Source organism: Oncorhynchus mykiss, chromosome 15 (assembly GCF_057628025.1).
Source record: "Oncorhynchus mykiss isolate SJ-2025 chromosome 15, ASM5762802v1, whole genome shotgun sequence".
Taxonomy (NCBI): Eukaryota; Metazoa; Chordata; class Actinopteri; order Salmoniformes; family Salmonidae; genus Oncorhynchus; species Oncorhynchus mykiss.
In genome coordinates, this window is record NC_143036.1 from 62,667,365 (window position 1) to 62,739,453 (window position 72,089).

Here is a 72,089-nt window from a genome sequence, read left to right on the forward strand (position 1 = left end):
CAATGTTGGGTTGTAGTGGAGTCTCTGTCTTAAATACTTTTCCAAACAGTCTGTGCCTGTATTTAGTTTATGCTAGTGGGGGCCGAGAATCCACTCTCACATAGGTATGTGGTTGCAAAGTCTTAACAGCGTGATTTGCCAAGGCAATAAACTCTGAGCACTGCCCTATCCAGAAATCTGGCAGTGGCTTCTGATTAAATTACATTTTCATAGAACCACTTGTTGAAATTTCAGTGAGGCTCTCTTTTCCAGATATTGGTAAGTGGACTGGAAGCAGGGCATGAGAGTGATAACGAATCAAGTTGTTTGTGTCGTCCGTTTCGGGAAAGTACCTGCGTAATTGCGCACCCAACTCACTCAGGTGCTTTGCCATATCACATTTGCACACAAAAAAAATCATACAATGATGGAAAGACCTGTGTGTTGTCCTTAATGCAGACAGAAAAGAGCTTATTAATCATATCCTCAATTTTGTTCTGCACATTAAATATAGTTGCGGAGAGTCCCTTAATTGACCCCCCATAAACGTAACGGACATATATATATATACCAGCTGTGCCAGGCCCGTCACGTCTGTCGACTCATCCAGCTGTAACGCATTTAATTCCTGGCTTGTATGCAAAGCAGTAAATGTTTCAAAACATCTCCTGCCGTGTCACTGATGCGTCGGGAAACAATGTTGTTTGATGAAGGCATTGTCCCAGCCATATCCGCAGCAACAGGAAGAATTAAGTCCTCCACAATAGTATGGAGTTTGCCTGTCCTAGTCACTCGGTAGCTCACCATATAAGACGCTTCTAGCCCCTTATTAATGGTATCGGTTGCTTTTACACATGTCTTACTACTCGAAAGTCGCCTTTATTCTCGCTCCATACACTAATTCGGCTTATTTTTCAAATTGGCATGTTTTGTTTCTAAATGTTTGCGCAAGAGTGAAGGTTTCCTGTGAGAAAGTAACGGTTAATGTGATTGGATGTTAATTATTCTGCCACCAGTATTTGACATTGTGTTATTTCACTGAACACTAGATGGTTTCATTGTATTTTTGGCAGTGAAACGAGGCTACTCAGGCAAGAAAAAAAGAAAAAAACCTCACCCAAATGTATAGCCCGTTGGAAAATAATGTACCATTTGAAAATGTTTAGAAATGATTTAAGAAGTGAATCATATTTGGCATACCCCCTACAGCATTGTGCTACCCCAGCTTGGGAATGCCTGGGCTAGTATATACAGTTATATGTAGCCCATCATTTTTTACCATATTAGTTTTTATTGACAATTCCTTACAAAAAAAAGATGCATAGAAACAGTACACAGTACATTAGTGTTCACTGGTATGGTTATGGCTTGCAGAACGACATCATTGCTTTGTGGTGATGTTTACATTCTAGAAGGTTGGGCTTCCATGTAATGTTCCTAAAATTCATGGATATTATGACAAATTCAACAACATGGGAGGACAAACCAAAGTGATAATAGTGAAATAATTTGGGACACAAACAAAACATGCAGATAGGAGCATCAAATGAGAGGACAACATGGAGAGGAAATTATAATTCTGGATTAAGCCAGCCTGCAATGTTTTGACTTCAGTTGAGCACAGCCAACTGTGGTCTGACGACAGATCTAAGTGTCCCACTGCACCTTGACCAATCTTTCAGGTTATATAATGGCTAATAATTACTTCCAAAAATAAGTCGGGACAAGGGCATACCATGTAAGGGACTCATTTGTGGATATTCAAACAAATATATAAAAACCAGTTCTGCAATACAATAAAAGTATAAAGTATAAAATAAATGCTCCTATGTTGAAATCTCAATTAATGCACTACATTTCGACAACTTAAATAAATACACATGTATAACTTCACTTGGGAATGCAGAGAGAGATCGTAAATTGCTGAAATGACAACAACTTAAGTCTAAGGGCATAAGTGGTCTCACAGGTTGTAGAAGCGAGCCAGTCACAGCTCTTCATTAGGTTGGCATGGCGACGCCAGCAGGGGCCAATGTGTATAAAACCTGGATTGCTGATGCTATGTAAATGGCCATATTGGTACTCCTCAGAAGGAGCACTCCTCCATAGGAATGAATTGAATTCAAGGACAAAATTACATGTATTTAGGTATTTATTCTATTAGGTGTCTAACAGAATATACTTGTCAAAAACAAATGTAGACATTGCATTTCTATAACTTCCAACATCTTTTTACAATGGAGGAGTAACAAAACAGCACCCCGTCAGTCATCTAAAGTTAATACATATAATTGGCGGGGACTCTCCCTCACATGTTGGAGTCGTCATCGGTGACACTGGCCTCGGGGGAGCGAGAGGAGACCTCGCTGAAGAACTCATCTTCCTTCAGCATGCTCTGAAACATGCAGGAGAAAACACACTAAAGTCACACAGGAAAACGAGGAGATCAATAACAGTGCCAGAAGAGTGCCATGGCTGTTTTGCTAGAGCACAGCCTGCTGAGAGGTTCGTCAAGTGATTTGATGTGTGATCATGTGGGGAAAAAATTGTGGGGGGGGGGTATTTTACTTATTTTTTCGATCTTGTCTCATCGCTGCAACTCCCCAATGGGCGGCGAAGTTTGAGTCACGTGTCCTCCGAAACATGATCCACCAAACCTCACTTCTTAACACCCACCCGCTTAACCTGGAAGCCAGCCACACCAATGTGTCAGAGGAAACACTGTTGAACTGACCACCGGGGTCAGCCTGCAGGCACCCAGCCAGCCACAAAGAGTTGCTAGAGCGCAATGAGCCAAGTAAAGCCCCCCTCCCTGGCCAAACTCTCCCCTAACCCGGACGACGCTGTGCCAAACTCTCCCCTAACCCGGACGACGCTGGGCCAAATTGTGCACCGCCCCATGGGACTGGCCAGTTGTGATACAACCCGGGATCAAACCCGGGTCTGTAGCGACACCTCTAGCACTGTAATGCAGTACTTTAGACTGCTGCGCCAATTGGGTGGCCTCATGTTAGCATTTTAATGACTTCTTACCGTCAGGTTGTCGATTTCCTCAGAAAATGCTCCTATCTGCCTCACAGCCCCTTCCGAGTCCTCCATCTAAGAGTACAGACAGTGTTCAAGAGCACTTCACATGGAAAATGAAAAGTAAACAAGCGATCCTCTTGTGGTACCACATTCCACCCTCATCTGTTCATTAGAGTGCTCTAACCTCACCTAAAGCATGATCATTAATGCTTATTAAATAGTGGAAGGGGCGCCAAAAAGTCACACTAAAACGCCCATAATAGTACCTATATCCATATAGGTAACACATTCCCTGAAGTAGAAGGGGTTAATGACAGTCCCTTACCTGCTCCAACTGGTCCAGGTCGTCCTCGTAGCTCCTCAGGCCCCCCTGGAAGCTGCTGTTCTTGGGCATCTCCACATCCATGGGGCACACGTACTCCTCGCTGTCCTCCTGGCGCTTCTTACGCAGGGTCCCGAAGCCCCCGAACGACAGCTTTCTGGGCTGGAGGAGGAGAGAGGATGATGGGAGAGTGGGTCAAATGGGGACAAATGTCTGTGTTCCGATAGAGTTAAAAAGCAGTCTGTCCTCGTCTCCTTTTCCTGCTGACCATTGATCTGACAGGACACAAACCTATCCAGTCCATTCACACATAAGTGGTCATGAGGCCAACTTAGAGTGGTGGGACACAGCCATGGTCACTGATCAGATCAATAAACCTTCACTGATCCCCAAAGCTCTGTATGTCTAACAAGATGCCACCTCCCAGACAGCGAGTTGCCCCTACCTTGACCTTGGCGGTGGCAGTGAGCAGGGTGTAGTCAGGGTTCTCCAGACACTCCTGTTTGCTGCGCTGGGCAGCGGAGCCGATGAGCAGGTGGAAGTGGGTGGCCAGGTGGCGGCGCAGCAGGGTCTTGTTGGGAGGGATGTTGAGCAGGAGGGCTAGGGACTCCACGTTGAAGCGAGGCTCCAACACCTGAGACAGGGAGAGATGCAAATGAAGAGTGAGACATACACCAGTAAAAGGCAGTCAATGTATGTCTACGTTGATGAAGGCATGTGTTCCTGAAATGAGTCAGTGGCAAGCCAATTCAAACAGAGACCCCCCCCTCTCACCATGACCCCCCCGTGCACACCGCTGCCCCTCAGGTTAGGAGCGTACTCAGCCAGGTCCACTGATCTCAGCCACTCCATCACTCTGTGATTGGTCCACTGGGAGATCTCTGCTGGCGTGATGTTATTCTGGGGAGACATTTTTTTAAAGTTGGTGTTAATAAACTATTTTTTTCCCTACATGATTAACACCACTGAAATGTAACTGAACTGGTGAAGTGAGAGGCCATGTGTATAGTGGACATGGATATGAACTCACAGGGACAGAAAGAACGAGAGAGGAAGAGGGATACTTTATTTATTTAGTAGTGTCTAAACCGTACCTCGTCAGAGGGCCGTCGGCGGAGGCAGTTGGGCTCGTAGAAGTTGAGCCGGAGGACCTGGATGGCTCTCTTGATGCTGAGGTGGTGGAGAACACTGCCCACTTTTAGAGACAGCAGGTCATCCTGAAGGGGACATACACATACACTTATCTCTGTCAGGAGAACGTTCAAAAGATGAGACAAAAACAAATGTTATTTTATTTAATAGACTTTATTCATCCCCTCTGACATTGATTCTAATTCATTTTAGCCGCGTTAGACCAACTATTGCAATTTAACACTCACCACAGTCATGTAGTGTAGCATTCGCCCATCGACCCTCCCCTCATCAAACTGGCTCTTATACTGCGGCAGACCAATGTCATCAAGCCATCCTGAGAAACACCAAAACAACTCAATCAATAACAATTCACAAAACAGAAAGGTATTCAACTCTTCATTGCTAACTCTGAGGCGGTGGTCAGTGGTCACTCACTGGTCACCCAGTTGTGGTCCAGTTTGGCCTTGCTGACATCCTCCTCTGATCCCAGTGCCTGGAGAGCCAGCTGCAGCTTCTTCCTGTGGAGGGGCTGTTTGATCCCCAACTCCTGTTGCCACAAAAAAATGTATGGGTTGTTTAAGACATCTCACATACTGTACAGTTAGGAAGAGCGTGATGGAGAAAATAGATGTTTGTCAGGACATACAGTGGGGCAAAAAAGTATTTAGTCAGCCACCAATTGTGCAAGTTCTCCCACTTAAAAATATGAGGCCTGTAATTTTCATCATAGGTACACTTCAACTATGACAGGCAAAATGAGAAAAAAAATCCAGAAAATCACATTCTAGGATTTTTAATGAATTTATTTGCAAATTATGGTGGAAAATAAGTATTTGGTCACCTACAAACAAGCAAGATTTCTGGCTCTCAGACCTGTAACAACTTCTTTAAGAGGCTCCTCTGTCCTCCACTCGTTACCTGTATTAATGGCACCTGTTTGAACTTGTTATCAGTATAAAAGACACCTGTCCACAACCTCAAACAGTCACACTCCAAACTCCACTATGGCCAAGACCAAAGGACTGTCAAATGACAACAGAAACAAAATTGTAGACCTGCACCAGGCTGGGAAGACTGAATCTGCAATAGGTAAGCAGCTTGGTTTGAAGAAATCAACTGTGGGTGCAATTATTAGGAAATGGAAGACATACAAGACCACTGATAATCTCCCTCGATCTATGGCTCCACGCAAGATCTCACCCCGTGGGGTCAAAATGATCACAAGAACGGTGAGCAAAAATCCCAGAACCACACGGGGAGACCTAGTGAATGACCTGCAGAGAGCTGGGACCAAAGTAACAAAGCCTACCAACAGTAACACACTACGCCGCCAGGGAATCAAATCCTCCAGTGCCAGACGTGTCCCCCTGCTTAAGCCAGTACATGTCCAGGCCCGTCTGAAGTTTGCTAGAGAGCATTTGGATGATCCAGAAGAAGATTGGGAGAATGTCATATGGTCAGATGAAACCAAAATATAACTTTTTGGTAAAAACTCAACTCGTCGTGTTTGGAGGACAAAGAATGCTGAGTTGCATCCAAAGAACACCATACCTACTGTGAAGCATAGGGGTGGAAACATCATGCTTTGGGGCTGTTTTTCTGCAAAGGGACCAGGACGACTGATCCGTGTAAAGGAAAGAATGAATGGGGCCATGTATCGTGAGATTTTGAGTGAAAACCTCCTTCCATCAGCAAGGGCATTGAAGATGAAACGTGGCTGGGTTTTTCAGTATGACAATGATCCCAAACACACCGCCCGGGCAACGAAGGAGTGGCTTCGTAAGAAGCATTTCAAGGTCCTGGAGTGGCCTTGCCAGTCTCCAGATCTCAACCCCATAGAAAATCTTTGGAGGGAGTTGAAAGTCCGTGTTGCCCAGCAACAGCCCCAAAACATCCCTGCTCTATCTAGAGGAGATCCGCATGGAGGAATGGGCCAAAATACCAGCAACAGTGTGTGAAAACCTTGTGAAGACGTACAGAAAACGTTTGACCTCTGTCATTGCCAACAAAGGGTATATAACAAAGTATTGAGATTAAGTATTTGGTCAATAACAAAAGTTTTTTTCCACCACCATTTGCAAATAAATTCATTAAAAATCCTACAATGTGATTTTCTGGATTTTTTTTCTCATTTTGTCTGTCATAGTTGAAGTGTACCTATGATGAAAATTACAGGCCTCTCATCTTTTTAAGTGGGAGAACTTGCACAATTGGTGACTGACTAAACTTTTTTGCCCCACTGTATGTAGCAAAGTGAACATTAACCAACTATAAGCTTTAACATTGTGGGTTTCATAAAAATGTCTAGCGACACAGAACTTAAACACAGAATGCACAAAACGCCTCCTGGAAGCTCCACTGAGCCATCCTACCTTCTCCAGGTCGTGCTGGGAGGCCTGCAGCAGGGTGAATCCTGAGCGGATCCACTGCTGGGCTTGAGCCATGTGCATCCCCAGGCCCTGCTCCTGCAGCCACACACACACCTGCTCCTTACTCCACTGAGCAAAGGGAGCGTCCACATCACTGAGGGGGGAGAGAGCGAACACACTCACCTTTAACGTGGAGGGTAAACAGTACATCATTCATTCCCATTTGCTCCTCTGACACCACAAAATCCAAAAACTGTAATACTGTAGACTTAGTTCCAATAAACCTCTGATCCCTTCCTCTACGTTTCTAGTTACCGATACTAGACTGTCTCTCTGTGTGTGTGTAAGAGGTGAGCTTCACATACTTGGCGCTGTGCTGCAGGTCACGTGACCAGCCCAGTCGGGGGCCGGCCGTGGCTCTGACTCCTCCCCTCCTGAACTCAGTCTCCTCCAGGTCTAGCGAGGTGGAGTGACTTCTCTTCAGCCTAGAGGGGCCAGAACACAACACGCCTAAATATCCTGCCATGCTCTGTCCTCGTGTTACAGCAAACCCTCTGTCCTCGTATTACAGTTAATAAAGCAATGGTTTCATTTAAAAACCCTGGCTCCATCTTAATTCATCTTTCCCAAATGTCTTGCATACTAACTCCTCACCTCCTAAACTTAGGGAATAATGAGAACATTTTGACCCACCTGCCTAAGAACTTCATAAAGCCTCTGGACTTCTTCTTGGCCTCTGGTGAGGAAGGTAGGGTCTGGCTGCTGTCTCCTCCCTGAGGTTTGTCTGGTGGGGCACCAGCCAAGTCCAAGTGGTCTGTGCCATTACGCTCGGTCTCAGCTGGATTCAAAACACACACACCTGTTAGATCAACAGCCGACATCTGACAATCCACCACTATTTAGGAAACTCTGGAGGCCAAAACTGTCCAAGGACTACAGCTGTAATGGCCACCACAACCACTTCTGGACTACATCTTCCACTAAACACCACCATCACCACCAGGAGTACGCCAAGAACCACTCAAAAGCACCTCAACTCGATCCGCACATGCAAAGGACTGGTTGGCATGAACTGCTGATGCAAATTCATAGACTTCCAACAGTAAAAGACAAATATCAGAGGCGCATCTTTAAGGACAGCTAGCAGAGTTAAGCGGCATCATTGCAGATGGTGTCACGTCATGGATAAGGAACAACTGGATAGGATTTAAAAGGGGAAAGAAATCACACTAAAAACCACCCAGCTCACACCAGCGATCAACTAAACTTTTCACTTGCTTGATACAAGTGAAAAATGAAGAGTAGGAAAGATGGAGGTAGGGGCATATCTAGGGATTCTTCACACAACAATGTAACCATTTACCACCCAATCAGCCTCAAGAGGGTTCAGAAAAACAGACTGCTGTTTCATTTAGTCTACGATGGGTCTGGTTGTATGGTAGATGGTGATCACATTGTTGCACTAGTATCCCTGCACACATCCAGTGTTCATCCTGATCTGCCATACTGCAGGCCTGGCCCGTCTGTGGGGCTCTGCGCTGCAGACTACTGTACTGTACCCAACGTAGGCGCACTTGCACTCCGGCTGCGATCTTCACATCACATAGAGCCATGGAGAATAGAGAGAGCAAGGACAGAACATAGTTAACTAGTGTGAATACTACCAGACAGACAGAGACAGACATAAGAAAACACACATTAAGGTATTGAACTGTGAATGTTTTTTTTACATCATGAACAGAGAATAGTATTTATTGTTCACACCACCCCGTGCAGAGGAACGAGCACCCTTCTCCCCGTGTCCTTCCTGCCCCCCCCCCAACAACGATGAGACTCACCCAGATTTGGGGCACTGGACGTCCTCTTGCCTCCACGCATCTTGAAGAAACCACGTCCAAAGGAGGAGCGGGCCTTCTTGTTCCCAAAGCTTTCATTACTGCTGGGGTTTGATGGGGGGCTGGGCACCTCAACTGTGGTCTAGGGGGAGGGGATCATTATGAGTACATAAATCTAATAAAATATCTCCCAATAGAACCAGCTCCATAGTTCTGCTGTTGTACCACCAGGTGGCAGTAGAGTAACATGACTGTCAAATACACATTGCTCAAAACAACCCATTGCTATTATGATTCCGTATCATCCGGACAGACAGTCCGGAGTCCAGTCAGCTGTCACAGTGGGGCTCAGTGACTCCACACTCCATGTGGGGGAGATAAGAGATAGAACTATGCCTTCTTTTATGACTGGCTCGTTTGGGAGACATGACTCTGAGACTCTCCCACGTTGAGAGGTCAAAAGGTCAAAGAGGCTCTAGTGTTCTAATTTGGGTGACAAAAAAAGGGGGTAGAGAGATCTGATTTAAGACAGTCAGGCTAGAGCAATGGGTCCGTAACCAAAAGGTTGTTGGTCCTAACAACCGAGCCGACAAAGTGAAAAATCTGTCAATGTGCCCTTGAGCAAGGCACTTAACCCTGATTTGCTCCAGCGGCGCTGTACTTCGATGGCTGACCCTGTAAAACAACACATTTCACTGCACCTATCGGGTGTATGTGACAATAAAAATATTTTTACATACAGTACCAGTCAAGTTTGGACACCTACTCATTCAAGGGGTTCTCTTTATTTTTACTATTTTCTACATTGTAGAATAATAGTGAAGACATCAAAACTATGACAGATGCACATATGGAATTATGTAGTAACCCAAAAAAAGTGTTAAACAAATCAAAATGTTTTTTTTTTATATGAGATTCTTCAAAGTAGCCACCCTTTGCCTTGATGACAGCTTTACACTCTTGGCATTCTCACAACCAGCCAGGTCGCAGTTGTAAATAAGAACTTGTTCTCAACTGGCCTACCTGGTTAAATAAAAAAAACGAGGTAGTCACCTGGAATGCATTTCAATTAACAGGTGTGCCTTATTAAAAAGTTAATTTGTGCAAATTCTTTCTTTATGCGTTTGAGACAATCAGTTGCCTGGCCGGCCCTGTCCGGGGGTATCGTCGGACGGGGCCAGTGTCTCCCGACCCCTCCTGTCTCAGCCTCCAGTATTTATGCTGCAATAGTTTGTGTGTCGGGCTAGGATCAGTCTTATGTGGAGTATTTCTCCTGTGTGAATTTAAGTCCCTCTCTCCCCTCAGGTTTCTGTACAACACTTTGTGACATCGGCTGATGTACAAAGGGCTTTATAAATACATTTGATTGATTGACAAGGTAGGGGTGGTATATAGATAGCCATATTTGGCAAAAGACCAAGTCCAAATTATGTCAAGAACAGCTAAAAAAAGCAGAGAGAAACAACAATCCATCATTACTTTAAGGCATGAAGGTCAGTCAATTTGCAAAAACCATCAAGTGCTATGAAACTGGCTCTCATGAGGACCTCCACAGGAAAGGAAAACCCAGTTACCTCTGCTTCAGAGGATAAGTTCATTAGAGTTACCAGCCTCGGAAATTGCTGCCCAAACCAAAGCTTCGCAGAGTTCAAATAACAGACATCTCAACCTCAACTGTTCAGAGGAGAAAACAGAGTGAAATCGGGCCTTCACAGTCTAATTGCTGCCAAGAAACCACTACCTAAGGACACCAATAATAAGAAGAGACTTGCATGGGCCAAGAAACATAAGCAAATGGACCTTAGACTGGTGGATATCTGTCCTTTGAGGAGTCCAAATTTGAGATTTTGGGATCCAACCGCTGTGTCTCTCTGTAAGATGCACGATAGGTGAACGGATGATCTCCACATGTGTGATTCCCACCGTGAAGCATGGAAGAGGTGGTGTGATGGTGCTTTACTGGTGACACTGTCAGTGATTTATTTAGAAATCAAGGCACACTTAACCAGCATGGCTACCGCAGCATTCTGCAGCAATACGCCATCCCATCTGGTTTGCGCATAGTGAGACTATCATTTGGTTTTCAACAGGATAATGACCCAAAATACACCTTCAGGCAATTAGGGGATATTTGACCAAGGAGGAACGTGATGGAGTGCTGCATCAGATGACCTGGCCTCAACAATCACCCGACCTCAACCCAGTTGAGATGGTTTGGGATGAGTTGGACCGCAGAGTGAAGGAAAAGCAGCCAACAAGTGCTCAGCATATGTGGGAACACCTTCAAGACAGTTGGAAAAGCATTCCAGATGAAGCTGGTTGTGAGAATGCCAAGAATGTGCAAAGCTGTCATCAAGGCAAAGGGTGGCTACTTTGAAGAATCTAAAATATAACATGATTTGTTCAACACTTTTTTGGTTACTGATTCTATAGGTGTTATTTCATAATTTTGGTGTCTTCACTATTATTCTACAATGTAGAAAATAGTAAAAATATAGAAAAACCCTTGAATGAGTAGGTGTGCCCAAACTTTTGGCTGGTACTGTATATAAACTCCATGATGGCAGCAAGTCAAGGTTTTTCCAGTTAACCCACTATTCACCATCACCCCAGGAGAGAGGGGACAGTCTTACCTGCTCTGTGTTGCTGTTTATGTGGCCCAAGCTACCTGCTGAATGTGGTGGGACTTCTGGTGGACTGCAAAGAGAAAGGAAAGTTAACCGACAGTCTAGACCTAGAGATGATGAATATACAGACAAACTAAAACAGTGACCCAATGTGCAAATAGTCCATGGGAGTGTAGTTTGTCCAGAGAAAAGCCAACCTCACCTGTCTGTGTCTGGTTCCTGTATCAGGCTCTCCTGCTCCAGCTCTGAAAACACTGCAATTGATGGAATCTGGGAGGAGGAGATGAGGGAGGAGGAGATGAGAGAGGAAGAGAAAGGAATTACAAGAGTCAACGTCACTAAATTAATGTGTCGTCAATGTCGCAAAGCACAGTGGACAGTTTCAAATGGTTAGGTAGTTGCTGTCCAGCTAAACCAGTACCCCAAGCCTGTTGACCCTCACATTCCTAACATTACGATGTGGTAAGGAAGTCTAGTCTTGGGTCCATCCTGTGTGTGATACATTGTTATGACAGGGGAGGTTGTTACCTCGTCACAGCTCCTTCCTGTCTCCTCCCCAACCGCCAGTGTGGCCTGGTCTGTATCCATGGCGACCTGAATGGAGGGGGATCTGTCATCCTGGATGTCATCATAATTGTCTTCATTCAGTGTGTCTGGAGGGGGAACAGTTATAATTGTTACACAAAATTATCAAGTCCATTATTCTACACTATCAAACATGTGATTGATCTAGTCCAATAAATAAAAAATGAATGGACAATTGCAATGATACCGATAAAACAAATCATTACTAGTTTCACACTCCTTTAACATAGTTTCACCTTTCATCAAGTCCTGGACCTTCTTGTACCGTGTGATAGACTCCTGAAGCTCCTCGATCCTCCGGTCCTGTGGGTGAAGGATGGTAGATCAGAGTTAGAAAAGCCATTGAGATTCCCATGCGTCAACTACAGCAGTCTTTATGAAACAGTGTAAACAGGAGCTCCAGTACCTTGTCATTGCTTGCTGACATCAGGGAATCCATGGCCCTCTTCATCCTCAGCACGTCCACATCTGGAAAACAACAAGCGTGCCCCCACAGGGATCAGACAGACAGACACATTGTCTGGTGTCTACTGCTGTCTATCCACACTGGTGGAGTCTATAAAGAACAACATGCAAGTCAAGTCCACTTAAGCTACAGGAGTATATGGGGCAGGTTCAAGGACAATCAATTCTTAAAGTGAATACATTGCACTCTACATAAATTGCATACCCCTTTGGTAAATGGGTGATAAGAGCCTCAGCTGTGGGTTGAAAGAGTCAGAGATCATGTCTAAACATGCTTGGTATGAGCCCTGAAGACAGATAAGACGATAGTAAGGTGGAAAGTACAACATCTCCCTTTCTTCCCCATCTGTGTGAGAGTGAGACAGGATGCTTTGAAAATTGTATTTCAGGGGGAAAAGTCCAATGCTCAGGCCATGTCTTGATGGTATCCATCATTACTTAAGGGGACTTAAGGGCAGAAATAACTGCAGACGAATTAGGAAAAGGAATGTTGGAAAAATGTTGCTGTAAATCTGTCAAGGTGCAAGTTAAGCCTATTGAAATATTATGGCTCCTCGTGTGTATGAGAGTGAAGTGAGGTTCCCCTCCCTCCCACATGTCTAGTAACCGTACTCCCACCTTTCTCTCCATCTGTTCTGTCTGGGGTCAGCACTCCCTGTGTAGCCTGGTCTCTTAGCCTCCTCAGCTCCTCCAGCTGCCTCTGAAGAGTCTGCAGTTCCTCCTGAATGGGAGAGGATCATGTTCGGGACCATTCTGACCTCATTAAACTACAGATACATATCTAGGCCCATATTCATAAAGTGTCTCAGAGTAGAGGGGTAGACTATAAAGCAGGATCAATGAGCTGACTTGCCTAAATATTCACAAATTACATTTTTTAGAGAGATAAACTTGAAAATGGGCATGGCCTAATTGACTCAACAACCGAAAACACCTACGTTTATCTTTCTTAATGAACCAGAAAATCAGTAGTTATTTCTGTTAACCCAATGAACCTGCGTTGTAGTGTACCCCTTAGGAGTGTTGATCTAGGATCAGATTCCATTCATTTTTATCGAACATGTAAAAATCCTACTAGAGAAGCACTCTTCGTACGAGACGCTTTATGAATACAAGCCAAGATCTAGATAAGAACCCAGCTAGACAGAGTTTGACCAAACTGAAAGTAAAAACACAGTCTGATGCCAACTGTGCTGCAGGGCAGTATGGCCCAGAATAAGTTTAGAGTGAGGATACATTCTACCAGAGGACTGGTGTCTTAACCAGAGAACCATACAAACACACTGTAAACATGTCAATTTCTTTCACATTCCACTGAGAAAGAACAGCTCCATTGGGATGTTCATCCCCAGCAGAAGGTCATCCGTGACCGTTCAGCTCCACCCATTAGTTTAGCTTACTTAGCCAAAGGTTTAAGACATTTAGCATCAATGTACAGTTAACATAAAATTAAGTGGATCAAGGTAGGAAGTGAAGAAAAACTAGTGTGTTAAGAAATCTGCAACTTATACTTAGCTGGTAGGAGAACTTAGTCAAAGTGGAAGTGTGGTGAAAGTTGGAAAAGCAGATAGGGTCAATGGACAGAGGGAAGGTTGAGAGGCCTGTAGGGACAGACAGGGAAAAGCAGAGCACTCTGTGTTAACTTCTGTACCACACCTCCAGTGAACTTCAACCTGCCCATGTTCCATTCCTAGGGCTGCACAGGTTAGCACATTGCAGGGGAGAAGTTAGCCAAGCAGGAGTGAGAGGAGACAAAGGGTATAAAACCCTGAAGGAAGGTGGTATTAAGAGTGAAAGCAGTGATATATAACCAACACACAAGGGAACGATAGATTCAGTACCTACATGATGTAGAAAAAGTGTAGAGTGAGTCAAACTTAATCTGTGGACCATATGTCATGCACAATCTAATGTGAACAGATTGATCTAAAGCCTTCATATTGCAGACAGATTCTTAGCTACTCACTTTGGTGGATTTAAGTTTCTTCTCACACTGCAGTCTTTCATTCTCTATATCGGTCACCCTGAACCGCAGGTCATTGACTTCCTGGTACAACCCCTGGGGAGGTAAAAGACTACATTACCCACAAGCCCAAGGGGGGGTCATCTGAGAGTTTTGGAGCAAATGTTGGGGATGTTTTTGTGGAGTGAAAAATCCCCAATGAGGCACCAACTCTTTATTTAGAGAGCGAGACACAGAGAAGCCCACGCCAACACGGAGACAGATTCTTGATTTGGAAGGAAGTGTCATGGTCAATTACCATTACAACTGCTTTTATGTGATGGATAATACATACTCCTGTACCTTGGAGCAATTACCGTATAGATGGAGCACTCAGGAAATATGCATCGTCATTAAACAAGAATGTGCTACATGATTCACAACGCACACATTTAGACAAGAGTAAAAACCGCAGAGCACCATGGGTAGGAAAGAAGAAATGGATCAGACTCAGGGGTGTGTGATTTACAGCCGAACAAAGCCCAACATTAAACATATATGGAAGACATTGCTTTTCCACACACCGCTCCCTAAAGGTTATAGTAGTGTCGGGAAACCCACACTCAGGATCCAATATCCTGATTCCTCCAGCCCAGGCCTGCTCAGTGCTCGTGGATTAGGTGTATGGAATCCCTGACTGGCTGTCAGACTCCCAGCTTCTCTGGAGGGGAGATTCATTATTTTATGAGAGGAAACAGCTTCTGGAGCAAGGGGGTGTTTTGGCACTCCCTGCCAGCCAATCAACCCGGGCCAGGAGGTGCATGACGGATCAGGGCCCACTCCATCCAACGGAGACGGACCTCTGCATGGTCTCAGTGTGAACTATTAAACGTTTGGGTGACTGCCAAGATTCATATAAACTCACATCCTATTATTATAAGATGTCTGCCTGCCGTTGAACGAAACTCCAAATATCTACCAAAGACAAGATATCTCTGTGAGGGTGAGTCTATTCCCATAATGCATCCGTGTACCTCACTATCCCTGCGATCTCTCGCCACAGTGGTCAGCTTCAGTTTCAGACTAGACACCTCGGTCATCAGCTCCAGCTTCTGGGTCTCCAGGGTGGACCTGGTCAAGAACTCCTGCACAGGACACACAGTCACAGATTCAGTCACAGACGAGTAGGAGCGAAGTGTATTAATCAGTGTTCATTCAGAAAGATCATTTGGATCAAAAGGCTGACCAATACCTTGAGCCCAAGGTTCTGTCTGATAATAAGACAGAACATCCTGCTAATAACCATAATACACTGCAACCCTGCTGGGGCCTCACCTGCTGCAGCGTTTCTTCAGTGGCGTCGAGTTTCTCTCTGTGCTCCTCCAGACACATGTCCAGATCCCTGATCTTCTCCCCCTGCACCTCCACCTGGTCTGAGAGAACACTCACCTGGGGACAGTCGTCACTCAATAATATGCCACATGTCAACTGTGTGTTGTTTTCAGGGTAGGGGTTAGTGATCTAAGAGCATGCTCGGTGATGCAGGTCTTCCACTCACTCCATGAATAGGTAAAAACTACTGAATTCAACAGCTACCTATCAAATACACTTTAAACAGAGCACCCTTGCTAATGTACGGATTGCATGTACAATGTATTTGCTAATGTACACATTTTCTCAATATGGGGTGGTATTTCCTATTAGTTAAAGCTGGTCTCTGCTTGTTCATGGCCTTGTGACACACACCTGGAGAACAAGACACTCCTTATCACTCTCCACCCGTGACAGTCGTTCCTGGTAGATCATGGCGGAGCCATTTCCGTTGGTCTGAAATCACAAACAACCAAAGCCATCAGACGGCTGATCGCCAAGGACTTAGAGAGGCCATAAATATGGTCAGGAATAACACTTTGCCCTATCACCATACCAGGAAAGACTCCTGACCCTAGGAATAGAGCAGCCTCCAGTCATATGGAAAATGTACCGCTCCATCTCAAAGGCCAGCATACAGCATTCAGGTGTCATAGCATCCCTACATTGAAAAACATCACATGATTTTTCCCTGGGGGGGACACACACACACACGAAATGCATGTTATTTGAGAGCCACGTGAAGGTCGATAGGGTTCTCACATGCAAGTGCTTTGTGTGTGACTAAAGTGGAAATTGAATCAAAAACTAAACTCCTCTTCTCATATTTCACACAGAGAAAGAAAGGGCTTGAGGGGGAGGAAAACTGTGCCGCACTACGAGTCATCTCCAGTGAAGAGGATGGAAACCATTTCAGACACCGCTCCAGAGACACTTCGTCACTCACAAAGCATGTCATCACACAATAGCCATACAATCAAAGGAATCAAGATATAAATAACAGGTAAGAAGACACAAAGCAGACCACTGCCCATGCAATCACATAAAAGGAATCTAGTCTAAATAAAAGTACTTTGATCTTCATGTGTGGAATACTCATCAGCAATACATTTTCCATGATTACACTCAAATTCTGAATATCTCAGGCATTAAAGAGATTATCCGGTACTTCTGTATACTTTTTAGCCAATAGTTCTGAAAGTAGCGCTAACGAGCCAAAAGTTTATGTACCACTTCATTGCTCTCTTGCTAATGTGTGTGTGTGTGTGTGTATCTAACTAGCTGCCACTCAAATGGCAAGGGGTTGAAGCTAATTGTCTAGAACTGGAATTGCTAGGAGGCTGGCCCATGACGGGGAAAATGATGGGAATATAGAGCAGCACTCCTTCCTGAAAAACAGTTGCTTTCAAGACAGGGATTTCATGGCCGATTGAGCGAAGACAGTAATTCTGCATGTATGAAGTACACATTTAACAGGTTTAACATACTTAGTTCCAGAGCATGTCTTTAACAATAGTAAAAATACAGACTAACATTAACAGTGTTTGCATTTGCAACAGTAAGAGAACTGAGGGAGTTACCTACCAATTGACCCTGCTGCAGCCACTCCACTAGGCCGTCGGCGGTGGTGTCAGGGACCTGGCAGCGGAGGCCCTCCCGCTCATCCTGGTCCATCATCTCCAGCGCCGCCCGCAGGTCCTCCAGCAGGTGCAGCGCCCGCAGGCTTCCCAGGAAGGGAGAGGTGGGCGACTGGCAGTCAAACAGCCCATTGGAGTAGCCCATGGCCTTGGAGCCTGTTGGGGCCAAGGTTAGGAGAGGAGTGGTTAGGAATAAATAAGGAAGTTAGAAGCATAGATATACAGTACCAGTCCAAAGTTTGGACACACCTACTCATTCAAGGGGTTTTCTTTATATTGTAGAATAATAATGAAGACATCAAAACTATGAAATGACACATATGGAATCATGTAGTAACCATGAAATTCTTCAAATAGCCACCCTTTGCCTTGACAGCTTTGCACACTTTTGACATTCTCTCAACCAGCTTCATGAGGTAGTCAGTCACCTGTAATGTATTTCAATTAACAGGTGTGCCTTGTTACAAGTTAAAGAAATTCCTTCCAAATGCATTTGAGCCAATTAGTTGTGTTGTGACAAGGTAAGGGTCGTATACAGAAGATGGCCCTATTTGGCAAAATACCAAGTCCATATTATGGCAAGAACAGCTCAAATAAGCAAAGAGAAAATGACAGTCCATCATTACTTAAAGACATGAAGGTCAGTCAATCCGGAAAATGTTGAAAGTTTCTTAGAGGATAAGTTCATTAGAGTTACCAGCCTCAGAAATTGCAGCCCAAATAAATGCTTCACAGAGTTCAAGTAACAGACACATCTCAACATCAACTGTTCAGGGGAGACAGTGTGAATCAGGTCTTCATGGTCGAATTGCTGCAAAGAAACCATTACTAACGGACACCAATAAAAAGAGAAATGTTTGGGCCAATAAATACGAGCAATGGTGGAACCGGTGGAAATCTGATGGTCTGATGAGTCCAAATTTGAGATTCTTGGATCCAAACGCTGCGTCTTTGTGAGACCAGACTAGGTTAACGGTTCCCACCATGAAGCATGGAGGTGGTGGTGTGATGGTGCTTTGCTGGTGACACCATCTGTGATTTATTTAGAATTCAAGGCACACTTAACCAGCATGGCTCCCACAGCATTCTGCAGCGACACACTATCCCATCTGTTTTGCACTTAGTGGGACTATCATTTGTTTTTCAACAGGATAATGACCCATTACACCTCCAGGCTGTGTAAGGGCTATTTGACCAAGGAGAGTGATGGGGTGCTGCATCAGATGAGCTGGCCTCAACAATCTCCAGACCTCAACCCAATTGAGATGGTTTGGGATGAGATGGACCGCAGAGTGAAGGAAAAGCAGCCAACAAGTACTCAGCATATGTGGGAACACCTTCAAAACTGTTGGAAAAGCATTCCAGATGAAGCTGGTTGTGAGAATGCCAAGAGTGTGCAAAGCTGTCATCAAGGCAAAGGCTGGCTACTTTGAAGAATCTAAAATATAACATGATTTGTTTAACACTTTTTTGGTTACTGATTCTATAGGTGTTATTTCATAGTTTTGATCTCTTCACTATTATTCTACAATGTGGAAAATAGTAAAAATAAAGAAAAACCCTTGAATGAGTAGGTGTCCACACTTTTGACTGGTACATCTATAGTTTTAGCCCTGTGGTTAGACGTTTGAGCCTCTCCCATTCTCTCCTAATTCCCTTCAACGAGGAGGATGAAAGGCAGTATCACCCGGTGGGATGTCATTGACCCATGTGATGCGCTACAGATGTGGATTTCTGAATGTGTCCTGAAAGTCACATACCACACATTTTAAAAGCAAAGAAAAACAGATTACATATCGATTCCAAAAAAAATGTTGGGTGCAAGAGGCCTGAGCGGAAGCTTATTTGTTGGACTTGGAAAAGCCATGTTTCCAGCATGTACTATAATCTGCGACAGCATCTGTCAACCGGCTCCAAAAGGTCAACCTTCACAGAAATGTAGAAGAGAAACATAAATATTGGGATAAATAAATAAACAAGTCTTCCCTAAAAGGCAGCCAGGGAGAGTGTGAACGCTGTGGTTTCTGTGGTAACAAGGGCTAGAGGATGTCACGTGATCAGCCATCCCTCTTGGAAAGGTCAATTCTATAAATTACACAAGTCAGTGGAAAAGCATGGGCTCATAAAGCTGTCTCCTCTGCTCATCTACCATTCCAAAAATCATAGTTCCAAAACCTCCCTCTGGTGTCTGACTTGTACCATTTTTTTTTTATTGCTTTGGTGCAATTGTCACTCAGAACGTGGTACATTCACAACTCTTAGTTCAACACTCAAAACAGAAATCAACAAGGCAGTTTCAAAACAAAGCACATTTGCAATTGACTAAGTACAAGACACAAGATCATAGACACTTGTGTTTCATCTAAAAATACATGTTTCATATTGCAATTTATGTTTGTTTTTATTTAACTAGGCACATCAGTTAAGAACAAATTCTTATTTACAATGACGGCCTACATCAGCCGAACGACGCTGGGACAATTGTGCGCCGCCCTACAAGGACTCCCAATCAGCCGGTTGTGATACAGCCTGGATTGAAACCAGGGTGTCTGTAGTGACGCCTCATGCAGTGCCTTAGACCACTGCGCCACTCGGGAACCCATGTTCATATAAAGCTATTTCACAATGCAATGTTCACATTACTTTTGATATGATTCTCTTCTATTTGCTTAAAATACATGTTATAATTACTTAATCTGACTGTCCTTAATTGATGACAACTTAAAGTTTGGTAAAGCTATAGATTTTACATGGTTTGTCAACTACAGAATGTACGTAACTAATGAAAGTTTATTGGTTGCGTACACAGATTAGCAGGTGTTACAGCAGGTGCAGTGAAATGCTTGTATTTCTAGCTCCTACAGTGCAGTAATACAACACCAACATGCAAATATTTCAGAAAGTCCAAAACAAGAAACACATCCCTTATACAGTAAACCTGTATCCAAAATGTATTTGCTGGGGCCACACTGCTCTACAAAAATTGCATTGGCCAATACAGTACTGTAATACCGTAGTATTCCATTTACATAGCAGACACTTTTATCAAAAGTGACTACAGTCCATATATTTGGTATGTGACCCAAGCAGGAATCGAAAACCCACAACTCGGGTTGCTAGTGCCATGCTCTTATGTACTGAGCCACATACATGACCACTACAATAAATACAGAACTGTAAAATACAATACAGATGGAAGACATAGGACTTACATCCCCATGGGCATGTCACCCTCCCTTCAGGTCATGGATGAGGCACGCAATGCCTGGAAATCATACTAGCAGTAGGCCTTGAATAATAATTTGTTTCCATCACTGCTGAAACAATGGAACGTCTTGCTTTCTCATATTGGAGGAGTGCACTGGGAAACATCCCAGACCAGTACCACAGCCACATCCTAAGAGCAGCAGCATGGGAACCCTAGTCCTGAGGATTGATATCAGGGCTTATTTAAGAGGCATTTATGTACATATTTGAGGGGGATCAGCCTCACAGTTCAGAATGTGAGTGAGTTTTGCACGTTACCTGCTATGATCCCATCCATTTGCTCCAAGGCGGCTGCCAACATCTCGCTGGCATCGGACATCATCTTCACCCCCCCCCCCCCCCCCCCCCCCCCCCCCACTGTGAATCTGTAAGAAAACAGAAGTGTCAAGAAAAAGACCAATGTCGCCTCAACAGCCATTGCCCAGAAGACTACAGCCATTGCCCAGAAGACTACAGCCATTGCCCAGAAGACTACAGCCATTGCCCAGAAGACTACAGCCATTGCCCAGAAGACTACAGCCATTGCCCAGAAGACTACAGCCATTGCCCAGAAGACTACAGAGTACAGTACAAGTTAGACGATGTGCGTGTAAAAACATCAGTCTGAAAATGCATGGCATTTCAAAGGCTTTTAAAACTTGAGCAGTAAATTACATTAACCCCCTGTGAAGTTCAAGTCTACACATTACACACAGACAGAACTAAAGTGGACAGAGACCACCCAAGAGTTAGGACCCCCTACATTACAACACTAGCAGATTTTACAACTTTAGTGATGATTACAGTAATATTTGATAAAAGGCATTTCTATGCACCTTAATTTGTAAGCCACTTCCTGGTAGTAATGATAATGTTCTAGCCTACAGTTAGTTGTAGAATGAAACTGCAAATAAGATGTAGGATTTTCTCCCTCCATGTGAATGGAACATTAGTGAATTCCCATGTCTTGTGTGATCAAGTGTAATTACAATGCATGGCAGAGGAACTGTGGAAAAGGATTGTCCCCATCTGTTTGATAAGCTCGCTAAACAGGAAATTGAAGCCCAATTGTCTGGTATTATTTTTGTTGTTTGGGGGCATTATGGTGTCCCTGGTACATTTGAATGAATATGAAATCATATTCCCCATTAAACATTTTTTAAATTTATTTTTATTTGTATTTTTATTTTTTAAATACATCAAATTGAAAAGGTTTCTAAAGAATATATTATCCATCATGAATATTCATGGTTGTATGATGACATTTTAACTGTTGTATTTCTCCCCCGATGCACTGGCTGAATAAAATGTGTCCTATCCTCCTACCTCAGAGTCAACAGCTTTACTCCTACCATACATGTATTCTCCTATACTGTAAATCTAGTGGCCTGAAGTTGTTGGGCATTTTTGTGCCTCACAACTTCCCCATTGATGACCGCATTTAGGACAGACCTCAGCAATTAACTTTAATAATGGGGTCAAGACTCAAGCCTATGACTGGGTGTTTCCATGGAGCAGGTGTGGGGCAACTGGGCCACCTAATGAAAAGAGAGGATAAGGTGATTGTAAACTGCCAGGCTGTTACCCAACATTGGCATATGGAGATTTCCAATGTAGGCCAATGTTCTTAGTTGATATTGACTGTCTAGGTAAAAACAATTGATCAGTGCCACTGGAATCAAAAACCAGAAAGGAATCTAGGACCATGGCATTGCGAGTGAAGTGAACTGCAAGTAACCACAACATGAGAGTCAAAAACAAAGAGGAGCTCTCAGAGGCAAAACCATTACAGGGTTTTAGGCTGGGTTTCTGTACAGCACTTTGAGATATCAGCTGATGTACGAAGGGCTATATAAAAATAAATTTGATTTGATTTGATTAATACTCCCTTCAAAATAAGCTCACATTCACCTTGCTATACAGCTGCACTACTCAATAAATAATGATTCATTGTGCCAGCGATGGAAGTGCAACTGAAAAGGGAGTTGCACAAACAGAAACATTTTCCAGTAGAAAACAATTCCCATTTTATAAAGATGCCCACATAATTGTCTTTGATGGTTCACAACCTTCCAAAAGCCACATAAAGCAGAATCAATGTTCACTGTACATTCCAACTGAAATAATCTGAACGACGTTATCGTCAAGATTAATTATTTGCTGACTTTTTCGGCTGAAATGTACTGCACCAAACATCTTAGTTAGATGTAAAATTACGCAACTAAGATCTCTTCGGGAAAAACTTCAAAACTAATGACAGATTTCTTGAGTTATCTTACATTAATTCTGATTATTTTGGAGGAAGTGTATACTGGCTACAGCATCTCAAAATGGACACTATTGCCGCTCTTTCTTATAAGAGAGTACGCGAGCACACTCATTCGGTTAGCCGAGTATGGCTAGGCGCCAGCCAAACTGAAACATGGTGACGCCTTTAGTACCATTGCTTTTTCCTCCCAAGGCATTTCCTTCTGATGGAGAGCCATCTCACTCTAGGGAGGGAGGCAGCTGTATTTGGTCAGCCGTCTGTCTCACACCCCAAGAGGGAAACCCAAAACGTGGTTGTGTTTCTAACTGAAACAGCAGTTTAAGAATCCAAACATGAACGTTCCCTCTCTGGGATAGTAAAAAGAAACTAACAAGGAGCATAAAGAAAGGGTAGAGGTAAGGCACTAAAGCAGGCAAGCTTAAGTTACTGTGACATCATAATTCAGGTGATCGAATCCTTCGAGACACAGGAGTTTGTACAAAAGTTTCTACCAAAGATTAAAGATCAGTAAACTTCTTCAACTTTCATCCTCTTTTACCCCTTCTGCTTCTCTCTCACAGCTTGAGGTCACAGTAAATTAAATGGTACATTCTGGATCAGAACATGAGTATTATTCCAGTCTCACATGACTGATAGTTAATAGGGGGTGACCATAACAGTTAACATGTGATGTAAATACATTAAATGGGCAACTGCACTTCTGGATTTGGCCTCGTTTTGAAGATTATTTTATAAGCAAAGAGTTTGCTGCCATGACTGAAGCCAAACCAGAGTTGTCTTGTGGGTGTGTTATATTCACATATCGTACCCTGGCAGGTACTGTTGGTCCCTCATGAGTCACCGTAGCAACAACATCGTGATTCTGACTATTTTAACCAAGTGGCTAAGATAAAATCAAGAAATATGTCATTAAGATGTTTGTGCACCTTAGCAATTTGAAATCTAACTAAGGTGTTTGGTGCAGATTTCTCAAGTAAAAAGGTTGTATTAAAAACTAGTCAGTGCATTGCATACAGTGTATCAAGTGAGGAAAGTCTGGCTGTGTCCTCAGAACGGATTTCTTAGAACAGGTCTACAATGTCCTCATCTGCAAGCTGTCAAACTATCCTACATAAATTTCCATCGAAACAGACCCATGTGCACCAACATCTGAAGTTCATAGGTGCATATCAAATTGTGTGTCAAATGAAAGCGAAGAGTCTATATTTTTGTGAAATGAAGCACAAACATTTTCCATCTTAAATTTGGCAAAAGTAAAGTATTTGATTTCTGGATTAACAGATGGAAACATGGTCTTAAAAAACATCTACCAGAAAAAGTCTTAAAAAGTATCAGAAATACATCAAAACACAATAATGTTGACGTAAAGTCCCCTACCAACTAATATCAACACATATTTAGTTTTGGATACATTTTTTACCTCCACGTCTAAGAAATATTGTGCCTTGCAATTCCTTTAAAAAAATATTTTTTTAAACTTCGATATTTTCAAATCTCTCCCCCTCATGAGGGAGGATAATGAGTTCACAGAAGTAACAAGTAAATGTTAGACCTTCCAATTAGTTAATGATTTTACTGATATACATTTTAATTCAAGCTTCAATGCCATACAACTCTCCTTCCGTGGCCTCCAACTGCTCTTAAATACAAGTAAAACTAAATGCATGCTCTTCAACCGATCACTACCTGCACCTACCCGCCTGTCCAACATCACTACTCTGGACGGCTCTGACTTAGAATACGTGGACAACTACAAATACTTAGGTGTCTGGTTAGACTGTAAACTCTCCTTCCAGACCCATATCAAACATCTCCAATCCAAAGTTAAATCTAGAATTGGCTTCCTATTTCGCAACAAAGCATCCTTCACTCATGCTGCCAAACATACCCTTGTAAAACTGACCATCCTACCAATCCTCGACTTTGGCGATGTAATTTACAAAATAGCCTCCAATACCCTACTCAACAAACTGGATGCAGTCTATCACAGTGCAATCCGTTTTGTCACCAAAGCCCCATATACTACCCACCATTGCGACCTGTACGCTCTCGTTGGCTGGCCCTCGCTTCATACTCGTCGCCAAACCCACTGGCTCCATGTCATCTACAAGACCCTGCTAGGTAAAGTCCCCCCTTATCTCAGCTCGCTGGTCACCATAGCATCTCCCACCTGTAGCACACGCTCCAGCAGGTATATCTCTCTAGTCACCCCCAAAACCAATTCTTTCTTTGGCCGCCTCTCTTTCCAGTTCTCTGCTGCCAATGACTGGAACGAACTACAAAAATCTCTGAAACTGGAAACACTTATCTCCCTCACTAGCTTTAAGCACCAACTGTCAGAGCAGCTCACAGATTACTGCACCTGTACATAGCCCACATATAATTTAGCCCTATCAACTACCTCTTTCCCAACTGTATTTAATTTATTTATTTATTTTGCTCCTTTGCACCCCATTATTTTTATTTCTACTTTGCACATTCTTCCATTGCAAAACTACCATTCCAGTGTTTTACTTGCTATATTGTATTTACCTTGCCACCAAGGCCTTTTTTGCCTTTACCTCCCTTCTCACCTCATTTGCTCACATTGTATATAGACTTGTTTATACTTTATTATTGACTGTATGTTTGTTTTACTCCATGTGTAACTCTGTGTTGTTGTATCTGTCGAACTGCTTTGCTTTATCTTGGCCAGGTCGCAATTGTAAATGAGAACTTGTTCTCAACTTGCCTACCTGGTTAAATAAAGGTAAAATAAATAAATAAAATAAATAATTAAGTGATTAAAACTCGTAATTCCGTAACCAAATTGTTATCGCAATTACCCAAAACAATCTAAGGAATTATTGCAACTGAATTGGCTACAATGAGAAATTATAAGTCACAAACCACAGTTGGGTCACCTGCTACTGTCCTCCTATTGGCATACTGTTATGTTCAGCTCATAACAGTTTTGTCTTTCTGTTGACTGGTGGTCAAACCAAGAGAGTTAAAACAGTCAGTCTGGATAATCTCTCAGTCTCCGTCAAACCCTAACCAGGACGACACTGAGCCAATTGTGCGCCGCCCTATGACACCTACCTATGAGCTCCCACTCCTTCCATTTACTTTAACCAGGCATTCTCACCCACTGAGCACCGACCGACACCGGACGTCGAAAAATAGTTGATATTCGGTCAGTCCACCCTGGCCTTGATGTTAACGTCCACAGATGGACCGGACCAAATCTGAACCCATCATAGACATTTGTTTCACAAGTTTGGATAGTACAGTGAGTAGAGTATATTGTATTGAGCTGTACTCTACCATATTCTACTCTACTGTATTATACTCAACTGAGCTCCTGTCCAAACCTGTGAAACATGAAATTCATTTCCATAATTATGCATTTCCGATGCACGATATATCGGTGAACATATTGGAATCGGACAATATTAGCTAAAAATGCCAGCATCGGCCCAATGTCTAGTTTAACACCGATGTGCATACCTATATAACGTACACTACCGTTCAAAAGTTTGGGGTCACTTAGAAATGTCCTCGTTTTTGAAAGAAAAGCATATTTTTTGTCCATTAAAATAGCATCAAATTGATCAGAAATACAGTGTAGACATTGTTAATGTTGTAAATTACTATTGTAGCATGAAACGGCAGATTTTTTATGGAATATGTACATTGGCGTACAGGGGCCCATTATCAGCAACCATCACTCCTGTGTTCCAATGGCACATTGTGTTAGCTAATCCAAGTTTATCATTTAAAAAAACGAATTGATCAATAGAAAACCCTTTTGCAATGAGTCAGATGCGAGGGATATACTATGGACACCCGACCAGGCCCAGATCCCCGTGATTCGCTGGAAAAGGAAATGTAGGTTTCGCAGAAAGAGATAAGGATGCCATGTGAGGATCAGGCGAAAAGTGGATAAACTCCCCTTGCCTTCCATTCTGCTAGCTAACATTCAATCGAAGGAAAATAAATGGAACAAACTGAAAGCACATATTTTCTACCAATGGAACATTAAAAACAAATATATCTTATGTTTCACCAAGTGGTGGCTTAACGACGACATTAAGAACATACAGCTGGCAGGTTATACACTATCGACAGGACAGAACAGCAGCCTCTGGTAAGACACCAGGCCTATGCATATTTGTAAGCAATAGCTGGTGCACGATAAGTAAGGGTTTTGTTCGCCAAAGGTAGAGTATCTCATATAAGCGGTAGACCACATTATCTACCTAGAGTTGTCATCTGCATTTTTCGTTAGGGTTTACATACCGCCACAGACCGAGGCTGGCACTAAAACTGCACTCAATGAGCTGTATTCCGCCATAAGCAAACAGAAAAACGCTCATCCAGAGACAACGCTCCTAGTGGCAGGGGACTTTAATGCAGGGAAACTTAAATCAGTTTTACCTCATTTCTATCAACATGTTAAATGTGCAACCAGAGGGGGGGGGGATTATTCTAGACCACCTTTTCTCCACACACTGAGACACGTACAAAAACTCTCCCTCACCCTCCATTTGGCAAATCTGACTAACTCTATCCTCCTGATTCCTGCAAAAATTAAAGCAGGAAGCACCAGTGACACAGTCTATACAAAAGTAGTCAGATGAAGCAGATGCTAAACTACAGGACTTGTTTTCTAACACAATGGCATTGAGGAATACACCACATCACATCAGTCACTGGCTTTATCAATAAGTGTATTGAGGACATCATTCCCATAGTGACTGTACATACATACCCCAACCAGAAACCATGGATTACAAGCAACAGGGTAGAGTTGCCGCTTTCAAGGAGCGGGACTCTTACCCGGAAGCTTATAAGTCCTGCTATGCCCTCCGACGAACCATCAAACAGGCAAAATGTCAATACAGGACTGAGATCGAATCGTACTACACCGGCTCCGACGCTCGTCGGATGTGGCAGGGTTTGCAAACTATTAGATTACAAAGGGAAGCACAGCCGAGAGCCGCCCAGTGACACAAACCTACCAGATGAGCAAAATAACATATGCTCGCTTCGAGGCAAGCAACACTCAAACATGCATTAGAGCATCAGCTGTGCCGGACGACTGTGTAAATACTCTCTCCACAGCCGATGTGAATAAGACCTTTAAACAGATCAACATTCACAAGGCCGCTGGGCCAGACGGATTAACAGGACTCCAAGCATGCGCTGACCAACTGGCAAGTGTCTTCACTGACATTTTCAACCTCTCCCTGTCTGAGTCTGTAATACCAACATGTTTCAAACAGATCACCATAGTCCCTGTGCCCAAGAAAACTAAGGTAACCTGTCTAAATGACTACCAACCAGTAGCACTCACGTCTGTAGCCATGAAATGCTTTGAAAGGCTGGTCATGGCTCACATCAACACAATTATCCCAGAAACCCTAGACCCACTCCAATTTGCATACCGCACTAACAGATCCACAGACGATGCAATCTCTATTGCACTCCACACTTCCCTTTCCCACCTGGACAAAAGGAACACCTATGTGAGAATGCTATTCATTGACTACAGCTCAGCGTTCAACACCATAGTGCCCTCAAAGCTCATCAATAAGCTAAGGACCCTGGGACTAAACACCTCCCTCTGCAACTGGATCCTGGACTTCCTAACGGTCGCCCCCAGGTGGTAAGGGCAGGTAACAAAACATCCGCCACGCTGACCCTGTATGGCCCAGTACATCACCAGGGCCAAGCTTCCTGCCATCCAGGACCTCTATACCAGGCAGTGTCAGAGGAAGGCCCTAAAAATTGTCAAGTACTCCAGTCATAGAATGTTCTCGGCTACCGCACGGCAAGCGATACTGGAGTACAAAGTCCAGGTCCAAGAGGCTTCTAAACAGCTTCTACCCCCAAGCCATAAGAATCCTGAACAGTTCATCGAATGGCTACCCCGACTATTTGCATCTGCACAGTTCCTCCACTGAATTCATTTTTGTACATTTTTCTGTAGAAGTTGTTAAAAGTAGTCCTTGTGCATAGAGTTGTATGGTTTGTTAAACTTTGAAATCAATGGTTTTCATGTATTTCTTTAATTTAAAGTCAAAAGCTTGTCAAAGCTTGATTCTGTTACCGTGGAATCGCACTAAAGCACAACTATACACTGTTTATCAGTGCCCAAAATCAATCGCTAGCTAAGTTTCAACTCTGTGTTTGTCAATGACGCTACGTAACGGGTAGTAGCTAGCAGGTACAGTGAGCCACATTCAGCTTATTAAGTCACTGGCGAGATGTGCGCTCCGGTGCCGCTTATTTTTTTTTTACACCTTTCTCAACATCTATTACCAGAATGTGAGTGTCTGGCAGTGTTTCATAGGGAATCATGTTACAAAACAGATTGCGCGGTGATACAAGATGCTCGCCAATGGGTTTTGGAATATTGATAATACAATATATCAAGAGTGCTCTGTTAGTTTCAATTCTCATTTTGCCACAAAAAAGTGGCAGACTCAAATGATTGACACCAAACACATCAGCAAGTGGCCACTCCATAAAGGGCCTAGGGCCAAAAGTTATTTCAACATAATGTGTGGTCTTATGTAAACCAGTCTGAGGCACTGTGTAATGGGCAGGTCTGTCTCACTGTCTGGAGGTTCTGGTTGCTATGATTGGATAGAGCGTGAGCAGCTGATGGAGCGCAATCAGTACAGCTGCTTCTCTAGTGTTAGTGGGCACTGGGCACGATGATTGCAATCCATACCCAACCCCCTAGTAAGTCGTGAAAAACTAACTTACAAAGTCTCATACAAAACTGAGTTGACTTACTGACCAAAATTATCCTGTAGTCAATTTCAACACTAGAATTGATGTTCCTGACTCATACCGATGCCACAAAGGCTGTTTAAAACCAAATAAGTTGGTTCTAAAAGGGGCAGTTTACATTTAATAGCTGAGAACATGGCCTTTATCTAATATTAAAATCTGGACCTAATTGAAATGAACTGAAGCAAACGTTTTGAAAGTAGAGTGCAATGGACAAAATGGAAAAACAACTAAAATTGTAATGCGTGTCTTTGCTAAAACGGGTAGTGGGAATTAACACCACATAGCCCATCTACTCACAATGCCTCACTGAACCAGTAAAGTACCACTCTATGGTGAAGAAGAAAGAGTTTTCCATTGCTGTTATAACAATCAGTGGCTGGCAGATTCACCCAAACAAGTTTTAAAACCACAATCTATTCAGCCTTGTAAAGTACTGTCTGCCAGTAATGGCAACTCGTCGGCTCTAGGCTACACAGGCAGTTCTACTGTGGGTAAGGCATTGAAACTTTCATTCCAGAGCAGTTCAGTGCTCAGTATGTGTCAGTTTAGTAACCAACACCAGCATCTCTGTGACCTGTATGACCAGCACTCTAACACCCTCCCCTGGATTCTTTCAAACCTCCTCCAGATTGATTTTCTCTCTCAAAAGTTGACACACCTACTCATTCAAGGTTTAAATATACATTGTAGAATAATAGTGGAGCTATCAAAACTATGAAGGGAAAAAAGTGTTAGGCAAATCAATATATATTTTATATTTGAGATTCTTCGAAGTAGCCACCCTTTTCTTTGATGACACCTTTGTACACTCCTGGCATTCTATCAACCAGTTTCACCTGGAATGCTTTTCAAAAGTCTTGAAGGAGTTCCCACATGTGATGAGCACTTGTTGCCTGCTTTTCCTTCACGCTGCGGTTCAACTCATCCCAAACCATCTCAATTGAGATGTATTGCTTTTTGTTTGGTATACATTTTAAAGTGAAACATGTGAATGTCAGCGTAATTCTGTTACCATGGAGTTTCCCCTAATATAATCTCACTCACAGATAACAACCAATCCACTACACTGGGTATTGTGTGTAAACTCCTCTGAACAACCAGCGGGTCGCTTCTTTTTCAAAGCATCAAAGCTTTCCAAGTCCTCAGACAAAACTAAGGTCTACCACTAGAAAATAAGATATTTCAATCTCTTAGGGGAAAAGGTTCTCTACGTGAATGTTTTCCTAGTAAGGCCTCATTCTTGAATGTGTGCATTGTAAGCGAAGGCTAACCCATTTGTCTCAGGTTTGCCTTTGAAATCATTGGGTAGCTGTTATTTTGGTTTATTTACATAGTTTGACAACCAGTAGAGATATGGAGGGGGAGGGGCGACTCATTCGAAAAGAAAAACACACTGCCTGGCCCATTGACGAGCCTCACACACACTCGAGCACTCGTACACACACACATTCTAATAGCTACGTAGCTATAGAGTTCCAGCTGTGCTTCAGAACTAAACTGGCGTATGCAATTGTCTCCCCTTCAGCTGGTGAGCTGTTGTTTAACAGGGGGCTCAGTGTAGGGTAGAGAATGGAAATACCCCATATAGCACAATGATTCCGTCATACAAATTATGAATGTCTTAACAGTAGTACTGGATGTTGGTTTGGTCATACAGCACCTAAAAACACAACATCAGGTGCTTTCAGTCTTCAATGCCAGGAAGTAAAGCAAAACAAAAACAGGTTGTAATAGTATGCTGGGACTTCACCCCTGTGGTCGTGGTGGCCGTAGACATGGCACATAAACAGCTCTTTGTCCTGCACAGAGTCACATGGAAAGCAAGGGATAGAGAACACAAGGTATGGACGTTTTACACATGTCCCAACTAAATTACAGACAAAAACACACTTGGGGGGCAACTAGGCAAGGTCACAGGCAGGGAAGAGTACAGGGAGAAAATGCTGTGTTGGACATCTTACTACATGTCTGACTGGCCTTATTGTTCTCTTAGTTGTGGTGACATGTAGGCCTCAAAGACCCCTTCCAAACAGACTGGTGTTATTATTCAACACACTGCAATTCTGAACAGAGCAATAAAAACACACCCCATCACAACTAATAGCCACACTGAAACTGAATGTCAGTTTAATTATGGATTTCCTATGTATGTCCTGGGGCTAGTCATCATTAGCTGTAGTTGTGATGCGCACGGTAGACTGAATATGAATTTTGAAGCAGGGCCTGAAAGCTTGGCATGGCTGAACACAAATAAGACAGAGACAATTATCTCTGAAGTTAGGCTAGGCTATAAAGTGAACAAGGCTGCTGCCCAAAGCATCCCTGCACTCAGGATGACCTTTGCCTTGTCCAGTTAGGAAGTCCTTCCTGTCACATGCGTGAGAAAGGTCTTACTTTCAGGCACACTGACGTTTTCCCAGCTACTACTCAGGGCTCTACGCTGACCTTTTTACAAAGAGCAAGTGTTCAACTAAGTTGAAAAATGTAGGAGCACACAAAGAAATGTAGGAGCACAATTAAAAATATTTGAGGTTTTAAATCTTGAATCCTTAATTTTTTTTTTTAAAAGCCAAAGATCTTGTCAGAGGTTTCGTGGGAACAGAAAGCACATTGTTCCCATCAGGAATTCCTTAGGCTACTGTAAATGCAAATATGTGTATAAGAATTCAACAACAAATGCAATGAACGAAACAAAGTCTTCACGTTAAAATGTCAAGTACAAGGATCAGGTCTACCCCAGCAATGGCCCAAACTGTTTCTCAACATTCTGTGTTTGACCAAGAGTTGTGCCTAGGAGCTGTCCCACCACAGCAGTAGTCCTCCAGAAGTACAGATGGGATGTCAACGTGTGGGGAAAGTAGGTCTGAATGGTGGAGAACGGCCTCAGGACAAAATCTGGTAGAATGGGTGCAGCTGAAGGTTTTTTTAAGCTAGATATCTAATCATTTACAATAGCTAGGATAGCTGGGTCTCTCAAATAACTCAGTCGAACACTGGATGAAGGAGCTGTAGGCTAAAATACTTTGCTCTCTGCTCTTCACAACAAACTAGGACCAACCCACACTATATCAATGAACTTCACCTCTGCTGGAACTGACTCAACTCTGCCGGAGGGTCAAACTGACAGGACACACTGCATGAGGAAATTAAAAATGTCAACAAAACTATTCTGCACATAATACTGACATTTTCTTGAAAAAACTTTTCTTCAAAAGGAGGCACCCAGTTGATTGTTTCCTTGGTACTAGGTTGGAGGGCACAGTTGTCAACATAAAGCTGTCACTATAGCTCTTGGAAGTCTGGCCTTACGGCTGTACCTGGCTTGGGCAACAACTTTCAGCTGGACTTGTGGTTGTCTTGCAGCACTGATACAGATTTTAAACAATTATCCTTGCAGTCATTGGATACACTACATGTGACTGCATGCTATCATTAGGACATGTCTTTTTTTTTGTTCTTTAAAAAAATATATATAATCAAAAATACCAAGAACCCAAGACACAGAGAGATAGCCAAGAGCCAGGACACACAGACAATATCTCGGGAGCGCTCTTTCCTAGACAACTTAAGACTACAGAGTAATACCAAATAAAACTGAGCCCTTAAATAAAAGAACACAATGAATAAATTTGGCATGACCTCTAGATAAAAAAAAAAATATTCACCATTCCAACAGTGATGTTTTCGTTGTTGAATTAACTTGGTAAAGTGTCCATGTCTCCCACAATTGCGAAAATGAACCCCCCCCCCCCCCCCCCTTTATGAATAGCCCTACAGTTAATGAAAATTACCTGAACTGAAGGTAACGTTGACCTACCAACCTGAGATGTGCATACCATATGTTGTGGTGGGAAAAGTACCCAATTGTCACACTTGAGTAAAAGTAAAGATACCTTAATAGAAAATGACAACTAAAAGTGAAAGTCACCCAGTAAAATCCCACTTGAGTAAAAGTATTGGGTTTTAAAGATACTTAACAAAACGTACGTATAATTGCTAAAATATACTTAAAAGTGAAGTATAAATCATTTCAAATTCCTTATATTAAGTAAACCAGACGGCACCATTTATTTTTTATTTACAGATAGCCAGAAGCACACTAACACTCAGACATCATTTACAAATGAAGCACGTGTTTAGTGAGTCTGCCACATCAGACGCTGTAGAGATGACCGGGAATGTTCTCTTGATAAGTGTGTGAATTTGACCATTTTACTGTCCTGCTAAGCATTCAAAATGTAACGAGTACTTTTGGGTGTCAGTGAAAACATATGGAGTAAAAAGTATAATTTTATTTAGGAATGTGGTGAAGTAAAAAAGTTGTCAAAAATTGAAATAGTAAAGTACGCTACTTTCAAGTATTTTTACTTAAGTACTTTACACCACTGACCATTATGTAAAAGCTTCAGTTGCATGCAACACTTTTTAATATTAGTGATGTTATTGCTCATTGCTACACTGTAACCATAATCAAGAGTTGTGGTAAAGGTGAAAATGTATTCAACGTATCAAACTGTTGCCCATTCATTGTTTCCTGAGCGTGCCAACGTTTTCGCAGTCTCATCAACTGATTAACGTACTGATTGCCGTGGACAGCAGTATCCTAACTCAATGAGAAAATAGCTTTCCAAGAAAGTTGGTGTCAAATATTTTCAATTGTTTTTCAGTTTAATAGAAATACTACTGTTATTGGCCATAAATAACCCAATGGCGCAGACTAAATGTAAACCATACAATTGACGGTCAAAGTACAAAAAAAGAACTGTTCCGTGATGACTGAAATACAAAAAAAAAAAAAAAAAAAAAAACACTTACCCAGTTCTAAAAGGAATAACTTCACAGACGTCGACTCCTTGACGGGCGACTTTAACGCTACTCCAAAAGTTCACTTTTCACGGCTCTCTCGAGCCGTACGCAACACATTCGGAGAGCTGCATGGCGAATTCCCAACTTTCCACTGCGCATGCGCCAACCAAGGCCAATCATAGACCACTCTATTGTGTTTGCTATTCAATGCAATTTCAACCCTGTGTAGGTAAAATTACTTTTTGATTTTAATACTATTGGTTTTCATTTTGGAGGGAATAAAATAACTAATAAAAACTGACCATTATACATGAGACAAATAACATCTATATGGGTGTGAGTTATCTTATTCATGTGTTTTTGAATACCACATCATACAGATATGAATATTATTTTGTTGCTCCACCAAGCTGTCTGATAACTGTTTGTTAACAGATTGTCTGTCAGGTTTTTACACAACAGCTGTACACATGTATATACTGTACTCGATACCATCTACTGCATCTTGCCTATGCCGCTCTGTACCATCACTCATTCATATATCTTTATGTACATATTCTTTATCCCTTTACACTTGTGTGTATAAGGTAGTAGTTTTGGAATTGTTAGCTAGATTACTCGTTGGTTATTACTGCATTGTCGGAACTAGAAGCACAAGCATTTCGCTACACTCGCATTAACATCTGCTAACCATGTGTATGTGACAAATAAAATTTGATTTGATTTGATGTGTTGCTCCTTGTCTCAATCTTTGAGCGACGATGGTGTAGGACATAATTTCATCCTTTTAGGTTCTGATGGTCTCTACGCAACGTAACTTAGCTTGGTGAGCATTCTGCTGTAGGCTGATTTGATGGACTGTCTAAGGGCACTTCAGTAATCAGTACAATGAGTTTAGAGTTGGGAAGTTATGGAAATTGGGTGCACTCTGAAAATAACAGTGGTCAACAGGCAAATTGACACAGGATTAAATCCTAGTTGTATCAAAGGAAAAGATGCCCTGGGAAGATACTACTGGGCTCCTGAGTGGCGCAGCGGTCTAAGGCACTGCATTTCAGTGCTAGAGGTGCCACTACAGACCCTGGTTTGATCCCGGGCTGTATCAAAACCGGCAGTGATCGGGAGACCCATAGGGCGGCGCACAATTGGCCCAGCGTCGTCCAAGTTAGGGGAGTGTTTGGCTGGGGTAGGCCGTCATTGTAAATAGAATTTGTTCTTAACTGACTTGCCTTGTTAAATAAAGGTTAATAAAATAAAAACGAATAAACCAACAGCCAGTTGAGCATACCTTTGCTTAGAGTACTAAACTCCGTGGTGAAGGAAGTTTCTGATGACTCCTCCAACAGAGTGGAGCAGAGACCAGACTTTGTGGGATCTAGCTCTGACTACATCGATTTGCCCAAGGTCAATACTTCAAAACATTTAAATCGTGGAACACCTACAGGGTACCTACACTTGTCCTCTGCAGTTGCATGCCTTTCTTTGTTTGCTGAAATCCAAATACAACCACCGACTGTTTGCCCATTGCTGTTGCTCTAAGATGACAACTACGTTATGTGCCAATTGAATCTCAAAAAGGAAACAGTTGGTGGTTGTATTTTATTAACATTTATTGAAAAAGTATGGGTTTCAGCAAAGAAAGGCACGCAACTACAGAGGACAAACATAGGTACACAGTAGGCATTTCACAATTTACAATTTTTTAAGTATTGACCTTGGACATACTGATGTAGTCAAAGCTAGATTCCACAAGGCCTGGCCTCTGCTCTACTCAGTTGGTGGAGTAACCAGAAACTCCCTTCACCACGGAGTGGAGTATAGTCCACTAACCTTTGCTGGGCATGAAATCAATTCTGACTGCCACTCTTGGAGTAAAGCTAAATGTCTCTCTCTAGTGGTTTTAACAGTCACAGTGCATAATTGATACTGTCAATATATCCAACATAGCAAGCACTGCAAAAACAACACATTCCTGAAACAATAAATTGCTTGTGGCTATCACCTTGGCAACTGGGTGGATCCAGCAATTAATTTCAGGTCAACTCTATCTTTTACTTACTACATACACATCCTCATGGGAGAATCCATTAAGTCTGGAGGAATGTGAACATATTTTTGTTTTTATCTCTTCCTGAAAATCACCACTTGAATGAACTTTCATTTTCCGGAGGAGGTTACAGTCACAGGTTAAAAAGATAACATATTTAATTATTATAACAAAAGTAGGTACTGTAATTAAATCAGCTGCTGATATTCACTGGTATTAGACTTACAGAAAATCAATTGTATTGGTCACATACACATATTTAGCAGATGCTATTGCTGTGTAGCGGAATGCTTGTCATTGTTGTTGTTTCAGAAATGCATGGTCTTAATTCTCTGTTTGCATTCATTTGCACAAACCAGTGGATGCTCTGGAACAGGTAAGTGTTTGTCCGGGGTAGAGCCAAAGCATGCACATCCAGTAGCTACCTGAGAACGGCTGATAATGGAGCTCTGATTGATAGAGGAGACAAAAGAACCAGCAGGTGGAGCTGGAGCAGTTCCTACAGATTAGGGATAGACCTGTAAGGAAATTAGTCACCTGGTCTTGACTTAGATATGATGAATATGGTATAACTACCTACAGTAATAACAGGCAGGTGATAATGGGACACATATTACTGTGCTTTACAGGACTACATGGAATTACTGTAAGTATGTCCTTATTATCTCTCAGAGCATTAGATGTATCATATTTCGCTTGATACAAAGGAAGGTTTGTGTGCTGTGATTACACAGCTCTAAGAGCAGCATGCAGCATTGAACTAGCTCTCACACAGTGCTCTAGCTTGACCCTTTACAATGTACAGTCGTGGCCAAAGGTTTTGAGAATGACACAAATATTAATTTTCACAAAGTCTGCTGCCTCAGTTTGTATGATGACAATTTGCATATACTCCAGAATGTTATGAAGAGTGATCAGATGAATTGCATCAAAGTCCCTCTTTGCCATGCAAATTAACCGAATCCCCAAAAAACATGTCCACTGCATTTCAGCCCTGCCACAAAAGGACCAGCTGACATCATGTCAGTGACTTTCTCGTTAACACAGGTGTGAATGTTGACGAGGACAAGGCTGTCATGCTGATTGAGTTTGAATAACAGACTGGAAGCTTCAAATGGAGGGTGGTAATTGGAATCATTGTTCTTCCTCTGTCAACCATGGTTACCTGCAAGGAAACACGTGCCGTCATCATTGCTTTGCACAAAAAAGGGCTTCACAGGCAAGGATATTGCTGTCAGTAAGATTGCACCTAAATCAAACATTTATCGGATCATCAAGAACTTCAAGGAGAGCGGTTCAATTGTTATGAAGAAGGCTTCAGGGCGCCAAAGAAAGTCCAGCAAGTGCCAGGACCATCTCTTAAAGTTGATTCAGCTGGGGGATTGGGGCATCACCAGTACAGAGCTTGCTCAGGAATGGCAGCAGGCAGGTGTGAGTGCATCTGCACCCACAGTGAGGCGAATACTTTTGGAGGATGGACTGGTGTCAAGAAGGGCAGCAAAGAAGCCAATTCTCTCCAGGAAAAACATCAGGGACAGACTGATATTCTGCAAAAGGTACAGGGATTGGACTGCTGAGAACTGGGGAAAAGTTATTTTCTCTGATGAATCCCCTTTACAATTGTTTGGGGCATCCAGAAAAAAGCTTGTCCGGAGAAGACAAGGTGAGCGCTACCATCAGTCCTGTGTCATGCCAACAGTAAAACATCCTGAGACATTCATGTGTGGGGTTGCTTCTCAGCAAAGGGAGTGGGCTCACTCACAATTTTCCCTTTGAACACAGCCATGAATAAAGAATGGTACCAACACATCCTCCGAGAGCAACCTCTCCTAACCATCCAGGAACAGTTTGATGATGAACAATGCCTTTTCCAGCATGATGGAGCACCTTGCCATAAGGCAACGGTGATAACTAAGTGGCTCGGGGAACAAAACATCGATATTTTTGGTCCGTGGCCAGGAAACTCCCCAGACCTTAATCCCATTAAGAACTTGGGGTCAATCCTCAAGAGGCGGGTGGACAAACAAAAACCCACAAATTCTGACAAACTCCAAGCATTGATTATGCTAGAATGGGCTGCCATCAGTCAGGATGTGGCACAGAAGTTAATTGACAGCATGCCAGGGCAGATTGCAGAGGTTTTGAGAAAGAAGGGTCAATGCTGCAAATATTGAATCTTTACGTCAACGTCATGTAATTGTTAATAAAATCCTTTGACACTTATGAAATGCTTGTAATTATACTTCAGTATTCCATAATAACATCTGACAAAAATATCTAAAGACACCGAAGCAGCAAACTTTGTGGAAATTAATACTTGTGTCATTCTCAAAACTTTTGGCCACGACTGTACCATATGTGGTTCTACCCCACAGTGTATGAAAAAACATGTAGTGCCCAGGTCCTCCCACAGTTGTGTATTATGTGACTGGAGTCCTTGCCGTTTGCAGTGAGAAAGCGAGGTCAGTACAAGTCAGTCAGCCACACTGGCCATTAGGTCAATGGATCACTTACGACAACAACAGGACAGACTTACATGTTCTAGAACTTCACATCTTGCCCAAAAGGCAGCCATTATGCTGTTGCCATGCTAACATACCGGAGCCATTAAACTCTCAAACAGACTTCACTCTTATGTGTTGCATCTCATGCCCATCCTCCAGCATCTCACCATCTGGCATACTGTATACCAACATGATCGCTGTGTACTAGCAGTAAACACATGTTTTGAAATGCAGATAATCAGAAAATTGCTTCAACGGTCTGTTTAATTACGATAACAATATGGAATCCTAAGTATGGAGTCATTACGAGGGTACTCATCATGTGAACGTGCTTGATGCTGACTTTTTGACTGTAGCAATCACACTATGTAAAATAGCATTAGTTTGAAAGTACAGTTTGTGCTGGTACCTTGTGTATATTGCACAGTACGTTGTTGTTCATTCCTAATGAAAACTGTTTACCCCCCATATTTGTCTGTCCGTACAGTAGATGAATGTATCCTCCTGTATACATTGTATGTGTGACGACTGTCTTTAAAGACCATGGCTATGGCAGTTGTGTAAAGAAGATATGAATGATCCATCATAATGGAGATTGACATGGAAGTGTTTGAGGGTGAATGGGCAGCATCGCAGGTATAGACGGTGATATTGCCCCTTTGCACTGTAGTGCACAGCAATGGCCTGAGAGCGAATGGATCAAGACCAGGGAGTTTTATGACTCCAATGTCTCATGTACTTGATTGAAGGCACCAATAGGGAGCAAGCTAGAAGCTTTTGTCCACAGAAGCTAAAGGTCAAGTTGATCCACTTGAGGTCGTAGTGGAGCACTAAATTGTACTGGAATGGAGCCATTTCTTGTTTCAGAAGTAGGTAGAGGGCAGGTTGTCCTGACTTTAACACCCTAGAGTTGATGTCCGCGCCCCTGGGATTTAATTAGCATAATTTTAAAAATCCCCATCAAAGTCTGTCTGTTTAAGCAACACCCTCAACATGCCCTTATGGTGAATTCAGATAAGCTCGCTCTAACACATGTTGAATGGCAAATAAACAGCTGGAGATGAGCTGGTCACAGGTTGTACAAATTGTCAAAGGAAGTTTGGCAATATTCAGACTTCTAATCGTATTGGTCACATACACGTGATTAGCAGATGTTATTGCTTGTGCTTCTAGCTCCGACAGTGCAGTAATATCTAACAAGTAATATCTAAAAATGATACAACATATACCCAATACACACAAATCTAAGTAGGAATGAATTAAGACTATATTTATATGGACGAGCGATGTCAGAGCAGAACGGACTAAGGTAAAGTAGAATAGTATAGAAAAACAGTATATACATATGAGATGAGTAATGCCAGATATGTAAACATTATTAAAGTGACTAGTGTTCCATTCCTTAAAGTGGCCAGTGATTCCTAGTCTATGCCTATAGACAGCAGCCTCTAATATGCTAGTGATGCCTGTTTAACAGTCTGATGGCCTTGAGATAGAAGCTGTTTTTCAGTCTCTCAGTCCCAGCTTTGATGCACCTGTACTGACCTCGCCTTCTGGATGATAGTGGGGTGAACCGGCAGTGTCTCGGGTGGTTGATGTACTTGATAATCTTTTTGGCCTTCCTGTGACATCGGGTGGTGTAGGTGTCCTGGAGGGCGGGTAGTTTGCCCCCGGTAATCTGTATGGCAGACCTCCCCACCCTCTGGAGAGCCTTGTAGTTGCGGGCAATGCAGTTGCCGTACCAGGCGGTGATACAGCCCGACAGGATGCTTTCAATTGTGCATCTGTAAAAATTTGTGAGGATTTTAGGTGACAAGCCACATTTCTTTAGCCTCCTGAGGTTGAAGAGGCTCTGTTGCACCTTCTTCACCACACTGTCTGTGTGGGTGGTCCATTTCAGTTTGTCAGTGATACGTATGTACGCCAAGGAACACTTAGAAACACTTGTGATGTGAATACTGATTTTTGTCATTTTCCAGGACTTGCGCTTGGCTAACAGTCTGCGTGATAGGATTCTATTGAAGAATTGTGTAGTGTGTAATTATTTATATATATTTTTTTTTTTTTGGGGGGGGGGGGGGGGTTATTTCTTGTCATAACCAATAAGACCATGCTTTTAATGTACAGTCCGGAACATTGAGGATAAACCCATTAGGAGAAACTGTTTCAATGTTGGATACATGAGAAAGCCTTCTCTCGCTTTTGTCAGGATCAGTAGGTGTGATAATGGCAGTTGCGAGTTTCTGGACCAGAAGCCACCACACCTGAATGGGGAAGCTTGAGCTCCCCATTCACTGCCTCGCTAGTCTGTATCTCTGTATCTCTCTGCTACTCTGCTATAGCATCAACTTTGCACTCCTTTTTGTCTTTTCTACAATTTTCTTTATTTTTTCTGTTGAAGCGAGGGAGAAGAAGAGGACGACTTCATGACCTGCTTTGACACAATGAGCAGTTACTAAAACAAACTGCAAGGTTACATTTCCTTACCAAATATAAACAAGTGATGGACAGTGAAGGATAGTATTAAACCCTGATGGACTCTGATGGAAATAGGATGATGATTAAGAGTTGAAAACAATTACCATAATATTGATGATGAAGATGAAGAGGAGGATGATAATTATAAGGAAGATGTTGAACTGATTAAGCCAAATACAAGAAACACAAGCTAAACCAGCAATGCCGAACGTAGCTCATTTGTAAGGAAAGAACAAATAGTGAATCAACCTGTTGACCTACTCTCTCCCATGACCAGTCAAATTAAAACTGTTTTGTAACAGTCAAACTATTTTATAACATCCTGCAAGAGCACCTTTCAATATCTAGAGGTTAGTATTGAGAAGGCCACGAATAACTGCTGCATTCTAATGCGATTCAACCTCTCTCCATATCAACCATTTGAGTGACTCAAGTGCTTGTTCATTCATTTCCACTTCTTGGAAGAATTTTTGTACCTTATTAGTGGGGAAACTGTCCAGGCATGTTTCCCTTCATCATTCAGCTTCCTGGTGCTTTATTTCTTACATAACACAGCTGACAGGGTGATAATTAACAAGCTGAGGGAAGTCAGCAGGGTCCCTGGGGCGGCCCCAACCAGACAGGGATGGCTGCTCACTCTTCTGTTTGAACCGTTGCCACGGTTTCATTCATCCTCCCCACTTGAAAAGAGTCATGGGTTTATTTTTACCGGTCTACGAACATGATGTTACCGCTTGCCCTCTTGATTTTGCACAATCCCCAAAGGAGTGGTTATATGTTTCAATGTAGCTATTTACTGATACATTTAAAAAACTGTTCAGTATCTTACCTGACTTTTACTGTCAGGAAAACAACGATCCACTATACCTTTCATGATCTGCTGCATGCTGAATAAGATGTTTAGCTCAGCTAGTCTAGCCATTCATATACTCTGCCTTACAATCAACTCCTGATCTTCTTATTACCACCCCCATGTCATCGCTTTCTCATGGAGGATGATTAGAAAATAACAAAGCCGTCCTTGCTTTTAGCATGGTACAGACAATGTCCTTCCGACTGGTCTGATGAGCATTGCGGTGGAAAGTTCCCATAAAGAAGAATACTTTGGAGCAAATAACTGTAGCTGTCCATCAGCCACAGAACACCGCCTAACATCCCATAATTATCCCTCTGGATGACAGGAGCTGATAAAGAAGAGACCATTGGCCAGTAGGAGAGCAGAGTGAAGTAGCACTTAGAGACACGTCGAGAGGCGCCCAAGGCCAGGGGTCAGTTCAAGAGCACCACACGACCACAGGGAGGAGATGAACCACATCCCCCGGGAGAGACTGTCTCTGACAACATGTGAACCTCTCCAACAGAGTCCTGTATCTGCTTCTTCTTTCATAATCTCAGCACCTTTGTTGGTATACTTTCATATTTCAAGCTTTGTCTTTGACCATCAAAGAGGTCGGTACAAATAGAAAGATTTAGACTTGAAAGAACATGTTTTTTTTCTGTTCAATGCACAATGAAAGATGCTGACAGACAAATCTATTATCTTTTGATGTTTTTTCTGGGAATGTAGAAACCTGTTATCAAAGGCCAAGCCTTGACCAATGTGTGCAGGGAATAAAAAACAAGAAAGAAAAACTCAAATCTGTCCACATCTATCAATATCTATACAGTGAAAGAATGTGGACCAGGTAATGAAACTGCATACAGAGAGGGAATCATACAAGAGTATAATATCTGTGCAAATGTTGGACATCGTGGGTGGTAATACTTTATAATATGCCCAACGGAGGACAAAATCACATCTCTCTCTTTTACAACCCAGGAGCAAACTGGGGGGGGGGGGTCTTGTCATTGAGAAAATGCTGTTTGTGTGGAGAGAAAATAATGTTATCCAAGCACCTCTGTGCTCTATAAATAAAGCTAGCCTTTCTCAGCTTAAGCTGGATGACGAAGGAGTTTAATATTGACATTAGAGACGGAATAGGGAATCCAGCCCGCTATGTTTGTCCAGAAAGCACATTGCTTTTGGATCACTAACTTTACTATTCATCTCAATACGTCTGACCGCTCGCAGCACAAAACTCATTCAGTCATTCTCAATGATGAATCATTCTCAATGTTGAATCATTCTCAATGTTGAGTCATTCTCAATGTTGAGTCATTCTCAACATGGTGCTACTGTACTGGGAGCTCTGCTTGAGGTCCATTTGGTTTCACCTGTCCTTGTGCTTGTCTCCACCCCTTCCAGGTGTTACCCATCTTCCCCATTATCCCCTGGGTACTTATACCTGTGTTTTCTGTCTGTCTGTGCCAGTTCGTTTTGTTCATTCAAACCTATCAGTGGTTTCCCTTGTGCATGTCTTTGTTATAGTCCCAGTTTTGACCATGTCTGTCGTCCTGTACCGTTGCCCCCACTACTCTGGATTATCGACCACTGCCTGCCTTGACCTGTCATTTGCCTGCCCCTGTTGCTGTAATAAACACTGTTACTTCTACAGTCTGCATTTGGGTCATACCATAAAATGTCAACTTAATCTACTCCATCAGCCCACTCTCTCTCTGTCTATATGCGGGAGCAAATGAGCCTGGGGACAACTGAAATGAAACCCAGTGAAAAAGTATTGACTTGAATAACAAGCCTAACCGTCACCTAATATACTTATATAAAACTCCCTAATGTAGCATCTCTCTGCTATGAGAATTGTGATTGCTGGTCACTAACAATAACTGTTCTGTTCGGGACCTAGTATCAACAATTGTCTTTCACTTTTAGCACAGTTTCAGGCTGGTGCAGCACAGTCACTTAGTATGAGCAGAGTAATTGGACCTTTTTCCCTGAGTGGAGAGCATCACTTTGATTTATCTCCAGGTGACAGTGAGAAACCTAGCAACAGACCATTCCAGATATAGCCTATTGCTGCTTCTCTCTGGATCTCACCAGAAGCTGTCTGGGTCATAGCATGATGCTGCTTTCTGCATCTCACCAGAGTCTGTCTGGGTATGGACACACATGCATTTGGACACAAACACCCTCTTGGACACAAATTCACACAGACACTTGGAACCCCCAGAAATGTGTGTGCTCCAGCATGCACGCACACACAATTACCATTTACGAGACATCCCCTTGGGGTGCATGAGAAATAACCAGCAAAACATATTAGATGCTCAAATCTAATTTTATTTGTCATATTCTCCGTAAACAACAGGTGTAGACTAACAGTGAAATGCTTACTTACGGGCCCTTCCCAACAATGCGGAGATAAAAATAGAAAAGGTATTTTGTTAAAAATAACACAAGGAAAAAATACACAATGAGTAACCATAGCTTGGCTACATATACGGGGTACCAGTACTGAGTTGATGTGCAGGGGTATGAGGTAACTGAGGTAGATATGAACACATTGCTAGGGGTAAAGTGACTAAGCAACAGGATAGATAATAAACAGTAGCAGCATGTAATGGGTTGAACGGGCATTGATCTCAGTTGCTGGTGGCCTTCAACTGACTTCCTGAACTGAGCAGCCATTTCAGATATGAAAGTATTGATGCGAAGCTCAGGTTTTCTGTGGAATTTCTCCTTACACATTGGACACAGTCACACAGGTCACTACTATTCCAGTGTCTTATACAGGCCTTGCAGAAGTTATGTCCACATGGAATAGAGACTGGCTCAGTGAACACATCCAGACAGACAGAGCACAAGAACTGGTCTTTAGACAGGAGACTGCTGGAGGTGGCCATATCTAGACAGATCAGAGGTGAAAATATAAAGCATTTCCTGGAATCAGTTGGCTCTCTACAATACAAAACTAATGACTAAACAGACAACTTTAGAGATAATATCTTTTGAACAGAGCAAATGAAGAAGAAAAAAATCAGTCAATTCAGGAAGTCAAATGGACTTTGGAATTTCAGTTGACTTTCTGAACTGAATGAATTGGTTATGATCGCAACCAATCTTTTTTTAAATTATTAATTTCAGTGCATTCACTAGGTGTAACGGTTTTCTGTATGAGAAGGAGAGTCGGACCAAAATGCAGCGTGTAGATTGCGATCCATGTTTATTCAACAAACGAAACACGAATCTAAACACAAACACTACAAAACAATAAACGTAACGAAAACCGAAACAGCCTATACTAGTGTAAACTAACACAGAACAAGGACACTAAGGACAATCACCCACGACAAACTCAAAGAATATGGCTGCCTAAATATGGTTCCCAATCAGAGACAACGATAAACACCTGCCTCTGATTGAGAACCACTTCAGACAGCCATAGACTTAGCTAGAACACCCCACTAGCTACAATCCCCATACATACACACCACATACAAAAACCCATGCCACACCCTGGCCTGACCAAATAAATAAAGATAAACACAAAATACTTTGACCAGGGCGTGACACTAGGATACCCGCCCATTTGAAATAGCTCTTACCGTATATGGGTTTGTTGTTTAGCAACAAAACCAATGCGTGGATAACTATGGAGCAAAACAGATGGTGTTGGCTTAACGTAAACTCATGTAAACTCGTACATCGCCTTGGTCCGTACAATTGACCTTATTTTAGCGCCCCAAAAACGTAATACTTCCAGATCAACTGTAATGTCAATACCATTGTAAAGCACAATTTCTCCCCTTTCCAACAGAATCAATTACATGACCTAAACACTGCCCGTTTCTGCATAATTCAGGCAGGCAATGAGCCCCGTCAGGTCTTTTTAAAAATGTCGGGTGGGGAAGCGAAACTAATGCGTGATAGTGAGACGGAGAGATGTTGTGTGGGAAAAATGCTTTTTTTCACTCGATCTGTCCAACTTATCACCTTATTATTAAATAAAACACTATAAAGAGTTTATATAATGTGTCATTACATACCTATTTGAAGGTTTGTGTCGAATTTGAATCAGGTTTTTAGGGTGGTGCTAAAGTGATCTTAGAAATAAACAGGGGCTTTGAGAATGATGATCACATGCAATGATGACGCAAAAAAATGACTAGGTATCCATCCCCCTTACCCCCGTCACTGTCCATTTCTTGTTTTTAAAGGATGAGTGTAGTGCTTACACCTGGTGGAGAGAATTTGTAAGACAGAAATAGTTGCTTTATGCGTGCTGTACGTTACGACATGACACGTCACGATGTAACAGAGGGTCCGTTTTTTCAACTTTTCTCCAATACTATAGAGCCATTACCATGTCGATCAACGCTTGAATAGAAACCTAGTTCACACCCCCGACTTTGACGTCAACACAGTCGCTACAGTCCCATTAGTTTTCTTTGTAGCCTCGTTTGAATGTTGCGGTTGCGCACATTTGTACGGAATGGGGTGAGTTTACGTTACTTGTTAACAATGTGTAAACTATATTTTGTCTTCAATGTTTGTTGAAAGCATAAATTAATTTACACAGTGAGTACTTGTCTTTCAACTACATCATTACAGTTATTTGGTAGATCGCTAGCAAAGTTTTTACCATAATAGCATAACGTGACATCAGTCAAAACACCTCAAAACAAGACGTGCGGGGTATCCTACGAAGCAAGCTAGATCTACTCAGTGTTTTCTAAAGCTAACCAACTTCAGTTAGCTTCACATTGAAGCTCAGGCTTCATCTATACTATGACGGTGGATATTTCTTGCCCGCCTGCTGCCAACTCTAGCAGGATTGTAACTGCCATCAATCCATGGGCAAGTCAGTGCCAAAATCAAAATTAAGGAAAAGTTATCTATAGTGTGAAATAGGCCTTTAGAAGTGCAGTCTTCATTTTACTACTTATCTTTAATGGTGTCTTTGATGTGCTTAACAATGCACAAGAAACTCCTATCAATAAAATAATTGTATTAAGTCATACAATATTTTCAAATGCATTCTGTCATTACTAAATAATGTGATAGCTATTTTAACTTTTTACAATTTTTTATAAACACAAAAACATGTATTTAATACAATATTGAATCGGTCATCTTCCTCAGGGATGATGATGCAATCCTTGCAAGAGGGAGGGAATCTGATTACATATTGGTCCTCAACTCACAACTCTGTCATTTCATTCAGGGTAAGTGGAGTTAGCCTGCCCCAGAGCAGGTTAGTTCTTAAGGATTCATTGCCATAGAAATTTAATCTGGCTAAAAGGTGAGCCATTTTCCTCAAACCTGCTATGTAGGATATCTCTCAGGTATCAATAAAAAGATACAATGAGCTGAAACGAGCCACCTACGATTCCCCGCATGGTAGCTTCTTGTCATTGTTGATAGCTATCTGGCCATCGAGAATCACAACATTGAAGTGCGCGCATTGTTTTTGTGAAGTTGTCAGCTAACCCATCTACTTCATTGGGGGAAAATGCCTTTACCAAAGGCAGAAGTGTTTAAAATTGCAGTATGCAACTTTTTGGGCGACCCACAGAATTCACATAGAAATGTGAGTTGTAGATTTATCCTTCTCATTGAAAGCAAGTCTAAGTGGTATAACTGATCTATGTGTGCTATTTCTATACTTTCGGTTTTGTACTTAAAACAGCTGAAAATACAATATTTTTGGTTATTGAAAATACACTGCTCAAAAAAATAAAGGGAACACTTAAACAACACAATGTAACTCCAAGTCAATCACACTTCTGTGAAATCAAACTGTCCACTTAGGAAGCAACACTGATTGACAATACATTTCACATGCTGTTGTGCAAATGGAATAGACAACAGGTGGAAATTATAGGCAATTAGCAAGACACCCCCAATAAAGGAGTGGTTCTGCAGGTGGTGACCACAGACCACTTCTCAGTTCCTATGCTTCCTGGCTGATGTTTTGGTCACTTTTGAATGCTGGCGGTGCTTTCACTCTAGTGGTAGCATGAGACGGAGTCTACAACCCACACAAGTGGCTCAGGTAGTGCAGCTCATCCAGGATGGCACATCAATGCGAGCTGTGGCAAGAAGGTTTGCTGTGTCTGTCAGCGTAGTGTCCAGAGCATGGAGGCGCTACCAGGAGACAGGCCAGTACATCAGGAGACGTGGAGGAGGCCGTAGGAGGGCAACAACCCAGCAGCAGGACCGCTACCTCCGCCTTTGTGCAAGGAGGAGCAAGAGGAGCACTGCCAGAGCCCTGCAAAATGACCTCCAGCAGGCCACAAATGTGCATGTGTCTGCTCAAACGGTCAGAAACAGACTCCATGAGGGTGGTATGAGGGCCCGACGTCCACAGGTGGGGGTTGTGCTTACAGCCCAACACGGTGCAGGACGTTTGGCATTTGCCAGAGAACACCAAGATTGGCAAATTCGCCACTGGCGCCCTGTGCTCTTCACAGATGAAAGCAGGTTCACACTGAGCACATGTGACAGACGTGACAGAGTCTGGAGGCGCCATGGAGAACGTTCTGCTGCCTGCAACATCCTCCAACATGACCGGTTTGGCGGTGGGTCAGTCATGGTGTGGGGTGGCATTTCTTTGGGGGGACGCACAGCCCTCCATGTGCTCGCCAGAGGTAGCCTGACTGCCATTAGGTACCGGGATGAGATCCTCAGACCCCTTGTGAGACCATATGCTGGCCCTGGGTTCCTCCTAATACAAGACAATGCTAGACCTCATGTGACTGGAGTGTGTCAGCAGTTCCTGCAAGAGGAAGGCATTGATGCTATGGACTGGCCCGCCCCTTCCCCAGACCTGAATCCAATTGAGCACATCTGGGACATCATGTCTCGCTCCATCCACCAACAGATTGCACCACAGACTGTCCAGGAGTTGGCGGAAGTCCAGGTCTGAGAGGAGATCCCTCAGGAGACCATCCACCACCTAAACAGGAGCATGCCCAGGTGTTGTAGGGAGGTCATACAGGCATGTGGAGGCCACACACACTACTGAGCCTCATTTTGACTTGTTTTAAGGACATTACATCAAAGTTGGATCAGCGTGTAGTGCAAATCCAGACCTCCATGGGTTGATAAATTTGATTTCCATTGATAATTTTGTGTGATTTTGTTGTCAGCACATTCAACTATGTAAAGAAAAAAGTATTTAATAAGAATATTTCATTCATTCAGATCTAGGATGTGTTATTTTAGTGTTCCCTTTATTTTTTGGAGCAGTGTATATTTCACAGCGGTTTAGATGGTACAATGATTCTCTACACTAGCTTGTTTTGTCACAAATTAAAATGAGGCAAACTATTAGAATTTTTGCAACCAGGAAATGGCTGTGAGAGTTCTGTATAGTTCCTCTTTAACAGATGATCAAGCTACAGTATGATGTGTTTACTTGGCCAGGTTAACCTTTATCTACTCACCTGTGTTAATTTTGACTGTTCTTAGGTTATTAAGAGGCCCACAGCGATAGAAGACTGTAGCTGTGTACAGAAATTTCTGAAGAGGAAAGACGTTTCCTTGTCTGATACATGTTTCTTCATTTTAGCAAAATGAAGTTACTCAGCCACTCCCAAAAACTGCTGTGTTGTTTGCCTAGTGCTCGTCTTAAAAGGGACAGATTTAATTTACTTACATAGGACTGGACTCTCGCTAAACTGGCACAATTTCCTGCTCACTAATATCTCTTCTCTTCTGTTCTCTACTAAATAATAGCCTTCTGCTCATATAGTGTAAATAGGGCTACCCATGCTTCTGTATGAAATAGCAGAAGAATTGCTGGTGGAGTGAGATCTGTCCTCCTTCCTCTAAGTGGTGCAATAGTAGTGACTAGGACACTGGACAGGCAGTAAGAATTCACCCCAGACTATCAGGCATAAATTCCACAGTTTCAAGTGCCACAGGACAGCAGTCAGCAGTCAGCAGTCACCAAACCACTTATAATCATAATTGCATGAAGCAAACAAACACTGCCACACATTCCAGAGAGTCACTCACACATACCAAAGAATGGAACATGTCACTTTTCACCACTTTTTAATTTTCAATTGCTGAAATCTGTGATGCAACCTTTTATACTTTTAAAATGTATTTTACCAAACATTCATTAGCAAAAGCACGCACACACCAATTTTAGTAACATCCATTTGAATTTCAAAGTGAGTATTTCACCAACACCTTAGTTATTTTAATGCCTGGATTTCACTGAGTAGACTCCTTGAATATCCTAGATGTTTTGGAGAGCTGACCATCAACATGGTTATTTCAAGGTTAAACCAACCTCATTTTCCATGACAGTGTGTGTGTGGGCTGGAGAAAATACTGGCAAAAACCCACTGTGTTTAATTAACCACTACATAACATCGATATACATGTACATGCATGGAGCAGAATCACTCCAAGGTAAATCTTTTGATGTTAACAAAGGAAGACAAATTGTGTCCCCACCAGCCCAGCCTTCAAATCATTAACTGTACTATAGAGTGCAGTACTGATCAAAACATATTCTTGTCGATTTATGACCTCTGTTTTCTATCCCTTTGAGCGTTGTAGACAAGGCTTTGAGAGACTAGTAAATTACCGGTATGCGCTGTTAAGTGTGCATTGGACATTGAGAGATTCCTGTTGCAAGCTTGAAAAAGGACAAATGGATTCTGAAAGTGGTCTTTCTAAGAAATTAGAACAAAAGGGAGAATGTCATCAAAATGAAGGCTCATGTGGACAGTGCTTAATCCTTTTCATACCATTGTGCAATTTTTGTGCAATTTTTATTCTGGGCAGTAATTTATTCTGTAATCTTTGCCTGCCAAGAGGATAAAAACAACACTGTTTAAGAATTTTCTCTCTATGCAGAGAGTCTGACAAATGATAAATCAGAATAATTATGTACACATTTTTTCTGCTAGGCTTTCCATCTACTTACTTTATATGTATGGTGCCTATAACTTTGATTCACAATGCCTACCATGAGACAGTATACACAATAATAATTATATTCATGAAGTTACTAAAGTGGACTAACCCGTCTCTCCAGAAGTGTAATTCAACACAATTCAACTATGAAAAAGTAGCAAATGTAGCAGGAAAAAAAAGTTGATGAGATGCTGCCACTGTTGTTGCCTTGATGCACTTTGGGAAGGTGTGGGCCGCCTAAGTGTAGATTGCACATTTGAGAAGTTAACGTACCTCAACCAATGAATAATATCACACTCATTATCTTGATGCTACGTCATACTTTAGCACTCTCTGTATGTTCTCTGAATAAAGCTCTCTTCATTGCACACTGGTTTCCACATTCAACACAATCAAAGTCAGAAGTTAGTGTAGCCACACGTCACATAACACGGTGCCATTAAGGGAGCTTTGGGTACCAATAAGAATGCTTGTTCCACGATAGAGGATTCCAGCAAAGAAGAAAGAAAACTGGAACGCTCCATAAAAATTAAGCAAAACCGAAAGAATAACACCCAACACATTATTGAATTGAGAGAACATGAGACAATTCGCAAAAAAGAGCACGTAGCATTTAATATAAAACACCTCAGACATAGGAAGTGTTTCATTATAGATGAGGGTCTGAGTGAGAGATATGGCAGGGGGGGGGCCTCCATCTTGGTCCAAGCCTTTTCCACCTTATCTGATTAGCCCAAACCTAAATGATATTAATGGGTGATGTGATAGCCCTCAGTTCGCTCCGCGGATGGACGACTAAATGAATCATCCCACCCCTTCTCTCCTGATGACTTATCAGATCTGACATGTTTGTATGATAAATGTAATTGCGTTTATTTTGGGCCTCCACTGCTGTCTGCTGAAGGAGATCGCATTACTAATTTATTTGAATGATTCCCCTTAATTTAAAACAAAGCAACTTAATTCTGGATGGTCCAAAAGAGTATAATATGTTTTTCTGCATGTATAATATAATAATTAAGGGAAGAACTGAGTTGAAACTGCTTTGGGAAACTTTGGGTTAAAATGCTTGACCACTAAAAATTCTTTAGGCATCCAGTGAAAGTCTCGAGCTGAATGACAAAACTATGATGTTGACCTTTGCTCATTATTTGCCATACAAGTTCTGTACACCCAGAGGCATGGCAATGGCTACAGCTAAAAATAAGAGTGACCTTTTTGGTATGAGTTAGACCGAGACACTTTAAGTACACTCTGGTAAAATAATATGAACCAAACATGTAAAGTACATGAGGATTTTATTGCTATGCTTCACATGGGAATACCTTCCTTAAATATGGATTGTATGTCCTCAGTCTATTGAAGTCTGAACTATTGACCCAAACCACATTGTCATTGATCCAAGTAATGTGGACTCTGAGATAATGTCAATGATCTGCGACATGAATGTTTAATGACCTATCATGTATCTTAATTATGAACGACAGAGACTGGATTTTACTGTAATTGTCAGGACATTGAGAAAAAGTGTCTGTTACCAATACTATGTGTGCAAAATCAAGTTATTTCCCTACAAACTTGGACTTTGTATGAGGGCACAAGGCGAAACCCAAATGCAGACACAGGAGGCAGATAGTTGAGCGTTGACATTTATTATACCAAAAGGGGTAGGCAAAAGGCAGAAATCTGCGCTAGGAGAACCGCTGGTTGACTTGGCAAAACAAGACAAACTGGCACAGAGAGGCAGGAAACACAGGGATAAATACACCGGGGACTAATGGAGAAAACAGGAGACACCTGGAGGTGGGTGGAGACAACCACAAAGACAGGTGAAACAGATCAGGGAGTGACACTTTGAAGTAGAACATGGCCTTCTTTAGAGGATAAGGTTGTTAGTTGGCATCAGTACAGGCTGTTCTCAAGCCAAGGCCAAGTGAGTGCCCTTAAAATGCCAGACAGAGAGGAGGGAGAAAGGGTTTTGGCAGATATCTTGTTAAATTAAATCTCTAAACAAACACAACGATAAATTCCACTTGATGATAAGTGACGCATCTACAGCAAACTCCAGAAAGGTTGTTCGGTGAGTGGGTTCATAGTGAAGGTGGTAGGTAGCCTAGCAGTTCGAGCGTTGGGCCAGAAGGTGAAAGGTCACTGGTTTGAATTCCCAAGCAGACAAGGTGAAAAATTGGTTGATGTGCCCTTGAGCAAGGAACTTACCCCTAATTCTCTCCAGGGGTGTTGTACTACTATGGCTGATTGGTTAAAACAACACTGCATCCATCTGGTGTATGTGACAATAAAACATTTTTTTTATGATTATTTGGCTAATGCTCTGTAGGGGAGAGTGGGGTAAGTTGAGCAACCCTTGTTTCTAGGAAACTATACACTGAATTATTTGACCAAATATTTAGGAAGTGGTTGTGATTTCATGGACTCCGTGAAGGGATAAACACTGAAAATGTGGTAAGCAAGAAAATCACATGAATTTGTGTTAAATGTTACTTCATGCTTGTATCTAAACACAAGTAAAGAATTTTAAAGATTTTTCTATACATTATTTGGGGTCTCTGTAAGCTTCAATATGAGGTCCTAAACCTAGCATGAAAGTGCATTATTGTAGCTGTGTGGGCTAATATAGTCAATGTTTGCCTTCGGGTAAGTTGAGCCAATAGCAAGTTGATATAAATGTATGATTTTTCTTTCCAGATGTAATAGAAGGCATTATCGCTGGGATAGGCCCTGCTATTAGCTCATAGGTTAAGTGTTTGTTGGCCTGTGTTAAAAGATGCTTAATTTATTAGACAAAAAGGCGGTTTTGATTGTGTTGAATTGTTTCGGAAATAAAGATAGACATGGTTTTAAAAGGGTAGTGGCAGTATACTATTCAGTACAGAAATTTGTAGGCTGTTTAACGTACCCTGTCCCGTGACTCGACTCACCCTATACCCGGGGTGAGGACAAGCTACAGTATGTTTTCAAATTGAATGTTTACATTAATTCTGATCGTTTCCAGGGACACACTATAGATATCTTTGTTAAAAAGAATACTATATTTCCTTTGACGGAGTGATGCTGAATATAAAATTGCTTAACTTACCCCACTCTCCCCTACTGTAAATAGAAGAAAAGAGGTTGAGGCAAGGGGAGGATCCCTTCTGCAGCGACTCCAGCTGGGTGGTAAACGCAGAGTAGGGTTCTGTCCACCTCTCTCTATCCCTGCTTGAGTCATCAAATTAACATTTAACTGATTTAATACAATGGGAGAAGTCACAATCTATTTTAAGGGCCCTGATTTTAAAACAAAGTTATTTTTAAAAGTTTTGTATAAGGCCTATAACAGCCTGGTGTGTCCCCCTCAGTAGACAAGGACACGGAGGCATGTGTATGGGGCACCCTTCTAATAAGTGGTGAGAATGGCATGGAAATGGAGTGGCCTTTAAAGGTATCCCAATGTTAGCAATCCAAATGAAGGTTATCTTTTTTTAGGGACAAGAGAAACTGTATCTAGGCCAACCTGTATCTCCACTAGTATTTGGGTGAAGAATACTGTCTGCAATGGAAAAAAAGGTCAACATGGTGCAACAGTCCACTCCCATTATGCAAATACATCCCCAAATTCTCCAAAATCCACCATATCCCAAGTCTCATCTTAAAGGTCAGGCATACTCTAGAAAGCTCAGTCATGCTTGGTTAGATGCAGAGTGCATAAGAAATGTTACCTAATTCGGAGTCATATTTTCTAGATTATTAATAATGTTATTATAATACTTATGATGACATTTTAAATCCTCCCTAAGCCATTCCAGGATTGGAGTCCTGTGGTCTTTCGCATTGCAGAGGAGAACTGGTATATAGACTGTAGCGTCATTGTGCTTTGTTTGAACTAATAAGGATACTCTAGCTTAGCACCATGTTCAGACTCATTTTGCCTTAAAGTGAAAGTATTTTAATTTGAGAGCTTGGGACTAGGTTCTAAAAGTTGATTCTGAGATAATTGGCTTTATAGTTCCGAACCCTCATTGGTTTGAATGGTGTCAACAATTTTTTTGGGCTTGTATTCTTTTGAACTTAACATGAATTTGAATATTTAGAGTACTGTATAGGTAGAGAACGTTGAACAGAACAAGGCTATGACCATAACTACATTTTGACTAAAATGCAGATACAACCTTAAGTCCAAAGCTCTCAAATTACCAAAATACACACCGCATTCATGGATATCTAAACTAGTAACTTCCTTGATACATGTGTAAATATTGTTCAGTAAAGTGGGCCTTCCTGTATAATACTTATGCTAAAATGTTTATTTTATTCTGCTGAGCCATTTACTCTGTTCATTTTCTCATATTTTGTTGCGTTGTCGGAGGAACCTGCAAGTAAGCATTTCGTTGGATGTGAATACCATGTGTATCCTGTGCATATGACTAATAATTGAACTTGAACTTCATTTAGTCAAGCAAGCAGACCACGAATAATTAAACTCTAAACTGGACACACAAAGATCCCACATCTACACAGGTATATCAGGGCCTTGATAAAAATGTTAAAAGAGCTGCTTGCAAGGCATTGACAACAAAAAAACTCTCCTCTCTATTCAAGGTCTATTTTAAAAGCCTCCTACTCCCTAGCAGAAACCACAGAAGAGATGTTGAACATATCAGTGTGGTAGTAGACCGAGAGCGAAGTCAAACATCACACGCTACACGATCTCACTGCATTGACACAATGGACCGGAGACACCTCCATTTTCCACGGCTTCGCCTGCTGGTCCCTCAGCTTTGACAGGGGTGTTGACTCACAGCTGATATGAATGAGGTGGAAAGCCCCCACACAATATAGTGATTCTATGCTAACGGCCGTGGACTGAACCTGTGACTCATGCCAGTGCTACATTTAAAGAAAGCACAGTGGGGGTGGCTGGCCATGACTGGGTCTCGCTACACGCCTCCCAGAATTCCCGTGGGATGTGCTCCAGGTTTAGAGTCTCAGAACAGGCAGGAGAGGCTGATTTCTGAATGGGATTTACAAGTGAATATAACTTTATATTGGTGATTCACATAGCGGATGTGATTCATTTATAAGTATTTATTTATAAGTATTTATTTTCTACTCTTACTGTGATGACATTTAGTATGAACGGAAGTGCGCAACACTGTCATCTGTACAGGGTACAAGCCTTTTGTCTATCCAAGGAGGTCAGTCACAAATGTGTTCTTCTTCCTCCCATGAGGTTGAAATCAGGACATTTACATGGCCAAGATAAACATGTCGGACCAGCAACACAGCACGTACTCAGGCGCAGTGTAAACACATTATCAATATGGCTGGTATGTATCTGCAGGGTTGGGGTACTGTAAAAAAAAAAAAACGGTAATCAGTTATGATACCAGCAAAAATATTGTAATCAGATTTCAGATACTTTTGAAAAACTAGACCATTACTTTTAAATTCAGAAAGGCTAAAAATTTTTTTTTTAAAAGACATTCAATTAAGCAAATGTAAGTTTGTTCCACCACTATGGTGACACCTTTTTGTCTAATCCCAAAGTAACTGAAAGTAGTCAGATTACATTATTGATTACAATGTTCAACAGGTAACTAATAAATGTAACCTACCCAGCCCTGTTATCTGACACTATAAAGTCTCACTATTAAACTCCCCAGCAGGAACCAGCAGCAGGGTTCTCCAGTGTTTGCAGAGCAAAAGACAGGTATTATTAGAGGGGCACCTCACTTCACACACTCGTCACTCTACCTCCACTTTGTGTCCCACCACTCTCCTCAGTCACTCTACCTCCACTTTGTGTCCCACCACTCTCCTCAGTCACTCTACCTCTACTTTGTGTCCCACCACTCTCCTCACTGTCACTCTACCTCCACTTTGTGTCCCACCACTCTCCTCACTGTCACTCTACCTCCACTTTGTGTCCCACCACTCTCCTCACTGTCACTCTACCTCCACTTTGTGTCCCACCACTCTCCTCACTGTCACTCTACCTCCACTTTGTGTCCCACCACTCTCCTCACTGTCACTATCCTTGTGGGCACCAAACAATTTATTCTCGTTCAAAATCCTATTTTCCCTAGCCTTTAAACCTAACCTTTTCCTTAAACTAAACCCTAATTCTAACCTTTTTTATTTGTAATCCTAAGCCTAAAATAGCCTTTTTCCTTGTGGGGACCAGCAAAATGTCCCAGCAAGGATAGTACACACACACACACACACGTCTTCCTCTGGAGGGATTTCAATCCATATGTGCTTTGAGAGACATGTCCATGTCCTCCTTTTTTTTTTTAACTAGAAAAGTCAGTTAAGAAATTCTTATTTTCAATGACGGCCAAGGAACAGTGGGTTTAACCACCTTGTTCAGGGGCAGAATGACAGATTTTTACCTTGTCAGCTCAGGGATTCAATCTAGCAACCTTTCAGTTACTGGTCCAACGCTCTAACTACTAGGCTACCTGCCGCTCCTACATATGACCAAGCCTGTCCTGTCTTCAAGGCTCCCATTTACTTTGTTAGATATCAGATTACACTTATTTCAGGATGATCCAATGGTTATAGTAATTAGACGAGGCTGGCGTATCTCCAAAGGACTTTTATACGGTAGTTGCTTTTCAACTCATCATGCTTTTCTCTTAGCCTTCCCACCCCTACGAGGGGCTAGCTCATCTCAGGCAAAGCTCTTCTATGTCCTGGCGCTCAAATAGTGGAACAAGCTTCCCCCTCATGTCAGGACAGCTGAGTCCCTGCCCATCTTCTGAAAACGTTTGAAAGCCCACCTCTTCAGAGTGCGTTTTTATTTATTTATATATATATAAATAAACCCTTGTCTTGATTGCAGTAAAACTCTCACTTGTATTTGCTCACTAGCACTGGCTTTGTTGATAGCTACTTTATTGAAGAAAAATGTACTTACTGTGATATGTGGTTGTCTCACCTAGCTATCTTAAGATGGATGTAAGTCGATCTGGATAAGAGCATTTGCTAAAATGTAATGTAAACGCAACCCACTCAATAATTATTAACCATTTATGTTTTTTTCCCAAACTTATTTTGTGTTCTGTAACCTGGACTTGACCTAGAGGGGTGGCAGGTGGCCTAGTGGTTAGAGCGTTGGGCAAGTAACCGAAAGGTTGTTAGATCGTATCCCGAGCTGACAAGATAAAAATCTGTCCTCTCTATAAACAAGGCAGTTAACACACTGTTCCTAGGCCATCATTGTAAATAAGAATTTGTTCTTAACTGACTTGCCTTGTTAAATAAAGATTTTAAAAAAGTGAGCATCCCAGGATTCTGCAGCAGCCATGCACACATAAAGCTGGCTACTGAGCAATTAGCAATTAACCCCATTAATGTAATCATTCAGCGGGCATATGTGGGTAACTGGCAATCTTAAAAAGGGCTAATTGGACATAAAATGAAATGGCATCAGCCAAGCGGTTATGGGAAATAAAATGTCATGTTTACTGTCACTGAAATGGGGAGGCAGACGTCTTTTAGACTGTCCCCAGACAGACATCACTACTAGCTCCATGGTTAGGGCAGAGGAAAAGGGAGGAGTGCAGGCAGCATTTAGCTAGGGGTCACTGGCAGGATACAGCTCATTATCCTGTTTGGAACAGGCAGTGTCCCCTCACAAACAAATCTTATTTTTGGGGGGCAAATGCGATGAATACAACAATATGCCCTTAACCAACAATGCAGTTCAAGAAATGGAGTTAAGAAAATATTTACTAAAACTAAAGTAAACAAATCAAAAAGTAAAACAAGAAAATGACATAACAATAGTGAGGTTATATACATGGGGTACCGAGTGGTATGCATGGGGGTAAAGGTTAGTCAAGGTCATTTGTGAAGTGACTGTGCATAATCAGCGAGTAGCAGCAGTGTTAAAAACAAATGCTGTCAATGTAAATAGTCCGGGTGGCCATTTGATTAATTGTTCAGCAGTCTTATGGCTTGGGGGTAGAAGCTGTAAAGGATCCTTTTGGTTCTAGACTTGGCGTTCCGGTACCGGGTGCCGTGCGGTAGCAGAGAAAACAGTCAATGACTTGGGTGACTGGAGTCTTTTCTTTGGGGCCTTCCTCTGACACTGCCTGGTATATACAGTTGAAGTCTGAAGTTTACATACACTTTGTCACGACTTCCACCGAAGGTGGCTCCCCTTCCTGTTCGGGCGGTGCTCCGGAGGTCGTAGTCACCATTTCTGTTGGTTATGTCTTATTGGTTTCACCTGTTTCTCGTTTGGGGTTTAGTTTAGGGCTATTTAAGCCTGTTGTGCCCTTCTGCTTTTGTGCGGGCTTGTTTCTCTGTTCTATTTTGTGGATGGTATTGTTTGTATTTTTCTGGACTGTTTTCCGGACAGTTTTTCTTAAACCTCTGCGCCTGACTCTGCATCCACCACTCCTAGTTATGCAACACACTTAGGTTGGAGTCATTAACTCATTTTTCAACCACGCCACAAATTTCTTGTTAATAACAAACTATAGTTTTGGAAGGTCAGTTAGGGAATGTACTTTGTACATGACACAAGTAATTTTTACAACAATTGTTTAGACGGATTATTTCACTTATAATTCACTATCACAATTCCAGTGGGTCAGAAGTTTACATACTAAGTTGATTGTGCCTTTAAACAGCTTGGAAAATTCCAAAACATGTCATGGCTTTGGAAGCTTCTAATAGGCTAATTGACATAATTTGAGTCAATTGGAGGTGTACCTATAGATGTATTTCAAGGCCCACCTTCAAACTCCACTCTTTGCTTGACATCATGGGAAAATCAAAAGAAATCAGCCAAGACCACAGCAGAACACCACATCCTTGGGAGCAATTCCCAAATGCCTGAAGGTACCACGTTCATCTATATAACAATAGTAAGCATCCACAAATCTTACAAGGCACACGCGGATGAAGGGATTTGGGCCTTGTCTCGACAAAGCAGCATATTGTTTGCGTCGGACACATTAAAGAAAAACTCTTTGTCCAGTTCGTGGTCATCGCTGTTCTGATGTCCAGAAGCTTTTTTTGGTCATAAGAGATGGTAGCAGCAACATTACGTACAAAGTGAGTCACAAACAATGCGAAAAAACGAACAAAACAGCACAGTTGGTTAGGAGCCCGTAAAGCGGCACCATCCCGTCCGGCACCGTTATTATCCATATGTGTTTATTAACCTGGCATTTGGACATGTGTCCGTCAAACCACCGAGCAGAGGGGAGAGACAGTCAGGAAGGGTGAGGCAATGGAGGAGCAGCCAATAGTTGGGCAGCTTTAGGGTTCTGAAGGTGATTTCACACCCCCTCTGTTGATGTGTGAATGAATTCGAGTGGGACAGAAGGTTCATTAAAATAGAGTTGGGGTGTGTGACTCTGTGCGTGATTGTGAGCGCGAATGTGAATTCAACCGTGTTTGTGTGTGTGTCTCTGTTTGTGTGAAAATGTGCATTCATCTGTACATGTAATCTTAATTTGATCACTCTTGTCGCAGAGAAATGCAAACTTGTAGTGTTTGAGGTTTTAAAAGGCTTCTACCGTTTTGTAAGTTCCATTTTAAAATCTGACTTGATTTGCCCTAATTTAAAAACTGTATCAACCCCTGTCAAAATGTCCATTTAATTATAATCCACATACTAATTCACATGTCAAATTTAAGATCACAGATCTGTATGTGTTTTGTGTTCATGAGGAGCACCCATGTCACAGCCCTAAGTACACACAGTAATTACACTGGCACTTTCTTGGACCTGTTGGCAGTAATATAAATGGCGATTTGGTGAAGAAAGAGGCTGGCAGGGGGTCTAAAATGGATTTGTCATTCCAATCTGGAAAAGATTGGACCAATTTGGCAAAGCCATTTATAGAAACAGCAGTCCAAACTGATGCGATGTACATCTTCCCAGGATCCTAGGCTGAGCTAGTTCTCTTAACTGAAGCAATTAAAATATCCAGAAGTGATTCATCTCTAAAACTCATTTAATGACAGTCTATGCAGCAACAATTGTGATGTGTCTGTGACAAAAATCTATCTTCAGTAATCATAGGTGTACTAAATTGCCTCTAACCTTCAACACCTTTCCGTTAGACACGATCGAGAGCTTTGTTGTGTCCGACGTCAACCAAGAGCTTTAATAATTTCCCCGGAAGAGATAAAGGCGCAGAGATATACGTATGTGTTCTATTTCTAGAAATGTCCGAACAAATTATTACCCATCGTCCATTGCATTTCACTTGCTTTTGTAAGCGAGAATTGTGATTATACAGAACTACAGTAACTTGAGAGAAATGTTTAATAGAAATGCTAAATGTCACAGGGGAGTACTGTATAAATGTTTTAAACACTAATTCTGTAAACAGATGTGAACTTAAGCAATTTACTTTGTTGGACCATTATTTACTCGGACGAGTAAGTACTTACTGGTTATCAATGAAAGGGAAACTTTTTCAAACTTTTTTTTTTTACATGTTATTTTTTGCTTTTATGTATTACGATTCTGCCAATATAAGAAAGTATTTTTGGTCTCTCCCAAAACTCGTGACTGCCTTGTCTTTTTTTGTTCTAAGGGATGATATATATTTCATTGCCCCTCTGTTTTATGATCAGTTGGTGGAATGTGTCGACTCATTTGACATACTGAAACATGTTGTTATTGTTCGTGTAGTGCGATCATAATATTGGGTAGCAATTTAAATGAACTGTATATTATAAACATTACATTTATTTTAACACTTTCTTTTAAATCTGTGTTATGCATCAGGTCCCCATAAAGAAATGGTTGATCAGATAGAATTGTATATCAACCTAGACACAGATTTCCTCTAGACTTGTCTGTCTGTATCATTACATTATAGGCTGCTGAATGTCTCTTCCATGCTTCAGGGAGTGTGAAATAATCTGTGTGGGTGGACTAATTGACTACTTGATTGACTTCCCTGAAACAATTGATCCAGCCTAGCAGCAAGTCAACAGCTGACTCTGGGACGAAGGAGGGCTTTGTTTTCCCCCTGTTGTAGACACAATCCATGAGGGCATTAAACATGTCTCTGCATCGTGCCACTCAGGATTAGAGGAGATGGATGGACATTGAAAATAGAGGGGCTGGTATTAACCCCTGGAGGACTCCTGCTGAACGCCGACATCTGAACGCAGTTCCTCCAGGTATTGACTGAGATGCCCTCTGTTCCTGGACACAGCCAAACACTTATTACCCTTATTACCTGTCCGCTCAGTAGACTGCATGCCTACTGCCTTGATTGCTGTAGTTCCTGCAGTCAAATGACCAAATTGCCCTCTAGTGGCCTCATGGGTGGAATGTTATTCATATTTTTCAGAATTTCATCATTAATAAAACTTTTTTTTTGCATTTTTTTTTTTATCCGGTGTTTCTATGTCAAAAGATTTTCTTATTTCATTCTTCTGATGTATATCAAATGTAATATTGGGACGCAAACTCAAAATTATAAACTTTTCAACTCTTTATCTGACATGGTACAGGTGTATTTTATTTATGCCCATAACCATGTGCGTGAGGTGTACATATTTTTTTTATTTTTTTTTATCAAAGTAGATTTGTATGAGACTACCAAGAAACATCCTGTGTGACCCTGATTTAGCCCACTGTAGTAAATAAAATCAACTCATTTCTGTTTCAATAGCTCCTGGACATAAGGCAGACAGTGCTTTCATCCCTCAACACTTTCTCAAGTTGTGTGTGTGTGCATAGAGGGTTGGTGCTGTTCTCACAAATAAGACAGTTGGTACTTATTGGAACCCAATTCTAACAGAGGCTGTCACAGAGAGACAGTGGGTGCCAAGTCAGACAAACAAAAGCTGCTGCAGCTGAGAGAGAGCGAGAAAGAGAGGCTTCATGTTAGCAGAGACAACTGTGTGTGTCTGAGACTGTTGGCTCTTTCCATCTCTGGCTTTCTCTCACTGATCCTATGGAACACCGGGGTCCAGTCTGGGATAATACCATAACAAATACATTTAGCCCAGTATGCACAATAGTCGGACCTGTTCACAACAAAACAAATTGTAACAGGAGGAATCGGTTTGATGTGATAACAATGTCAATACAGTATGGAAATATTATACGGGCTCTTGTTTAAGCCTTGATGCATCTATATCTCCTCATGTGCTGGGGGATTTTCTACTGACGTGATTCTAGCGCTTCTCTCCCGGTTTCCAGCAACCCCAACACCATGCTGTCACTGAGTACTTTTACATGCACACTGAACACCTTACTCTGATTATTACCTTATGCCGATTTAAGAAAAGCAAAGTAAACATTAGCCAATTAAAACACCTGGATTAAAAATTTAAAAAATTGCAATCTTTTGAATTATTAAGACATGTAAACACCAGAGTTCTGCCAGTGTGTTTGATATGAGTCCCAACAGGTAGCCTGACTTCAGATGTGTTTGTGAACAGGATTATTAGAGAAATCATTCTTCTTGCAAAGCATGTAAACATTTTTATCAAACTATATTAGAGTCTTCACAATTGTATTATTGTGTATGTACACGTACGTCCCCACGATCCGTCTCTGTAACGATTCCATATTTACTCTTGACACATCCTCATGTATCCATTGCCATGGCAGCCTGTTACTTAACATACATGACATGTACGACGCATGATCACCGCCACTGTTTCCCCGAGAGAAATCAATCTACCCTGGGGCTCTTGTGTGGCGCAGCGGTCCAAGGCATTGCATCTCAGTGCTAGAGGCGTCACTACAGTCCCTGGTTCAATTCCAGGCTCTATCACAACCGGCCATGATTGGGAGTCCAATAGGGTGACGGACAGTTGTCCGGGTTAGAGTTTGGCCGGGGTGGGCAGTCACTGTAAATAAGAATTGGTCCTTAACTGACTTGCCTAGTTAAATAAAAACAATTATCCTCTTCGCTCTGTCAATAGTTCAATCTTTTTTTCTTTCTCTGTCCTTTCATCCAATCGAGGCTCAGTGTTGGAACCTTGTATGTGCAGTGGGAGTGTGATTGTCACATCTACCTTATGGCTGTTGTTTGTGTACTGTACAGTGACTTGCATTGTTGTGGTCCTTCTCCTGTCCTCCTTGTTGGTGTCGTCTAACGATCATTCAGAATGAGAGCCGGGGGCTCGGGTACAAACACACTGGGGATTGATCGGACCAAACCCTTGGACATCTGCTGCCATACATCTCCAAGCAGGCTTTGGTTAATGAAGAGGCTGCGAGAAAGTGTTTGTGTGGATGGGTGTTTGGGTTTATCCAGTCAAAGAATGAAATATCAAAGACGACTATCTGAAATTGTGCCTGAATCTGAATCGATTCCCAAACAATGGGTGCAGTCCTTCCAAAAATGTGTATGGTAGTTCAGTGCTGTCCAGATTAGATTGAACACTGGATATGGCATATGCTCGACAAACTGTTAGAATCGGTATAGCATGCTATGCATATTTCCCCATTACTCAGTCTCCTGTCCTGGTGTGATTTGAGCAGGCTGCACAAGGGGAAGGAAAATCAATTAACCTTTAGGGCAGCGGGAGCACCTTCCAACCAGCCGGGAGGGGAGGAAATGCATCTGTATTTAAAGGTTAGGGGATGGGTACTGATGGAGGAGAAATACACACAGGGGCATAAGTGATTTGTTACTGGATATACACAAATACACACTTGCAGACATGCAAAGCAAATACACACATACACTATCACAGATACACAAACACACTCACTCTTGTTTAACTAACCTTGTGGGGGGACACTACCATTCAAAATCCTATTTTCTTAACCTAACCCTTACTCTAAGGTTAGGTTTAAGGTTAGGGCTTAACCCTAAAACCTAACCTTAACCCTAAATCTAACCCTAAAACTACCTTAATCCTAAAACCACTAGAAATAGCATTTGATCTTTTGGGGAATAACAATGTCCCCAGTTGGTCCCCAAAAATTATAATTACTGTTATTGTGGGTACTTCTAGTCCCTGCAAGTATAGTTAAACACATCCCCGCTAATTGACACAATCATGTGCACGTTTAAGGAACAGTCCACATGCAATGTGTGTGTCGATTGTGGAAGTGTGGAACGAGACATAATACAAAACCTGAGCTTCATCCAAGCAAGAAGACAAACTCTACGTTAATTAAAAATAAACATTGAAATTAAATCACCTCTTCGTTTTTATTTAATTACAGTCCACACACTGAAAAAAATTTAATGGAACAGAGTACTGCAACTCTTCTAACCTCAGACACCAACAACCTACATGGTTGCAGCCAGGTTCACCTTCAGCGGGGGCTATTCTCCGTGGCCGTGACTAAGTCCACATCTGGCGTGAGAGGAAGACCAGTAGCCAGGTGAGGTGCAGGACAGCCAAACCCAGCCAGGTGGATAAACATGGAGCCTCAGCCAGCCACATGCATACTGCTGCTTTCTTAATAACTGCCAGAATAAATGGAATTAACAGGGATTTGGTGATTAAATCATATTTACTCAGGTTCAGGAAATTCACTTATTTAATCGAAAACTCTCTGAAATCGTATTACAAGGAAAACAAAGAGGTGATTTTATTTCAGTGTTATTTTTTTATTTCAAGTTGCGTTACTTGCCTTGCCATATTGCCAGAAGTATGCAAGTACACTACACGATGAAAAGTATGTGGAGCCCATCTCATTCCAAAATCATGAGCATTAATATGGAGTTGGTTCCCCCTCTGATGCCCTAACAGCCTCCACTCTTCTGGGAAGGCTTTCCAATAGATGTTGGAACATTCCTGTGGGGACTTGCTTTCATTCAGTTACAAGAGCTTTAGTGAGGTCGTGCACTGATGTTGGGTGATTAGGCCTGGCTCTCAGTCAGCGTTCCAATTCTTCCCAAAGGTGTTCTATGGGATTGAGGTCAGGGCTCTGTGCAGGCCAGTCAAGTTCTTCCACACCGATCTCGTCAAACCATTTCTGTATGGACCTCGCTTTGTGCATGGGGGCATTGTCATGCTGAAACAGGAAAGGGCCTTCCCCAAACTGTTGCCACAAAGTTGGAAGCGCTGTATCGTCTGGAATGTAATTTTATGCTGTAGCGTTAAGATTTCCCTTCACTGTAACTAAGGGGCCTTAGCCCGAACCATGAAAAACAGGCCCAGACCATTATTCCTCCTGCACTAAACTTTACAGTTGGCACTATGCATTGGGGCAGGTAGCGTTCTCCTAGCCAGATTCCTCCATCAGACTGCCAGATGGTGATGCGTGATTCATCACTCCAGAGAACACGTTTCCAATGCTCCAGAGTCCAATGGCGGTGAGGTTTACACCACTCCAGCTGACGCTTGGCACTGCACTGCGCATGGTGATCTTAAGCTTGTGTGCGTCTGCTCGGCCATGGAAACCCATTTCATGAAGCTCTCAATGAACAGTTCTTGTGCTGATGTTGCTTCCAGAGGCAGTTTGGAACTCAGTAGTGAGTTCAGCACTCGGCGGTCCCATTCTGTGAGTTTGTGTGGTCAACCACTTCGCGGCTGAGCCGTTGTTGCTCCTAGACGTTTCCACTTCACAATAACAGCACTTACAGTTGACCGGAACAGCTCTAACAGGGCAGAAATCTGACTAACTGACTTGTTGGAAAAGTGGAATCTTATAACAGTGCCACGTTCAAAAGTAATTGAGCTCTTCAGTAAGGCCATTCTTATGCCAATGTTTGTCTATGGAGATTGCATGGCCGTGTGCTCGATTTTATGCATTTGTCAGCAACGGGTGTGGCTGCAATAGCCGAATCCACTAATTTGAATTGGTGTCCACATACTTGTTTATGTCAGCAAGTAATTACAATATGAAAAATACTGCAATAGTCTTGAGCAATGATTGTTTTCATCAATTGTGCAGCAAATGAGCATATACAGTGGGGAGAACAAGTATTTTATACACTGCCTATTTTGCAGGTTTTCCTACTTACAAAGCATGTAGAGGTCTGAAATGTTTTATCATAGGTACACTTCAACTGTGAGAGACAGAATCTAAAACAAAAATCCAGAAAATCACATTGTATGATTTTTAAGTAATTTGCATTTTTTTGCATGACATAAGAATCTGATACATCAGAAAAGCAGAACCTAATATTTGGTACAGAAACATTTGTTTGCAATTACAGAGATCATATGTTTCCTGTAGTTCTTGACCAGGTTTGCACACACTGCAGCAGGGATTTTGGCCCACTCCTCCATACAGACCTTCTCCAGATCCTTCAGGTTTCGGGGCTGTCGCTGGGCAATATGGACTTTCAGCTCCCTCCAAACATTTTCTATTGAGTTCAGGTCATGGCCCCATCCATCCTCCCCTCAATACGGTGCAGTCGTCCTGTCCCCTTTGCAGAAAAGCATCCCCAAAGAATGATGTGCTTCACGGTTGGGATGGTGTTCTCGGGGTTGTACTCATCCTTCTTCTTCCTCCAAACATGGCGAGTGGAGTTTAGACCAAAAAGCTCTATTTTTGTCTCATCAGACCACATGACCTTCTCCCATTCCTCCTCTGGATCATCCAGATGGTCATTGGCAAACTTCAGACGGGCCTGGACATGCGCTGGCTTGAGCAGGGGGACCTTGCATGCGCTGCAGGATTTTTATCCATGGTGGCATAGTGTGTAACTAATGGTTTTCTTTGAGACTGTGGTCCCAGCACTCTTCAGGTCATTGACCAGGTCCTGCCGTGTAGATCTGGGCTGATCCCTCACCTTCCTCATGATCATTGATGCCCCACAAGGTGAGATCTTGCATGGAGCCTCAGACCGAGGGTGATTGACCGTCATCTTGAACTTCTTCCATTTTCTAATAATTGTGCCAACAGTTGTTGCCTTCTCACCAAGCTGCTTGCCTATTGTCCTGTAGCCCATCCCAGCCTTGTGCAAAATCGTTAGTGTATCAAATACTTACCCACTGCATATGTCCCACTTTGATTAGTGTGCCTATTTTCAAAGTTTCTGGTGTCAGAGGAAAGCCCATAAAATGCTCAGAGGGCCTCGTTATTGTGTTTTATTATTACTTTTTATTTAGTCTACTTGGTAAATATTTTCTTCTTCTTCAACTGCACTGTTGGTTAAGGGCTTGTAAGTCAGCATTTCACGAGTAAAGTCTACACTTGTTGTATTCGGCGCATGTGGCAAATAAAGTTTGATTTGATTTAATTGCATCCTTCTTGGGTTTGTGTATCTTTCCTCATATCAACTTTAACAATTTCCCTGCAGAATTCATACACTGTGGCAATAGTCAACTGAAGCTCAAGCAATCACACTGCATTCTGCAGTGAACATCTGCTACTTGACAAACAATCAATAACACCACCATGTTGGAAAACCACCAACACTAGACAGACTTAACAACGGTCCCATTATTTTTGGCCATTTCTGTATAGCCAATGGACAATGAACTCAGCAAGGTACAGCAGGAAAGTGTGGTTCCTTGCCATGCGGTTCCCTATGAGGTTCATTCTGAACTTGATTTACTGGGCTAATGAGGGGAGAAAATGGCTGGGCTTTCAATGGCAGCCCAACTGGGCCCATGTTCACCAGAGATATCATTACATTCCTGTGCATGCTTATGATGGTGGGGACAAGTTAAGTCAAAGAGATGGAGGGTGTGGAGGGTATGGGGGGTGTGGGGGGTCTGCAATATGGTTAATTTCCTCCCTTTGGTGCCATAATGCTAGGCTACATAATATGTAAAAATGCCATGCCAGCTCATTGTTAGGAGAGCAATGTACTATACATGGTGAGCTCATCATGATTGAGGCACATTACTCAACTAACAGTGAGTAACTGCAGATTTACCACGGTCTGCAGGAGAAGTTTTTGCTGATCCATTTTTGTGCTGTTTTCAATCTCCTGTCCCTGAATGACAGGTCTCCAGCACTGAACAATGACAACCACTGAGGGTGTCAATATACTGATCTAAATCATAAGTAGACCGTCAATATTCCGTAGACAGGGCATCATGACAATCTTAAAGGGATACTTCTGTCACGCCTTGATCTGTTTCACCTGTCCTTGTGCTTGTCTCCACCCCCCTTCAGGTGTCACCCATCTTCCCCACTTATCCCCTGGGTATTTATACCTGTGTTTTCGGTCTGTCTGGGCCAATTCGTCTTGTTTGTTCAAGCCTACCAGCGTTTTGTGTCTCAGCTCCTGCTTTTCCCAGTCTCTCTTTTCTCACCCTTCTGGTTTTGACCCCTGCCTGTCCTGACTCTGAGCCCACCTGCCTGACCCTGAGCCTGCCTGCCGTCCTGTAGCTTTGCCCCTACTCTGAATTACCGACCTCTGCCTGACCTGACCCTGGGCCTGCCTTGGGTCTTACCTGAAACCTGATTACTTCAAGATTTTGGAAATTAGTTAGCATTGGCTCGCAAATCAACCACTAACGTCCATCATACTGGACACAAAGGCATACAAATGATATCCAGGAGTTCTGACTCTGGGGAAGTTGATAAAAAGGCCTCATTGCCAAAATCCCAAAGTTTCCATTTAAAAGAGAAGAGAGAGAGAGAGGGGAAAGAAAGGAGAGAGAGAAGGAGAGGAGAGAGAGGACCCAGATCAGCTCCTCCTCTGAAAGGCCCTGGAATTATTTTAAGAAAAAACGTCAGAGCCTCCATTTTACCCCAGTAATGAATAACAAAGACGAGTCATCATGCATATAATACATACAAATAAGGCTACTTTAGTTGTCATGAGATGAGGTATTGTGAAATAAATGATCCCAGCACACTGCTGCTCCTATCACAGGGTGACTCATAGGGCTTGCCATTTCAGTCTGTACACAACGTCTTTTGAACTGTAAGTACAGCTAAGTATCTTGGTCATGTTCTTTTATTCAGTCCTTTTTTGACTCATGTCCTCCGACAATTACTTCCGTTATTACTCACCTCATAACCAGTTCGGCCTATCACTTCTGTGATTACCAGTTAGAATTGAAGATGAGCTATTACTATTGAAGATTAGCTATCACCCTTATGCCAATGTCTTTTCTCGTGTAGCTGTAATATTTGTAACTAAATGTCGATTTTCTTTACATGTATGGATTTCCATATCTACGTTTTGAATCAGTTTGTGATGGTTTATTCATGAATCGTAGTGTAGCCCGTCTCCTGCCTGTGAAGTGCCAAAAGTGTGTAGCATTCTTCACTCTCCAAGTCCTGCCGGTCAGATGAAGATCTGGAGTGTTTACGGCTAATAGAGAGAGTTTCCATAGAAAGTGTTTCTCCATAGATGTGTTATTAAAGAAACCAGCACAGTGTTCTTAAACACTCAATGCCTTCTCCAGCAGTGTAGGACAAGGGTGAACAGTACAAGGACAAGTACTGTCCATCATGCCATACCATGATTGCACAGAGGAAAACAATGTGCTCAACAGCAAATTAAACAGCAAATTATACAAAAAATATTTCAGCCTTTCACCCTTTCATCCAGTAAAATAATGCAATACACCGTATCTATCGAAATAGTTGGGAAGTGTTTTAAATTCTAGTACGATTTCTAAAGGAGTAGAAAGGATTAAGTATTTTTGCTTTCAGAGGACAAAACACAGAACAAAAAGCTGGACAATCTTTTACTCGCAGCACATTTAGCCCATTTCCTTTGAGCACTTTATTAGAGACTTTAGATGTATAAAAACATCAAACACAACTGGAGAAAACACTCCAGAAACACGAGACAGATCTCTGGTCTTTGCCCGAGCAGCTGTCCACACACCATCTGCTACTCTATTCATTCCCCATTTCCTCCTGATGAGGTGATCGAAGAAAAGGGAGATAGATACAGCCTGTTAGTGGCCTTTCCCTCAGCTGGGATTACAAGGCGCTGCTATCCGTCCATCCCCTCACTGTAGCTTATTGTCCAGGCTGTTGTGGCATGCTTCACACATGGCTTAAGAAGGGTTGGAGAGGCGATAGTGTCATGACACTATGTGACCAGACGGCAGACCAGAGGACCTGGCTGAGATGTGCCCCTCGTCTCTCGTCCATCTCTCTGTCAGGCCAGGGTGGTGTTTCTCAGACTCTCCAGAAATCAGGGAGCATCGGGGAATCAACAGATGGGAGTAAATGTCATTATCTTTGGGCTACCTCTGCCAGCTTATCTCTGGGCTGTAGACAGGGGAGAAAGGAGACAGGCAAGGAAAGGCAATTACAGAACAATGAGAAGGGTCTAAACTGCCACCTCGTGAGCTGGGTCTGTTCCACTGGTCTCTCCAGGCACATGATTGAGCAGTTGATTGACTACCATCATGGTCAACCATTGACATCACAATATGCTCAACCAGTCCTACTCGACACTTAGAGTAGATAGATCTCCAACATGAACCACCTCAGTAGTGGTTGACTTTGAGTTTTGAAGTTTAAACATCATCCTCCACAGAGATAAGTGGTGTTACATGGGTCCTTGTGTCCGGCAGAACAGGTGACGTGTATCTTACATAACTTCAGTCTCATTGCATAACACTTTATACATCCTTACATAACAAACATGGAGGATTGGTTAGGCACTACCCTCTTAGCCTCCACCACCACAGCTTTCACCTCTATTTCTCCAGAAATAACCTCCGGGCCACCAAAGCGGACAACCACCTCAGAAGTGTCCTTTGAAGGGGAGATTCAGCTGCGGCTTCTCCCTTCACACAGACATCTGAGCCAGGATATATGAATAGGCTTTCTCTCTCTTGGTGGTTGTTGGTGAAGGTGCGGGGGAGGGGAGATACGTGGGGGCTGAGTGTAAATACAAATATCAGTCGATATGGTTTCAAGTCTCATTCGTCTTGGTAAGTAAGCCAGTCTTTGGTAAGCCAGTTCCTTCTACTTGTGCGCCTGTCAAATAGACCTCTGTCTTTTTTAAGGAACACAAAGCCAGGGAACAAGAAGAGATTATATGTTCCAG

At 42.3% G+C, this 72,089-nt stretch overlaps 1 protein-coding gene across 4 annotated transcripts; it reads right to left on the reverse strand.

The window, feature by feature from the left end:
- Nucleotides 1–1,250: 1,250 nt before the first annotated feature.
- LOC110490460 (liprin-beta-1) lies at nt 1,251–34,568 on the reverse strand. Of its 4 annotated transcripts, XM_036944844.2 has the most exons (26): nt 34,410–34,557; nt 20,819–20,925; nt 17,241–17,449; nt 16,032–16,112; nt 15,621–15,734; nt 15,320–15,430; nt 14,310–14,402; nt 12,962–13,064; nt 12,285–12,346; nt 12,115–12,181; nt 11,822–11,946; nt 11,496–11,563; nt 11,300–11,363; nt 8,670–8,808; nt 8,391–8,423; nt 7,525–7,669; nt 7,197–7,316; nt 6,835–6,985; nt 4,898–5,009; nt 4,708–4,796; nt 4,423–4,545; nt 4,103–4,228; nt 3,774–3,962; nt 3,332–3,490; nt 3,013–3,078; nt 1,251–2,374 (listed from the first exon to the last, which is right to left on the reverse strand). In XM_036944844.2, exons 2-26 carry the CDS (start codon nt 20,880–20,882, stop codon nt 2,288–2,290), a joined length of 2,700 nt encoding a protein of 899 aa, XP_036800739.2. In that variant the 5' UTR covers nt 20,883–20,925; nt 34,410–34,557; the 3' UTR covers nt 1,251–2,287. The 4 variants fall into 4 exon arrangements, with proteins under 4 accessions (XP_036800739.2, XP_090056837.1, XP_036800740.2 ...); XM_090200711.1 differs by lacking the exon at nt 20,819–20,925 and having other exon boundaries at nt 34,410–34,568; XM_036944845.2 differs by lacking the exon at nt 8,391–8,423.
- Nucleotides 34,569–72,089: the final 37,521 nt, after the last annotated feature.

What these genes read in the sequence shown, in the direction of transcription:
- LOC110490460 (XM_036944844.2), bottom strand. Translation starts at nt 20,882, where the DNA reads ATGATGTCCGATGCCAGCGAGATGTTGGCAGCCGCCTTGGAGCAAATG. An exon ending in GGACCACAACTGGGTGACCA is followed by an intron (nt 4,797 to 4,897) that starts GTGAGTGACCAC and finishes GGTGTTTCTCAG; the next exon opens with GATGGCTTGATGACATTGGT. An exon ending in AGGAAATCGACAACCTGACG is followed by an intron (nt 2,375 to 3,012) that starts GTAAGAAGTCAT and finishes TGCATGTTTCAG; the next exon opens with AGCATGCTGAAGGAAGATGA.